The 72,089-nt window shown below is 41.3% G+C and overlaps 3 protein-coding genes across 5 annotated transcripts; 2 read left to right on the forward strand and 1 right to left on the reverse strand.

The window, feature by feature from the left end:
- Positions 1-45: 45 nt before the first annotated feature.
- On the forward strand, positions 46-5,034 carry LOC117559104 (FERM, ARHGEF and pleckstrin domain-containing protein 1-like; the record flags this gene model as incomplete). Its single annotated transcript, XM_034235770.1, is given in 5 exon segments — positions 46-158; positions 2,492-2,652; positions 2,976-3,083; positions 3,387-3,538; positions 4,275-5,034. Coding segments are annotated over 5 exon segments (607 nt in total), but the record flags the coding sequence as incomplete, so codon positions are not given.
- A 1,108-nt stretch (positions 5,035-6,142) lies between these two features.
- Positions 6,143-9,671, reverse strand: LOC117559106 (gamma-glutamylaminecyclotransferase B-like). Its single transcript, XM_034235771.1, has 2 exons — positions 9,572-9,671; positions 6,143-6,716 (listed from the first exon to the last, which is right to left on the reverse strand). The coding sequence occupies exon 2, from the start codon at positions 6,704-6,706 to the stop codon at positions 6,239-6,241; it is 468 nt and encodes a 155-aa protein (XP_034091662.1). The 5' UTR covers positions 6,707-6,716; positions 9,572-9,671; the 3' UTR covers positions 6,143-6,238.
- Positions 9,672-10,675: 1,004 nt separating this feature from the next.
- arl13b (ADP-ribosylation factor-like 13b) lies at positions 10,676-33,035 on the forward strand. 3 transcript variants are annotated; one of them, XM_034235767.1, is made up of 10 exons: positions 10,676-11,044; positions 15,911-15,981; positions 18,410-18,659; positions 21,315-21,420; positions 21,612-21,814; positions 22,128-22,233; positions 27,021-27,162; positions 27,832-27,951; positions 30,289-30,357; positions 31,813-33,035. In XM_034235767.1, exons 1-10 carry the CDS (start codon positions 10,986-10,988, stop codon positions 31,881-31,883), a joined length of 1,197 nt encoding a protein of 398 aa, XP_034091658.1. In that variant the 5' UTR covers positions 10,676-10,985; the 3' UTR covers positions 31,884-33,035. The 3 variants fall into 3 exon arrangements, with proteins under 3 accessions (XP_034091658.1, XP_034091659.1, XP_034091660.1); XM_034235768.1 differs by having other exon boundaries at positions 31,961-33,035; XM_034235769.1 differs by lacking the exon at positions 10,676-11,044 and adding an exon at positions 11,620-11,739.
- The last annotated feature ends 39,054 nt before the right edge of the window (positions 33,036-72,089 follow it).

The raw sequence follows: 72,089 nt of genomic DNA on the forward strand, positions 1-72,089 counted from the left end.
GAAATGAAATGAAAATCTTCTCTTCTCCTCTGTGTGTGTGTGCAGCTGTGCGTCGGAGATGGAGCGCTGGGTGGAGGACATCAGGATGGCCATCGACCTGGCGGAGCAGAGCAGCAGCCCGACCTCCGACCTCCTGTCCACCTCCCCGACTGACAACAGTGAGTCTGATTATAAACACTGCATTCCACTCAAAGATACACTTCATGTGGTCCATCTGCATGTTTTAGGCATCATACAAGTAGGACATATGGCTAAACAAGAGTGTGAGGTGTTGTTGATTGACTTTTGGTCGGACATCTGGCTTTTTATATCCGACCAAAACCCCCAAAATATACAATTTATTATCTCGTGAAACAGCCCTCGACTTAGATGAATTGCTTTTGCTGTAACTTTAAACTTGGTAAGTTATAACATCTGTATGTTATAGGCATCATACAAGTAGGAAATGTGGCCTTTTAGAAATACATGGAAGGCCTTTGAGTTGATTTGCAACACCCCTCTTAGTGAGCGTACATTGATCTTTTTATGGGAAGTGAATCAGAATCAGAACCGGTTTTATTACCAAGTAGGTTTGCACTTACGAGGAATTTGCTTCGGTGTTAATGATGCATACAAAACACACAATAATAATAAATAAAATATGACAAATACTATACTCAAAGTGTGTGCATGTGTAAAAAGTCCTGAGCAGAAATGTGTAACCTGAACAAAGGATTTACAGGATTAAAAATGATCTGCATTAATTAGTCTTTCTGTGAGTCAGTAGAATTTAGTTTCCTTCATTTCTTTACTGACTCTGAGGCTTATAATAGATAACAAGCACCCCAGGGTTCTCTGAGTCATAAACAGTTATTCCTGCAAATGTTTCCACAGCTGATGTCACGTTAAAATCACCTGGCTTCAATAATCGTCTCTCAGACTGAGCTCTCCTTTGTTGTCCTCTCACAGACGGCCGCCTCGTGAATAATCTCTTTTCTCCAGGTGGTCTTTCATGCTATTTTTTAATGTCACCTGATATAAGCAGACACCAGCTGTCTTCCCTTCTTCCTCTTCTCCTTCTTTCTTTGTCGCCTGTCACGATGTTCAATGAGTCTCCGCCTGCTGACTTTTTACTTTGACGTCTCCATTGTGCCTCAGATAAATCACCTGTGCATTTGAACTCAAACGGTTGAAGAGTATTGGTTTACAGGAAACGACAAAAGAGATTTTCTTTCTTTCTTCAGACGTCAAGACCCACCTTTACGGCCCGTCCACACACAGGCATGAAAGAAATCTTGAAAAATCTTGATGCTGGGCGTGTCTGAAGCTTGGCGATTTCACGCGACCAACAACCAATCACATGAATCTCCCGCCCCCGACATACAAAGCAATAGCAATGTTAAAACGAAGTAAACTGGATATAAAATCCCCAAACAGGCGAAAACCTACCAGTTTCCCCCACTGTCTCTGCCACCTCCCTCCATGCCTGGTTCCTCCGGTTTGTATCCCGGTAAATAGTTCTGGTCGTAAAGAACCGGGTGATTTGCTACCGTAATTTCTCGTTTGGAATATGAGGAAATGAACTGCGGTCTGGCTCTCCCAGCTTGCACGCGGTTTGATTGGCTAGCGCTTGTACCGGCGGGATTTGCATAAACGGGATTTGATTGGCTGACGCCAGCTTCGAAAGCATCGGGAGCATCAAAAGTTGAACATTGCTCAACTTTTGATGCACACACACAACTCAATCTGGGCACACACACAAACTCCCAGCCAGGCTGTGTGTATGTGTGTTTCGGGCTGGGTTTCGCTGTGTCTCGCTGTCTCGCAGACGGCCACTGGGCTCGAGGGGGGGGGGCAGGAGCTCCAACAAGCCGTGTAGGACACAGAGTGAATACACAGACTATACAGAGATGCTGTGAGAAACCAATGTGAGTTTGGAACATTGAACAGTGTAAATCTATTCTAGTAGACCTCAACAATGGAACTATGATCAGTAGAAATGGCCATGACATGTGACCTTTAAGTAAGACAACCTCACCTATATAAACTGATAGTTATTTTTTACATTTTGACATATTATATGGACATTTTGGACCCAAAACCGCACAAAAAACGTAGAAACACATTTTGAAAATGATATTATTTGTTACTCTGGTGTTGTTTTAATTTCTTCTAAATTGTGTCTGTGTGACCCTACTTCTTCCTACTCTTAGGCTGTTATACCTGCAGAGCAATTCTCTTTTAATTACCTAATTAATATGCACTTTTTAATGCAATTTATAGCTTTATACGCCATTTCTTAACTATTTATTCCCCCTGTATGATTGTTTATTGCTGCTGTGTTTTTATCGTATGTCTGTTTTCATTTCCTGCACACTGACAGTTTCACTCCAAAACCTCGTTGTTTATTTCTGTACGATGACAATAAAGGATTTCTATTCTTCTCTATACTATCACTGCGTCTTTCTTTCCCGTATTTCCTTCCACTAACGGCACATTTAAACGTCCCCAGAGCTGTCGGAGGACGGAGGCTTGGAGGTGGAGTCGGAGGACGAGCTTTGTGGCTCTCGCTCGTCTCTTGAGCGTCAGGGACATCGTGGAAACACAACGGTTCACGTGTGCTGGCATCGAAACACCAGCGTCTCCATGGTGGACTTCAGTGTTGCTGTGGAGGTAATGGACGTCTCTTTAATCCACACCTGTTTCTAATGTGTGTTTACCTCTGTGTGTCCTTCTCCAAAGGCAAAGAGACTGTGATGCAATGTCCTTTGTCTCCTCCATCTTCTACTCTCACGGATTAATATCGTTTTTTGACCTTTGAACATATGTGTTTTAAGTAAAGAGTCAACCAAACTTACCTGAGACGTATTTTAGTTGGAGTCAAGCTTATTGCTGCTTGTGGATATATACATTTTTGGATTAGACCGAACTACAATCTCGTTTCCTTTGTCCATCTACGATCTTTTTGTTGACTCTTCTTCTCTCCTGTGTTTCAGAACCAGCTGTCTGGAAACCTTCTGAGGAAGTTTAAGAACAGTAACGGCTGGCAGAAACTCTGGGTCGTCTTCACCAACTTCAGCCTGTTCTTCTACAAGTCACACCAGGTGAGATACAGACGGGTCGAAAACCACCAGACTCAGGGACCGTTTCATCCTATAACACCTGAACTTTTGAAACAACATCCATAACATTCATCTGTTTGCATCTTGCAAATATGGGATATGTACAAGAACAGAATATGAAATTAAATAATGTAAATGAAGACAGAATATCTACACTGTAGCTAATGTGCAAATAACAATCAAGCCTTGAGTTGATTACACCGTGATCAAGTGGTGTTGCTATTGCTCTGATAAGGGAAAAATGGTCGATGTTTAAAGATGATTTCCTCTGTTTTTTGCTCACAGGACGAATATCCTTTGGCCAGCCTTCCTCTGCTCGGATACTCCGTCACCGTACCCGCCGAGTCGGAGAACATCCACAAAGACTACGTGTTCAAACTCCACTTTAAATCCCACGTCTACTACTTCAGATCGGAGAGCGAGTACACCTTCGAAAGGTACAGTATTATTAAAGATAGATGGATACAAAATATTCATAAAAACACAAGCTTCTATACAGACCCTGTAAAGCTCAAGATACTATCTGGGAGCTTTTATTTTGAAAACTCAGCTTCTATAGAGACCCTGGAAAGCTCAAGATACCATCTAAGAGCTTTTATTTTGAAAACCTATCTTCTATAGAGACCCTGAAAATTCCAAGATACCACCTGGGAAATTTTATTTTGAAAACCCAGCTTCTATACAGACCCTGTAAAGCCCAAGTTACCATCTGGGAGCTTTTATTTTGAAAACCCAGCTTCTATAGAGACCCTGAAAAGCTCAAGATACCACCTGGGAGCTTTTATTTTGAAAACCCAGCTTCTATACAGACCCTGTAAAGCTCAAGATACCATCTGGGAGCTTTTATTTTGAAAAGCCAGCTTCTATACAGACCCTGTAAAGCCCAAGTTAGCATCTGGGAGCTTTTATTTTGAAAACCCAGCTTCTATAAAGACCCTGTAAAGCTCAAGATACCATCTGGGAGCTTTTATTTTGAAAACCCAGCTTCTATAGACCCTCTTAAAGTAAAACATGTGCATATTGTACAACAATATACTTAGCCTAGTTAATTAAATCTATGCAATGGACATATGTTGTTATGTATGCCCTGTGAATCATTTCTTAAAATGCAAATATTTGTTGGCAAACATAAATGAATGAATGTCAGTAATAACGCATCCCAATGTGTTCCAGGTGGATGGAGGTGATCCGCAGCGCCACCTGCTCCGCCAGCCGCCCCCTGCTGAGCTCCAGGAAGGATTACTGATGAAAAGACTCTTATTATAAACACAGAATCACTGTTAACACCTCTTAATAGTTGATTCACACACACATCACAACCACGTATCTATGTAGAGATCCACGATGTAATTAATCATGTCCTTTTTTCACTTGCTCCAAACTGGCAACACCATCTGGCAACATTTTCCTTTACCTTTTTGTGCCGTCGAGTGTTGTTCACATGCACACACACATTTAATATTCATGTCATGTTTACAGCAGAGTGGGTTTTATGTTTGGGAGGAAATACGTGGGGTTTCCTCGACGTATTTGGGACACTGAAGCATGACTTGGGATGAAAACATGTATATAAGAGTCTTAAATAAGACCTAAACGCAGGTGTGCATGTGAACACACCCACAGTGTTTTCTATATATAATTGGATTTATGAAATGTGATGCCAGTTTGGTCACGATTATAAAACATCCGTCTATTTCTTTTTCTAAGGCGACTTTTTGTACAGTACTTTGATACACTGTGAAATGTTCTTTTTAATCATGTTTTCCTGCTTTGTTTAAAAGGACAAATGAGTACGACAAATGCTTCCAACGCCATCAGAGATTTCCCTGGTCTGTGTGCCAAATATCTGATGTACTTCCTAAGTGTCTGGATTTTCATATTCTAAATAAAGATACGAAGAGATGTGTTATGAGAAAACGGGACGAGTCAGAAATCGATGTCTTGTGTTTATTACGACAACCAAACCAACATTTCCAGAGGAACAAATCAGTAAAAATGATTAGTGTTTGCAGGAAAACTGTTAATACAAATACAGCAGAATGTAATGGCAGGTGCAATAATGGAGGTAAGACACACACCTGTCACTTAAATGCCATACATATTAAATGCTGGTTAAACTGGAGTGTAAAACATACAGAAAAATAGTGATTAATACGCATTTTACACCAATACAGCTCTAAAAGGAGTAAAATCTGGACACAGTATTGATTCTTAGTGTATTAGAAATGGGTGATGTCAGTAAACGTGCATTTGTTGAGGGTATGTCAATGTAGAGTGTGGGTGCGTTTCACTTCGGTTAAATGGATTCCTTGCGTCGTTTCCCTGCGACTAGTCCTCCCACCAAGGAAGCATGGAGAGACGCAAGGGCCCCGTCTCAGGTCGACTATTTTCATTTCCTCGCTCCTCGGTCTCACAATGACAATTATGAAAATGAAAAAAGCGATCATGAAAATGTTTCCAATAAATGAATAAAATGATTTTTAACCGCTTTCTTATTCAGATATATCACATATTTGTAACTAAATGAAACATTAATTGAAACAAAACACGGTATAAACTGAGGAGTGAGTCCCGTGAGTTTCATGTATTTTCTTCACTCCGCTGGGAAACTGCTCTCATGTCAAGAAGCATCAGATCAGTGCATGCGCTGCATCGTCCAATCAGTGAGCGATACACAGTAAGGGGGCGGGGCGAGTGTCTGAGGATTTCATCGGAGGATGGTTTTGCGGTTCCTTGATTATCGCTCCTCCGGCAGAAATAAGAGCCATGGGACGCTACCATGGACGCTACTCAAGATGGCGCAGACAAATCAACTTCCGGTGAGACCGAGGAGCGAGGAAATGAAAAATAACAGAAGTGAAACGCACCCTGTGTTTACTTTAAAAAATCCCCAAATGTCGTTGTGTTTCTGCACTACAGTACATGTTGATCAACTAAAAAGCCAGTTGTTTTTGCAGATAGAGATACCGTAGAAACTTGACCACGTTTTAAACTGATATTCGGTTAAAAAGTAGTGAAACGAATCAAGTTAGAAACCGATGTAGGAGTTCACAGAACAGTAAGTGATTTTTATTAGAGGAAAACAGTGGATTTGTTTAACTATCGACTCCAGATCTGCTCTGATTATCCCACGGAAATCAGTCTCGTGCTTCTTTAATATGATACTCCAGCCCATGATCTCCATTTGAGTCGTAGCTCTCGTAGCAACGCAGCGAAAGCCAGTCCGCCTCGTATGAAGTCGTGCTGTAAATAAACGCTTCTATGATACTTCCTGATGCCATCTTCTCCTTCTCCTCTTCTCCGACCCACTCCTCCACCTCCAGTTTAACCTCAGTGCGTTGATACAAGGTGGGGACGCTCTCAAATTCGTCCAGGAACTTCAGCATCTTCTCGTCCACTTTGTAGATCTCGCCCTTGACCCGGTGACCTTGACCCGGGACGTTGAGGAGGAAAGGGATGTTGTGCTTGCTGGCGATAACCAGCGGGTGTTTTTGGGCGGTGCATGCAGACGCCAGGAGCTTCACCTTCCCGTTGGCAGCATCTAACATGCGGTAATAGTTCGGCTGGCCCCTCTTCAGGGTGCCGTAGACGAAGACACGAGCCATGGGGTTTCACCTGGTTAAATAAAGAATGTTGTTAGAAAAATATATATTAAGGATCCATGTGTTTGTGATCCTCTCCAGAATGGAAGTAGTCCTCACATACAGAGCATCAACTAGTTCCTGAACAGTGTCCTTCACATGCTGATATCCAAGAGAGGGAGTTACACAGTCACAAGATGGAGGAGTAGAAAGCAGTATTCAATGTTTACTTCAGATTAGCTCCACGTCAGAAATGAGCATGCTTGATGTCTCTCTCCATAGAGGCTGAATCATCATGTTAATCACATAGCTATCATCTGCCTCAAACAGTCCTGATGCTCTTCTAGGTAATCACACATCCTGTCATGTTCACAGCTGCAGTTGGGATACCTTTGTTATCATGTTACTCTGAGTGTATGTTATTTGAAATATGGTAAAACAGACTGCTTTACATGTTTGTGTATCCAATGATTGCTGCTGCCTTTTGAAAGACATTTTCTAATCTTAATGCAACTTGTCTGGTTAAATAATGATATAAAATCACGTGTCAGCAATGCATCAAGAGACACTAAAGGAGAGTGACAGAGAATACATGTCAAAAAACAGCTCACGTGAGGATTTGCAGCATAAAATACTGGAATATTCAATGAGCTCAGGGACCGAAAACATAAATAATAGCAGTAACAAATAAAGAGAAATGTCATAATTCATGTTGGTTAAGATGCAGAAGTGTCTCTGGCTTTATTGAAGCTCTATGGACTTTGTTACCGCGGCTCAATAATCAGTTCACTGTCAGAGATTATCTGTAAAACACACAGTAGTTTTAAGATCAGTGAAGATGTGAAAGGTCATTCGACAGCACAGTGTGTGGAGAAAGAATGACTGATCTTACAAATAGAAAAGTGTGAAAAGTGGTAGTAATATTTGTTAAAAGTACCTCAACTAATAATGCGACAATTCAGAATATTATAATATAACTCGATAATAGTTATTAAGGCATTCAAGCCTCAATAATGTCACGTTGCATCTGGTAAAGACAGGGTTGCCAACTTTGGGTACCTGGCTGGAGTGAGATTTTGAGATCATGGATTTAATTACACATATGCGCACTAAATGACTGCTATCGTGTCAGCAGCGGTACATTAGCATATATATAGGATATATATATATAATATATACAAATACAACGGTGCCGACAATATTATCATTTATCGCAATAATTTCCGGGAAAATGTATCCAACCAAATTAATTATCGTGAGAGGCCTATACATGAAACACACACACACACAAATCTACAGACTCACTCCAAACTGCCAAATATATTAATTAACACACTCTCACTCACTCTTTGATTCTATTTTGGCCTATAGTAGAACAATAAGCAGCAGACTTTTATATCATTTCTACTGGATCTTAGATCTGCGCATGCGCAACACACCTGATTGACCAACCGGCTCCCACTGCTCTGCTGTCTGTTAACGTTGTTTAGAGTGGTGGGGGCGGGGAGGGAGCGGATCGACAGCTTGAGCAGCTGTCAACTCAACATTGTAAATAACCAACCAAAAACGATCGCCGTTCATCTTGTTTTTGGCGGGAGAATAGTTTGGGCAGCGTGAGAGCGTGAGAGTGAAAGCGTGTGTCACACGCCAGATGCGTGAGAGTTGGCAACCTACATTTAAAACATACACCTCTCGGATTATTATTGATAGTAACCTATTTAACATAATGCATGCATTGGTGACATCACATGCATGAATGCAAACGAAAGTAAAACACATGGCTTTTTTAATCTTGCAATAAGTAGTAAATGCAGGGTTGCCAACTCTCACGCATCTGGCGTGTGACACACGCTTTCACTCTCAATCTCACGCTCTCACGCTGCCCAAACTATTGTCCCGCCCAAAACAAGATGAACCGGCGATCGTTTTTGGTTGGTTATTTACAATGTTGAGTTGACAGCTGCTCAAGCTGTCGACCCGCTCCCTCCCCGCCCCCACCACTCTTAACAACGTTAACAGACAGCAGAGCAGTGGGAGCCGGTTGGTCAATCCCCAACCCGTATTGCGCATGCGCAGATCTGAGATCCAGTAGAAATGATAAAAAGTAAAAGTCTGCTGGTTATTGTTCTACTAGGCCAAAAATAGAGTCCAAGAGTATATGAGAGTGAGAGTGTGTTAATTAATATATTTGGCAGTAAGGAGTAAGTCTGTAGATTTGTGTGTGTGTGTGTGTGTGTGTGTGTGTGTGTGTGTCACGTATAGGCCTCTCATGATAATTAATTTTGTTGGATACATTTTCCCGGAAATTATTGCGATAAACGATAATATTGTTGGCACCGTTGTATGACCATTTTAGACCACTGACATAATGATAATATATAATAATAATTCAAGTACATCCTTTCAAACTGCTAGTCACATCCTCATGTAAATGGCAATTTATCGAGGTCAGAAAAGTTATCGAGTTCATTTTTATTTATCGTACGATAAGTCAATTAATTGCTTATCGCGACAGGCACACAATAAAACAGTGGAAACAAACATATGTTTGACTTTCATTAGTGAATGAAACGTTGTGCCCTTTATAGTCTGTGTCCAATATTGTGCATTTGTATATATTGTATAGATATCATATATATATATGCTAAGGTCCCGCTACTGACACGATAGCAGTCATTTAGTGCGCATATGTGTAATTAAACCCATGATCTCAAAATCTCACTCCAGCCAGGTATCCAAAGTTGGCAACCCTGGTAAATGTGCATCCTATTCAATGGACGATGACCGTGGAAACAGCACGTTTGAAGCACATAAGGGTTATGCAACTCAAAGCAGCTAAACGCGTTATAATATATCCTGTAGAATTACACGAATGCAGTGTTATCTTACCAGGAATGTGATGCAGATATTGACACGTAGATTTATTTGAAGTAGGTTTGAGAAAGTAGCCTACTTCCTGCAACCTGCTGGTATCCGTCTAAAGAGCGCATGCGCAGTGAACAAGTTGTACTCCTTTAAACCAGCAGAGGGCGCGAAAACGACGAGGAAAAACATTATTTGTCATTATTATTTGTATTATATATCGTTTTTATTATATATATGTACTATTATAATTATTATTAATGTTTTCTTTTTTATGATTCATATAAATATCCATGAGATGGCACTAAAGAAAAGTAATTAGGAGTGAATAATATGCTATTATGGAAAAAACATAGTATTTATAACTCCAAATAATGACCTAAATATGTGATTTAAATACACTATAAAACATGGCTCTTATATTTACAGAGGGCCGTAAACTGAAGGGGAAAAACAAACAAACAATCTTCAATAACTAATCAACTAGAATACAATGGAGATGTGCACCGCTGGTCCCATTAAAACCCACTTAACACAACAGAAATATTACAAAGCCATGCAACGACAATAGCAGAGGACAGCACTTAATGATAAATATACTTAAACTTAATTCACGAGTTCAGCACATCTTTACTACTTAAATAGGAGCCAAAAGGACAACGGCATCATAACTGTCCATTCAGCCAATTAACAGCTGGATCCCAGTTTACAAATAAAGGAAATGACTGTGGCGTTATCTCAGTATCTCATCATACCTGAGTTGAAACAGCTTTTAGGCCTTGTTGATCCGAACTGGGAATTTTTTGCAAAATAACACTCCCTCCTCAAATTGAAGTGACTTCACAAGATGATATGTAGCCCACTGTTACAAAAAAAAGCTCAGAACATATAAAATAATGAATCAAATGTTAAATGTCTTGTTGATGATAAGAGAGTTATAACAGAAAGAGACAGAAAATACCTGCATCAGATGAATGGATCAACTGGATTTGGTGGTAGTAAAAAAAACATTTTAAACTGCAGGTTCTTTAAATGTCCACAAGATGGCGTTCTTTCAACCGCATCTCTTTGGTGGCCGCTGATTGGTTGATCAGATGACGTCAGCACGCCTGCAGCCTAGCAGCAGAAAAGACGACGTAAACAAAGCAGTCAGCTAAGTACCGTTAGCTCTTGTTTCGTGAGTAAAATACGTATTATATCTGATTTAGATTATAAATCAAATACTGGTTTATATTATCAGTGAGCACAGCTACTAATCTGCGTGGTAACAGACTCACTCGTGTGTTGAGATTGAAATCAAACGAGTTAACAAGAAACCGTTAGCTACTTTAGCTTTAGCTAGACACGGATTTATGTATCTATGCAATGGATTTGATTTTGAATAACGTTCATCGATCAGCTGGATAAACACAGAGGTTTGGATTTGATCATATGGACTGAGATGTTTAGTCTGATGGCGAACTGCTGCAACTGGCTCAAACGCTGGCGAGAGCCTGCAAGGTAAATCAAGTTTTATTATTAGTTTTTATTAGTATGTACTGCTGCTGTGTACTTCTACACCACTAGTTCAGAGGTAAATGGTGTACTTTTACTCCTCTAAATGTATTTAATAGCTTTACTTACTTTACAGATTTTGATTAATTATGTTAGACATATATACCAGCTTTGATAACACTTAGATGCATCAGTAATTATAAAACACATCATATATATTATTCTGAAATGGACCAATCTGCACAACGACTACTTTCACTGTCGCTACTTTCACTATATGTTGATGAGAATACTTTTCTACTTTCACTTGAGGAACATTTTGAATGCAGGACTTTTACTGTAACAGAGTATTCCTACACTCTGGTACTTCTACTTTTACTCAAGTACTAGATCTGAGTACTTCTACTTTTACTCAAGTACAAGATCTGAGTACTTCTACTTTTACTCAAGCACAAGATCTGAGTACTTCTACTTTTACTCAAGTACTAGATCTGAGTACTTCTACTTTTACTCAAGTACAAGATCTGAGTACTTCTACTTTTACTGTTTTTAATTGTATTTATGTATTTGACAGGGACAGTGCACATTGATTAACATTTCTGTAAATGCGCCAGAGTTAGCCAACAGGCTATTTACCCTCTGCAGTCCCTGGACAGATGTTGAAAGTCATGCTAAAAAAAAAACATCACTTCAAATGACAGGTAAATACAATCAGCAAAACAACATTCAACATAGATGCTTATATTATGATAAAAAACATATATAAAAACAAAACAAAAATAGATATTCACAAAGATTTGAATAAAGTGCAGGTGTTTTGTTCTCTCGTCGTTACTGGGACTGAGTTCCACTGCAGCTTTAAAAGAAACAGAAGATTGTCTGAATGAACTCTTCCTTAATGGAACAACGCAGTCTCCTCTGGTTGCCCTAGTTACCGCCTACAGGTGTGCGTATGGTGATGTCTGTAACTGAGTATTCCTACACTCTGGTACTTCTACTTTTACTCAAGTACAAGACCTGAGTACTTCTACTTTTACTCAAGTTCAAGATCTGAGTACTTCTACTTTTACTCAAGTACAAGATCTGAGTACTTCTACTTCTACTAGAAGATCTGAGTACTTCTACTTTTACTCAAGTACAAGATCTGAGTACTTCTACTTTTACTCAAGTACAAGACCTGAGTACTTCTACTTTTACTCAAGTTCAAGATCTGAGTACTTCTACTTTTACTCAAGTACAATATCTGAGTATTTCTACTTTTACTCAAGTACAAGATCTGAGTACTTCTACTTTTACTCAAGTACAAGATCTGAGTACTTCTACTTTTACTTAAGTACAAGATCTGAGTACTTCTACTTTTACTCAAGTACAAGATATGAGTACTTTTACTCAAGTACAAGCTCTGAGTACTTTGACTTTTACTCAAGTACAAGATCTGAGTACTTTTACTCAAGTACAAGCTCTGAGTACTTTGACTTTTACTCAAGTACAAGATCTGAGTACTTCTACTTTTACTCAAGTACAAGATCTGAGTACTTCTACTTTTACTCAAGTTCAAGATCTGAGTACTTTGACTTTTACTGAAGTACAAGATCTGAGTACTTTTACTTTTACTCAAGTACAAGACCTGAGTACTTCTACTTCTACTACAAGACCTGAGTACTTCTACTTCTACTCAACTACAAGATCTGAGTACTTTTACTCAAGTACAAGATCTGAGTACTTCTACTTTTACTCAAGTACAAGATCTGAGTACTTTTACTTCTACTACAAGACCTGAGTACTTCTACTTTTACTCAAGTACAAGATCTGAGTACTTCTACTTTTACTCAAGTACAAGACCTGAGTACTTCTACTTTTACTCAAGTACAACATCTGAGTACTTCTACTTTTACTCAAGTACAAGATCTGAGTACTTCTACTTCTACTAGAAGATCTGAGTACTTCTACTTTTACTCAAGTACAAGATCTGAGTACTTCTACTTTTACTCAAGTACAAGATCTGAGTACTTCTACTTTTACTCAAGTACAAGATCTGAGTACTTCTACTTCTACTAGAAGATCTGAGTACTTCTACTTTTACTCAAGTACAAGATCTGAGTACTTCTACTTTTACTCAAGTACAAGACCTGAGTACTTCTACTTTTACTCAAGTTCAAGATCTGAGTACTTCTACTTTTACTCAAGTACAATATCTGAGTATTTCTACTTTTACTCAAGTACAAGATCTGAGTACTTCTACTTTTACTCAAGTACAAGATCTGAGTACTTCTACTTTTACTTAAGTACAAGATCTGAGTACTTCTACTTTTACTCAAGTACAAGATATGAGTACTTTTACTCAAGTACAAGCTCTGAGTACTTTGACTTTTACTCAAGTACAAGCTCTGAGTACTTTGACTTTTACTCAAGTACAAGATCTGAGTACTTCTACTTTTACTCAAGTACAAGATCTGAGTACTTCTACTTTTACTCAAGTTCAAGATCTGAGTACTTTGACTTTTACTGAAGTACAAGATCTGAGTACTTTTACTTTTACTCAAGTACAAGACCTGAGTACTTCTACTTCTACTACAAGACCTGAGTACTTCTACTTCTACTCAACTACAAGATCTGAGTACTTTTACTCAAGTACAAGATCTGAGTACTTCTACTTTTACTCAAGTACAAGATCTGAGTACTTTTACTTCTACTACAAGACCTGAGTACTTCTACTTTTACTCAAGTACAAGATCTGAGTACTTCTACTTTTACTCAAGTAAAAGACCTGAGTACTTCTACTTTTACTCAAGTACAACATCTGAGTACTTCTACTTTTACTCAAGTACAAGATCTGAGTACTTCTACTTCTACTAGAAGATCTGAGTACTTCTACTTTTACTCAAGTACAAGATCTGAGTACTTCTACTTTTACTCAAGTACAAGATCTGAGTACTTCTACTTCTACTAGAAGATCTGAGTACTTCTACTTTTACTCAAGTACAAGATCTGAGTACTTCTACTTTTACTCAAGTACCAGCTCTGAGTACTTCTACTTTTACTCAAGTACAAGATCTGAGTACTTCTACTTTTACTCAAGTACCAGCTCTGAGTACTTCTACTTTTACTCAAGTACAAGATCTGAGTACTTCTACTTTGACTCAAGTACCAGCTCTGAGTACTTCTTCCACCTCTGATGACTGATGTGGTTTATTAGGTTAAAGCAAGTTAATAGAATCCACTGACGATCAGACAGATCTCAGATCAGTGGATTCTGACCAAGGTACAAAGTGGGATATCATTCATCTCAGTCACGCATGTATTGCAGCTCTCTCAGTCACGCATGTATTGCAGCTCTCTCAGTCACGCATGTATTGCAGCTCTCTCAGTCACGCATGTATTGTAGCTCTCTCAGTCACGCATGTATTGCAGCTCTCTCAGTCACGCATGTATTGTAGCTCTCTTAGTCACGCATGTATTGCAGCTCTCTCAGTCACGCATGTATTGCAGCTCTCTTAGTCACGCATGTATTGCAGCTCTCTCAGTCACGCATGTATTGTAGCTCTCTCAGTCACGCATGTATTGTAGCTCTCTCAGTCACGCATGTATTGCAGCTCTCTCAGTCACGCATGTATTGCAGCTCTCTTAGTCACGCATGTATTGCAGCTCTCTCAGTCACGCATGTATTGCAGCTCTCTCAGTCACGCATGTATTGCAGCTCTCTCAGTCACGCATGTATTGTAGCTCTCTCAGTCACGCATGTATTGTAGCTCTCTCAGTCACGCATGTATTGCAGCTCTCTCAGTCACGCATGTATTGCAGCTCTCTCAGTCACGCATGTATTGCAGCTCTCTCGTTCCATCAGACAATACAATCCCAAGGAAGCACTTTGACTATTCTCGAGGGAACAAGGTGCACACGCTTTGCAACACTTTGCAAACACAGAAATGTGCTGACACGTTTCTTGGTGTAAAGGAAGTCGTGTTGAAAGGCGTTTCTAAAAACTGTTCACTTGGTTATTCTTTGACATTTCCATGAAGCAGCAAACAGAATATTAATCAAGGTCATATTTGGTGGCGAAATCAATCTTGAGCTTAATAAACTTCGATTATAGACGACCGTGCTTCCCCTCTGCTCTGCACCCTTATGATGCCTCGGGCTCACAATCCTTACATAAGTGTTTTTACCCGACACCAGACATTAGGTGTGAAGAAGCTAAATGTAATTCAGAGCGTTTATCCACGTGGTTCCTGTGAGGCACCTGATCCTCTGGACTTAGTCAGTAAATCCTCCCCTAATCCGGCAGCAGGTCTGTGCCGCCGCGGGTCTCTTCTTCTGACCGGTTGTTGTGAAGGGTTTGTAGCATGGAGGACAAAGGGCAGACACTTTGCCTCGCCTCGTGTCACCTCATGGAGGCTTGCAGCCAGGGGGCGCCCCGATGAAACCCGCCTGGCTCCAGAGGACAGTTAGATGGATAGTGCGGTTCATGTCTTTTCGGCGCAGGTCGCGAAGTTAAGTATTTACTCAGGAGACAAGACAGTTTTTGTCCGTTTAAAAAGTGTCTCCAGTTCGCCTTTGTTCTTTTGAGAGCAAATATGTGTTTTATTTCTGACACGTTAGTTGGGTTTGAATGAAATCAGATGATGTCCTTGTTTATGCAAACATATAGTAAACAGTGATGGAAATCTTACATACTTTTCATTAAAGTTACACATGCACACAACAAATGCTTTGACGTTAAGAAACGTTGAGATCCTCAACACCTTCTTCCCAAGTGAGTGCATGAAGGTCTGCTGGGTGACTTCCTTTGGTGCCTTTTTTAGGAGGTCTTCGATCATGCATAATGACCAACGCTGATATCTGTGTTCACGTGTGTTCCTTTCCTCCCAACAGGAAAGTGACTCTGGTGATGGTGGGTCTGGATAATGCCGGGAAGACGGCCACAGTACGAGGAATCCAAGGAGGTTAGTACTGTTTGTTAATAACGTGAATTAAGTGTATGTACTGGCTCCCCGTCCGTCAAAGAATCGACTTCAAAGTCCTCCTCATTACTCAACAATCAGGCCCCCCCCCTACCTCACAGACCTGCTGCACCACCACACCCCTTCCCCCCACCTCACAGACCTGCTGCACCACCACACCCCTTCCCCCCACCTCACAGACCTGCTGCACCACCACACCCCTTCCCCCTACCTCACAGACCTGCTGCACCACCACACCCCTTCCCCCTACCTCACAGACCTGCTGCACCACCACACCCCTTCCCTCTACCTCACAGACCTGCTGCACCACCACACCCCTTCCCCCTACCTCACAGACCTGCTACACCACCACACCCCTTCCCCCTACCTCACAGACCTGCTGCACCACCACACCCCCCCCCTACCTCACAGACCTGCTGCACCACCACACCCCTTCCCCCTACCTCACAGACCTGCTGCACCACCACACCCCTTCCCCCCACCTCACAGACCTGCTGCACCACCACACCCCCCCCCCCCTACCTCACAGACCTGCTGCACCCCCTACCTCACAGACCTGCTGCACCACCACACCCCTTCCCCCCTACCTCACAGACCTGCTGCACCACCACACCCCTTTCCCCTACCTCACAGACCTGCTGCACCACCACACCCCTTCCCCCCACCTCACAGACCTGCTGCACCACCACACCCCTTCCCCCCTACCTCACAGACCTGCTGCCCCACCACACCCCCCCCCCCTACCTCACAGACCTGCTGCACCACCACACCCCTTCCCCCTGCCTCACAGACCTGCTGCACCACCACACCCCTTCCCCCTACCTCACAGACCTGCTGCACCACCACGCCCCTTCCCCCCACCTCACAGACCTGCTGCACCACCACACCCCTCCCCCTGCCTCACAGACCTGCTGCACCACCACACCCCTTCCCCCTACCTCACAGACCTGCTGCACCACCACACCCCCCCCCCCCTACCTCACAGACCTGCTGCACCACCACGCCCCTTCCCCCCACCTCACAGACCTGCTGCACCACCACACCCCTCCCCCTGCCTCACAGACCTGCTGCACCACCACACCCCTTCCCCCTACCTCACAGACCTGCTGCACCACCACACCCCCCCCCCCCCCTACCTCACAGACCTGCTGCACCACCACACCCCTCCCCCTGCCTCACAGACCTGCTGCACCACCACACCCCTTCCCCCTACCTCACAGACCTGCTGCACCACCACACCCCTTCCCCCTGCCTCACAGACCTGCTGCACCACCACACCCCCCCCCCCCCCCCCTACCTCACAGACCTGCTGCACCACCACACCCCCCCCCCCCCCCCCTACCTCACAGACCTGCTGCACCACCACACCCCCCCCCCCCCTACCTCACAGACCTGCTGCACCACCACCCCCCCCCCCCCTACCTCACAGACCTGCTGCACCACCACACCCCTTCCCCCTACCTCACAGACCTGCTGCACCACCACACCCCTTCCCCCTACCTCACAGACCTGCTGCACCACCACGCCCCTTCCCTCTACCTCACAGACCTGCTGCACCACCACACCCCTTCCCCCTACCTCACAGACCTGCTGCACCACCACACCCCTTCCCCCTACCTCACAGACCTGCTGCACCACCACACCCCCCCCCCCTACCTCACAGACCTGCTGCACCACCACACCCCCCCCCCCCCTACCTCACAGACCTGCTGCACCACCACACCCCTTCCCCCTACCTCACAGACCTGCTGCACCACCACACCCCTTCCCCCTACCTCACAGACCTGCTGCACCACCACACCCCTTCCCCCTACCTCACAGACCTGCTGCACCACCACACCCCTTCCCCCTACCTCACAGACCTGCTGCACCACCACACCCCTTCCCCCTACCTCACACCCCTGCTGCACCACCACACCCCTTCCCCCTACCTCACAGACCTGCTGCACCACCACGCCCCTTCCCTCTACCTCACAGACCTGCTGCACCACCACACCCCTCCCCGCTGCCTCCGCTCATCAGAAGCCAACCTCCTATCCATCCACCCGCATCAATCACCGGACCTGGGGGGACAGAGCCTTCTCCGTCGCTGCCCCCTCCCTCTGGAACTCACTCCCCCATCAGAGACTGCACTGACCTCACCACCTTCAACACACTCACAAAAACTCACCTCTTCAATCTGGCTTTTAATTGTTTTTGTATTATTTGACTTTAACTTTAACTATATATTTATTTGTTGTTCCTTCCTTTTCTTTTCTCTTCACTATATCTGTAAAGCGTCTTAGAGCACCTGTAAAAGCGCTAACAAATGAAATCTATTATTATTATTATTATAAAGTGTGTTTTTATCAGCACATCCTTCCTGTGCCTCGTCTCTGCTAACACGACCTCTCGTTGCTGCTTCGCGCAGAGAATCCCCAGGATGTGGCTCCCACGGTGGGGTTTTCCAAGGTCGACCTGAAGCAGGGCAAGTTCGAGGTGACCATCTTCGATCTGGGCGGCGGGAAGAGGATCCGGGGCATCTGGAAGAACTACTACTCCGAGTCTCACGGCGTGGTGTTTGTGGTCGACTCCAGCGACGTGCAGAGGATCCAGGAGTTACGGGAGACGATGGCCGAGGTCCTCCAGCACCCTCGCATCGCTGGGAAACCTGTGCTGGTGTGAGTGCTATCGTGCAAGGACATTATACTTAAAGGTCACCTATTATGCAAAATCCACTTGTTCCTGTCTCTTCTACATCAACATGTGTCCCCTCTTCTTCATGTCTCTTCTACATCAACATGTGTCCCCTCTTCTTCATGTCTCTTCTACATCAACATGTGTCCCCTCTTCTTCATGTCTCTTCTACATCAACATGTGTCCCCTCTTCTTCATGTCTCTTCTACATCAACATGTGTCCCCTCTTCTTCATGTCTCTTCTACATCAACATGTGTCCCTTCTTCTTCATGTCTCTTCTACATCAACATGTGTCCCCTCTTCTTCATGTCTCTTCTGCATCAACATGTGTCCCCTCTTCTTCATCAACATGTGTCCCCTCTTCTTCATGTCTCTTCTACATCAACATGTGTCCCCTCTTCTTCATGTCTCTTCTACATCAACATGTGTCCCCTCTTCTTCATGTCTCTTCTACATCAACATGTGTCCCCCTCTTCTTCATGTCTCTTCTGCATCAACATGTGTCCCCTCTTCTTCATCAACATGTGTCCCCTCTTCTTCATGTCTCTTCTACATCAACATGTGTCCCCTCTTCTTCATGTCTCTTCTACATCAACACGTGTCCCCTCTTCTTCATGTCTCTTCTACATCAACATGTGTCCCCTCTTCTCCATGTCTCTTCTACATCAACACGTGTCCCCTCTTCTTCATGTCTCTTCTGCATCAACATGTGTCCCCTCTTCTTCATCAACATGTGTCCCCTCTTCTTCATGTCTCTTCTACATCAACATGTGTCCCCTCTTCTTCATGTCTCTTCTACATCAACATGTGTCCCCTCTTCTTCATGTCTCTTCTACATCAACACGTGTCCCCTCTTCTTCATGTCTCTTCTACATCAACATGTGTCCCCTCTTCTTCATGTCTCTTCTACATCAACATGTGTCCCCTCTTCTTCATGTCTCTTCTACATCAACATGTGTCCCCCTCTTCTTCATGTCTCTTCTACATCAACATGTGTCCCCTCTTCTTCATGTCTCTTCTACATCAACATGTGTCCCCTCTTCCTCATGTCTCTTCTACATCAACATGTGTCCCCTCTTCTTCATGTCTCTTCTACATCAACATGTGTCCCCTCTTCTCCATGTCTCTTCTTCATGTCTCTTCTACATCAACATGTGTCCCCTCTTCTTCATGTCTCTTCTACATCAACATGTGTCCCCTCTTCTTCATGTCTCTTCTACATCAACATGTGTCCCCTCTGTGGAAAGAGACTCTGAAAGTTTCAGGAACAAAGATTCTCTCTCTTTTTTATCCATTTCTATAAAAACCTGTCTGAAAATGAGCTGATCAGATTTTGGCCACGTTATGATGTCATAACGATGTTTTCTCTTGTGTAACCATTAGCCAATCAGCACCAAGGTACCCCCCCCCCCCTTATCACCTGAATCTCCTCCTAGAGCACCATTGAGTTCTTTGTAACCAAATCTCTCTCAGAGGGGCGTGGGGAGGGGCTCCTTATTTTCATCTAAAGTAACGGCCCCTACACACGGCGGCGTGCGTTACCGCTTGGCGGTGGGCGTGTCTGAAGCTTGGGGATTTTTTACGAACAACGTGACCAACATGAATGTCCCGCCCCGGACATACAAAGCAAAGCATTCACGCTACATCCATGCTGGCTAAATATACTGTCTATGCTTGCTAGCTGTCCATTCAAACGAAGTAAACTGGATATAAACTCCCCAAACAGGCGAAAACCTACCAGTTTCACCCACTGTCTCTGCCACCTCCCCCCATGCCTGGCTCCTCCGGTTTGTATCCCTGTATGTAAAGAGGGACTGGTCATCTAGTACCGGGTGATTCCCTAACGCCACGATAATTTCCTCCTCCATTTTTTGACACATGGGAAATAACTGCGGTCTGGCTCTCCCAACATACACACGGTTTGATTGGCTAGCGCTTGAACTGTCAGATTTGCATACGCGGGATTTGATTGGCTGACGCCTCCGTCGAGGCGGCAAAAGTAGAACATTGCTCTACTTTTGCAGCGAGAGAAGCTACGCTTTGCTCCCACAATGCAGTTCGGCGAATCGTGACGTCACCCCATTCAAAGTGAATGGGCAGAAGCGTTGAAGCGGCAACGCACGCCGCTGTGTGTAGGGGCCGTAACAGACAGAGAATCAGCACTTTGGAAACAGGGCTGAAACAGAGGGGATTATGGGTAATGCTGCAATGATCTGTTTGGTGTTTCAGCCAATCAGAGACAGGCTCTGTATATATCTGAGACCTGTAATATATTGATGAAGAAGAGGAGAATAGAGGACCTTTAAAACTACTCTAACAAGTGAAAGATGAGTTGATCACAGAGAAATTGGTTCACCGAGAAGTCTGAAAACGAAAAAAAGAGTAATCAGTAATCGGGACACCCAGCATACATTGAGACACACAGCATTTCTTCAGCTAGTCAGATGGTGTTTTATTCAAACAAGTCATATTTCCATAAGCTTTCCAGCCACTAACACTTGTGCAGAGATTGAGTTCAACAGCTGTCCCTGCAGCTTGAGCTCCTCTGGTCGAGTCACATGAGAGGGATTGTATTTATTTAGCTTTTCCTACTCGACGTTAATCACGAATATCTCCTTATTCCTCTCTGTGCTCGCAGGCTTGCCAACAAACAGGACCAGGAGGGAGCGCTGGCTGAAGCCGACATCATTGAGAACCTGTCGTTAGAGAAGCTTGTTAACGAGAACAAGTGTCTCTGTCAGATCGTAAGTGTTTGTGCACCTGTTGTGGAAACGCCACTTGAATTTCATCAAGGGCATTGAACTGCAGTTTCCCCCCAAACACACACAAAGGGCCAGTTCATTCTCCTTCTTTAGTACGTCTGCTTTTCACCCAAAGTGTCTCATAAAACTAAATCTTTTTCTGAGAGGTTTCCTAATATACATCCGTCCCCCAGGAGCCATGCTCGGCCGTTCTGGGTTACGGCAAAAAGGTCGACAAGTCCATCAAGAAGGGCCTGAAGTGGCTCCTCAACAACATTGCCAAAGACTACGAGGCCATTACTGAGCGCGTGCAGAAAGACACGGCGGAGCAGCGCGCTCAGGAGGAACAGGACAAGAAGGAGAGGGCGGAGAGGGTGAGGAGGATACGACAGGAGAGGTGAGGATCACGAAGGGGCCGTAAGAAAATCAAAAATCGATGAGATAACATTTCAGCAATAAAGCCCTCCAAAAAAATCAAGAAACGAGCTTTTGAAGTTTTAAATACGCAATCTTGTAAATACACTAAATACATTTTGGTTTACGATGCTTAAAAGTTTTTCCAAAGTTCTTCACTCTAACTTTTATAGTCTCTAAGAACCCTGGATATTGCATTTTGTTTCGATCGAGGGGAAAACTCCCCCTGACTGGTTATTAAATCTCAAAGCGTTGCATCATTGAGCTTCAAAGTGAACGTGGTGTTGTGTCCGTAGGGAGCGAGAAGAGGCAGAGCGCGAGGGAAGGCCCATCGAGGAAGAGGAGCTCGCCGAGGAAATCATCCCAAATCCCTTTCAGCCAATCCGCAACGTGATCTCTGTGGTGTGTGTGAGCACAAGTACACACATCCTTTACTCAAGTAGAAGTACAGATACTCGTTTTTAAAAATACTCTGGTAGAAGTAGAAGTACTGACTAAACTTCTTTCCTCAAGTGAAAGTAAAGAACTTTGAAATGTACTTCAGTAAAAAGTACCCATAACTAGCAGCTGCTTTAAAGAGTACCTGACCTCCCTTTATATTAATAGAACAATAATGTCATTGTTAGCTAATGAATGTTTCCATGCTGAACAACGGCAACATGACAACGTTTCCATTGGTCCCTCTTCTTTAGAGAAGACCAGGAAATGATGGATACACGGATCGTGTTCAAATCAATAGGCACGCAATGACTCTAAAGAATAATGATCACGCATCAAACACACATTCAGACTAAAGGAACCAGCTGTTTGGAAAATGAGAGAAGTAGAAAGTACAGGTATTTGTGTTCAACATGTAAGAAGTAGAAAGTACAGGTATTTGAGTTCAACATGTAAGAAGTAGAAAGTACAGGTATTTGAGTTCAACATGTAAGAAGTAGAAAGTACAGGTATTTGGGTTCAACATGTGAGAAGTAGAAAGTACAGGTATTTGGGTTCAACATGTGAGAAGTAGAAAGTACAAGTATTTGGGTTCAACATGTAAGAAGTAGAAAGTACAGGTATTTGAGTTCAACATGTAAGAAGTAGAAAGTACAGGTATTTGGGTTCAACATGTGAGAAGTAGAAAGTACAGGTATTTGTGTTCAAAATGTAAGAAGTAGAAAGTACAGGTATTTGAGTTCAACATGTGAGAAGTAGAAAGTACAGGTATTTGAGTTCAACATGTGAGAAGTAGAAAGTACAGGTATTTGTGTTCAACATGTAAGAAGTAGAAAGTACAAGTATTTGAGTTCAACATGTAAGAAGTAGAAAGTACAGGTATTTGGGTTCAACATGTAAGAAGTAGAAAGTACAGGTATTTGAGTTCAACATGTAAGAAGTAGAAAGTACAGGTATTTGTGTTCAAAATGTAAGAAGTAGAAAGTACAGGTATTAGTGTTCAAAATGTAAGAAGTAGAAAGTACAGGTATTTGAGTTCAACATGTGAGAAGTAGAAAGTACAGGTATTTGAGTTCAACATGTGAGAAGTAGAAAGTACAGGTATTTGTGTTCAACATGTAAGAAGTAGAAAGTACAAGTATTTGAGTTCAACATGTAAGAAGTAGAAAGTACAGGTATTTGGGTTCAACATGTAAGAAGTAGAAAGTACAGGTATTTGAGTTCAACATGTAAGAAGTAGAAATTACAGGTATTTGTGTTCAACATGTAAGAAGTAGAAAGTACAGGTATTTGAGTTCAACATGTAAGAAGTAGAAAGTACAGGTATTTGAGTTCAACATGGAAGAAGTAGAAAGTACAGGTATTTGGGTTCAACATGTGAGAAGTAGAAAGTACAGGTATTTGTGTTCAACATGTAAGAAGTAGAAAGTACAGGTATTTGAGTTCAACATGTAAGAAGTAGAAAGTACAGGTATTTGGGTTCAACATGTGAGAAGTAGAAAGTACAGGTATTTGAGTTCAACATGTAAGAAGTAGAAAGTACAGGTATTTGAGTTCAACATGTAAGAAGTAGAAAGTACAGGTATTTGGGTTCAACATGTAAGAAGTAGAAAGTACAGGTATTTGTGTTCAACATGTAAGAAGTAGAAAGTACAGGTATTTGAGTTCAACATGTAAGAAGTAGAAAGTACAGGTATTTGAGTTCAACATGTAAGAAGTAGAAAGTACAGGTATTTGGGTTCAACATGTAAGAAGTAGAAAGTACAGGTATTTGTGTTCAAAGTGTAAGAAGTAGAAAGTACAAGTATTTGAGTTCAACATGTGAGAAGTAGAAAGTACAGGTATTTGAGTTCAACATGTGAGAAGTAGAAAGTACAGGTATTTGAGTTCAACATGTAAGAAGTAGAAAGTACAGGTATTTGGGTTCAATATGTAAGAAGTAGAAAGTACAGGTATTTGGGTTCAACATGTAAGAAGTAGAAAGTACAGGTATTTGAGTTCAACATGTAAGAAGTAGAAAGTACAGGTATTTGGGTTCAACATGTAAGAAGTAGAAAGTACAGGTATTTGTGTTCAACATGTAAGAAGTAGAAAGTACAGGTATTTGAGTTCAACATGTAAGAAGTAGAAAGTACAGGTATTTGAGTTCAACATGTAAGAAGTAGAAAGTACAGGTATTTGGGTTCAACATGTAAGAAGTAGAAAGTACAGGTATTTGTGTTCAAAGTGTAAGAAGTAGAAAGTACAAGTATTTGAGTTCAACATGTGAGAAGTAGAAAGTACAGGTATTTGTGTTCAACATGTAAGAAGTAGAAAGTACAGGTATTTGAGTTCAACATGTGAGAAGTAGAAAGTACAGGTATTTGGGTTCAACATGTGAGAAGTAGAAAGTACAGGTATTTGAGTTCAACATGTAAGAAGTAGAAAGTACAGGTATTTGGGTTCAACATGTAAGAAGTAGAAAGTACAGGTATTTGTGTTCAACATGTAAGAAGTAGAAAGTACAGGTATTTGAGTTCAACATGTAAGAAGTAGAAAGTACAGGTATTTGGGTTCAACATAAGAAGTAGAAAGTACAGGTATTTGTGTTCAACATGTAAGAAGTAGAAAGTACAGGTATTTGTGTTCAACATGTAAGAAGTAGAAAGTACAGGTATTTGTGTTCAATATGTAAGAAGTAGAAAGTACAGGTATTTGGGTTCAACATGTAAGAAGTAGAAAGTACAGGTATTTGGGTTCAACATGTAAGAAGTAGAAAGTTCAGGTATTTGAGTTCAACATGTAAGAAGTAGAAAGTACAGGTATTTGGGTTCAACATGTGAGAAGTAGAAAGTTCAGGTATTTGAGTTCAACATGTGAGAAGTAGAAAGTACAGGTATTTGAGTTCAACATGTAAGAAGTAGAAAGTACAGGTATTTGGGTTCAACATGTGAGAAGTAGAAAGTACAGGTATTTGAGTTCAACATGTAAGAAGTAGAAAGTACAGGTATTTGTGTTCAACATGTAAGAAGTAGAAAGTACAGGTATTTGTGTTCAACATGTAAGAAGTAGAAAGTACAGGTATTTGAGTTCAACATGTGAGAAGTAGAAAGTACAGGTATTTGGGTTCAACATGTGAGAAGTAGAAAGTACAGGTATTTGTGTTCAACATGTAAGAAGTAGAAAGTACAGGTATTTGTGTTCAACATGTAAGAAGTAGAAAGTACAGGTATTTGTGTTCAACATGTAAGAAGTAGAAAGTACAGGTATTTGTGTTCAACATGTGAGAAGTAGAAAGTACAGGTATTTGAGTTCAACATGTAAGAAGTAGAAAGTACAGGTATTTGTGTTCAACATGTAAGAAGTAGAAAGTACAGGTATTTGTGTTCAACATGTAAGAAGTAGAAAGTACAGGTATTTGTGTTCAACATGTAAGAAGTAGAAAGTACAGGTATTTGTGTTCAACATGTAAGAAGTAGAAAGTACAGGTATTTGTGTTCAACATGTAAGAAGTAGAAAGTACAGGTATTTGTGTTCAACATGTAAGAAGTAGAAAGTACAGGTATTTGTGTTCAACATGTGAGAAGTAGAAAGTACAGGTATTTGAGTTCAACATGTAAGAAGTAGAAAGTACAGGTATTAGAGTTCAACATGTAAGAAGTAGAAAGTACAGGTATTAGAGTTCAACATGTAAGAAGTAGAAAGTACAGGTATTTGTGTTCAACATGTAAGAAGTAGAAAGTACAGGTATTTGAGTTCAACATGTAAGAAGTAGAAAGTACAGGTATTTGTGTTCAACATGTAAGAAGTAGAAAGTACAGGTATTTGAGTTCAACATGTAAGAAGTAGAAAGTACAGGTATTTGAGTTCAACATGTAAGAAGTAGAAAGTACAGGTATTTGTGTTCAACATGTAAGAAGTAGAAAGTACAGGTATTTGAGTTCAACATGTAAGAAGTAGAAAGTACAGGTATTTGAGTTCAACATGTAAGAAGTAGAAAGTACAGGTATTTGAGTTCAACATGTAAGAAGTAGAAAGTACAGGTATTTGTGTTCAACATGTAAGAAGTAGAAAGTACAGGTATTTGGGTTCAACATGTAAGAAGTAGAAAGTACAGGTATTTGTGTTCAACATGTAAGAAGTAGAAAGTACAGGTATTTGAGTTCAACATGTGAGAAGTAGAAAGTACAGGTATTTGAGTTCAACATGTAAGAAGTAGAAAGTACAGGTATTTGTGTTCAACATGTAAGAAGTAGAAAGTACAGGTATTTGAGTTTAACATGTAAGAAGTAGAAAGTACAGGTATTTGAGTTCAACATGCAAGAAGTAGAAAGTACAGGTATTTGAGTTTAACATGTAAGAAGTAGAAAGTACAGGTATTTGAGTTCAACATGCAAGAAGTAGAAAGTACAGGTATTTGTGTTCAACATGTAAGAAGTAGAAAGTACAGGTATTTGTGTTCAACATGTAAGAAGTCCAAGTAAAAAGTCGTCAGAAAAATAAGTAGTTGAGTAAAGTACTGATACCAGATACTTAAGTACAGTAACGAAGTATTTGTACTCCACTACTTCCCACCTCTGACTGATAAAGGGGGTTTTCTGAGTTTTTCCAAAAGACAGATATCGTGTGTCTCGCTTGAAGAAGAGAAAAAACGACTAGCTTTTTCTTGGTGTTTTTTAGTCTCCAGCTAAAACACCAAGAATCCAATACAGTTTTTAGGCTTTCTGGTAAAACAACTATCGCTGATAATGTGCCTTTGTGTCTCTTTTTAGAATGATGGCAAAGAGATGGAGAGGAGGGAGGTCCGGACCAACAGCCCGAAGAGAGATGCAGATCACGAGGAAGAGGAGGATGAGGATGAAAACGACGAAGAGCCGAACGACACGAGACAAACGCCGGAAAATCCCACAGCAGGTGATCCACTTTAAATGTTCCCGACTGACTCTCAATGATTTCAATCGCTTGGCAAATAGTTTCTAAAACGTGATTTGTGCCAAGAGTTTTATTTAGAAGTCAAAACGACAGATAATTCACAATCTCTGTCGATGTGAAAATAACGCTTTTTGAAGTCAGAAGTCTCGTAGATAAATAAAAAGCTTTGAAAACAAATCCAACAAATAAGCGGAGATTATTCAAAGTGAGATATGTTTTTATTAAATTAAGCAACTGTCTCATATTTATCCTCCTCTTCTTCAATGCGCTCAGATTACTGGTGTCTGAGAGATAAATATAATTACACATTAAGATGAGAAGGGATAACAAGATGGTCAAAAGTAAGTAGTCAAAGCTGAAGGGAAGGAGCCATCTTTTATTGAATTGATGTGAGACGATTTGAACATCTGGACTTTCTTTATCAACTCGTCGGTCTCATGCATTTTAATTCTCTCTGTCCTGTTTTTTTATTAAGTACAAGTCCTGTCTATGTTTGTCAGATTATCTCAGACACACAAAGCGTCTCACTCACACACACACACACACACACACACACACACACACACACACACACACACACACACACACACACACACACACACACACTGTGAGTCTGTGTCATCAAAGTAAAAACTGCTCTCCTCACATCAGCCTCAACAGGTGATCAAGAGAGGAAGAAGACGACGAGGAAGCTTCACCTGAAGAGGAAACACAGAGTCGACCCTCTGAGGACGGAGGAGGGTCCTGCAGAGAGTCCCCCCCCCCGACCAGGTCAGTCTTTAAAAGTATTTTAAACTCAAATACCTGTACTTTCTACTTCTTACATGTTGAACTCAAATACCTGTACTTTCTACTTCTTACATGTTGAACACAAATACCTGTACTTTCTACTTCTTACATGTTGAACTCAAATACCTGTACTTTCTACTTCTTACATGTTGAACTCAAATACCTGTACTTTCTACTTCTTACATGTTGAACTCAAATACCTGTACTTTCTACTTCTCACATGTTGAACACAAATACCTGTACTTTCTACTTCTTACATGTTGAACTCAAATACCTGTACTTTCTACTTCTTACATGTTGAACTCAAATACCTGTACTTTCTACTTCTTACATGTTGAACTCAAATACCTGTACTTTCTACTTCTTACATGTTGAACACAAATACCTGTACTTTCTACTTCTTACATGTTGAACTCAAATACCTGTACTTTCTACTTCTTACATGTTGAACTCAAATACCTGTACTTTCTACTTCTTACATGTTGAACACAAATACCTGTACTTTCTACTTCTCACATGTTGAACTCAAATACCTGTACTTTCTACTTCTCACATGTTGAACACAAATACCTGTACTTTCTACTTCTTACATGTTGAACTCAAATACCTGTACTTTCTACTTCTTACATGTTGAACTCAAATACCTGTACTTTCTACTTCTTACATGTTGAACTCAAATACCTGTACTTTCTACTTCTTACATGTTGAACACAAATACCTTATTATAGTATTTTTAAACACGAGTATCTGCACTTCTACTTGAGGAAAGGATGTGTGTACTTTTGCCCTCTCTGCTTATGTAGCTTCTAATTAAATCTCTCTAAAAATAACCTTTAATTTGAATATGTGCAGCAGCTTCACTTTAAAACATATCCCCCTCAGCTGGAGGCTCTTACTGTGAAGCAGCTTCAGAAAATGCAGTGTATTCGTCACCCTTTAGAAATGTGCAATTCCACAATATAGTATAGTATTTTAAAAGCATACATTTTTCTACACAGCTATGAACTAAGTGGAGAAATGTGCCATTATATTATCAGCTAGCTAGCGAGTGTCTGTGCAAACCTTTTACCTGATGATGAAATAGTGATATTGAATGGTATGTGAATTAATCTTCCTATCCAGCGTCTCTCTAGCTATAGATCGTAGTGTTGTGTATCCTCTAAAGCACGGGTGTCCTAACTACATTTTGAATCGGCCCTCACTCAGCAACGTATACAAAACGTCTGCTTGTCTTATATTGTACTTCTTAAATATATATCAACTATATTACACAGTATTCATGTGTTTATAATAAGCCAGATTTTCAAATAAATTCAATTAAAGTTGAAAACATGTTCGAACAAATCTAAGTAGATAAGAAAAAAGCCCAATGACACATTCACATAACAAGCTTGAAATAGACCCTTCATGTAATCAGCAATCTGAAGCTTCTGTTTGAGGAACGAGCTGCTCACTCAACCCTCTGGAGAGCTGTTTGAGGAACGAGCTGCTCACTCAACCCTCTGGAGAGCTGGGAGCTGGTTTCCTTACAGCATTTCCTTCTTTCAGTCTTTATTTCGAACAGATTAAAAAATAACAAATGTGATAAACAGAATACCGTATTGTTATAATACAGTATTTATCCACATTCATGGTAATATTTGTATTCAACAAAAAAAAGTCTTCATATTAATAATAATAATAAATCATATGTGTCCGAAAGGGAGCAGGAGGAAGCAAATGCTTATTCATTCCCACCCCTTACTTGATCAATGATTGTCCTTTAAATCATTATTCAAGTTATTCCTACATACATTTACATTTATACAAACATGTCTCATCTTCAATCACCTTCTTCATTCTCATAGTTTTCCCCAAAAGTGTTTCTGTGCATCCTTTTAAACTGAATGCTGCTTGTGCTTTGTTTGAACTCCTGCTCCAAACCATTCCATAAAGTCACCCCACAGATTGTTAAACTCATACTTCTCAGAGTTGTTCTGACCTTGAGTTTAAAATGTAGATTTCCTCTCAGATGATACCCCACCCTCTCTGTCTACGAACAATGTTTTTAATGTCCTAGGAAGTAGATTATGTCTGGCTCTGTACATGATTTTCCAAGTATCAAGAATAATTGACTTACATTGGATTGACTTTTCCAACTTATGACAGAACTTATGAGGCAATAGCCCTTTTTCTGTATGTGGCCCTCGTGAAAAAAGTTTGGACCCCCCTGCTCTAAAGTGACATCAAGTCTGAGATGGACCCGAACCTGAGCCTCACTTCTGACTTCCTTCCTTTTCGATGTGTCCTGCTCACTGTGTGTTCATTTTGTTTCTCCAGTGGGATGGGCAACTCCTAAAGCGTCTAGGCTGCCAAAACTAGAGCCCCTCGGAGACTCGAGACATTCTGGTAAAGGCGCCGGCGATGTCCGCTCGTTCTTCACCCCTCACCGTTAACCAACCATTACTTCCTCCTTTTTGCCAAATCCACTAACCCCGTCATAAAATAAAAGCACTCATCATCAGTTTGAGGAGTGTGTGGTGGTTGTGTACGAAGGAAACCATGACGATGTGTGTCGACTTTAAATAAGCATGTCTTTCTCTCTCATCTCACCAGGTGTGTGTGTGAGACTGTGTGTGTGTGTGAGAGACTGTGTGTGTGACACTGTCTGTGAGAGAGTGTGTGTGTGAGACTGTGTGAGAGACTGTGTGTGTGTGTGTTTGAGACTGTGTGTGAGAGAGAGAGAGAGAGAGTGTGTGTGTGTGTGAGACTGTGTGTGTGACACTGTCTGTGAGAGAGTGTGTGTGTGTGTGTGTGTGTGTGTGTATGTGTGTGTGTGTGAGAGACTGTGTGTGCGTGTGTTTGAGACTGTGTGTGAGAGAGAGAGTGTGTGTGTGTGTGTGTTTGAGACTGTGTGTGTGAGACTGTCTGTGAGAGAGTGTGTGTGTGTGTGTGTGTTTGAGACTGTCTGTGAGAGAGTGTGTGTGTGTGTTTGAGACTGTGTGTGAGACTGTCTGTGAGAGAGTGTGTGTGTGTGTGTTTGAGACTGTCTGTGAGAGAGTGTGTGTGTGTGTGTTTGAGACTGTCTGTGAGAGAGTGTGTGTGTGTGTGTTTGAGACTGTGTGTGTGTGTGTGTGTGTGTATGTGTGTGTTTGAGACTGTGTGAGAGAGAGTGTGTGTGTGTGTGTGTGAGTGTGTTTGAGACTGTCTGTGAGAGAGTGTGTGTGTGTGTTTGAGACTGTGTGTGTGTGGGTGTATGCGTGTGTTTGAGACTGTGTGTGAGAGAGAGAGAGTGTGTGTGTGTGTGTGTTTGAGACTGTCTGTGAGAGAGAGAGTGTGTGTTTGAGACTGTGTGTGAGAGAGAGAGTGTGTGTGTGTTTGAGTCGCTTTGTGTGTGTGTGTTTGAGACTGTGTGTGTGTGTGTGTGTGTGTGTTTGAGACTGTGAGAGAGAGTGTGTGTGTGTGTGCGTGTGTGTTTGAGACGCTTTGTGTGTGTGAGAGAGACTCTGTGTGTGTGAGACTGTCTGTGAGCGAGAGAGAGTGTGTGTGTGCGTGCCTGTGTGTTTGATTCGCTTTGTGTGTGTGTGTGTGTGTGTGTGTGTGTGTGTGTGTGTGTGTGTGTGTGTGTGTGTGGTGTGTGTGTGTGTGTGTGTGTGTGTGTGTGTGTGTGTGTGTGTGTGTGTGTGTGTGTGGATCCTGCATGTCGACAAAGACTTATTGTTTCTGTGTTTTCTCCACATCCCATCTCCTGCTTTCAGTGTTATAGCGAGATCTCTAATTGATTTCTCTTGCAGGCCTTTTCTCTGGATGTAGTCGTTTTCTAACTTAGTCAAATCCTTTTTCCCCTCCTCCCTCCTTACACAGAATTTCACAAGAAGCCTCTCCCTCCTCTCGCCAAGCGGCCGAACGGCGACTCTCACGACATCGTTTTTTAAACTTCCTGTTACCGATTGAGCTCGTCCAATCATGGCTCTCTCTCCCTCCTTTCTTTTTGTTTGCTTTCTGTCTCAAGCGAGCGCCGTGTAGACGCCAAACTCAGAGACTCCTGAGGCGCCGAAGACTACGAAACCCAGGAGCATCATGGGAAATAAAGTGCTGATGGGAAGCAGCTTACCCAGGAGCATCATGGGAAATGAAGTGCTGATGGGAAGCAGCTTCACAAACGGACGCGATTGAGTGACGGTGCTTTCTTTAGACTGACATTTTCTACTGTTATCAGTGTTAGACGGTACATGTGTCCCACAGAAAGGCTTTTAATTGACTCAGAATGTAAATATGTCCGCTCTAACCTTATATATGTTTATGTCTGTTTCTGAATAATGGATTTGTACACACACGCCGCCATTAAACAATGACCATATATTTGCACCTTCGGTTTTGTAGTGTAGACAAAAGGTGTTTTGATATCTCGGAGGTTAAGTGGCTTTTCACAGCTCAGTGCTTTAAATCTGATATTTTTTAACGGTGGGAACAGTTTCCCTTTTTACAAAACAAGCAGACATGTGTGTGTGATTCGCCGCACTTCGCTGTACATGGAGAAATAAATACACTACATTATTGTTGTTAAAAGGTCAATTTTAGAGATGAGTGTCCTGACATTTCACTTTTTGTCTCATAAGGGATTTGTATTTATTGTTTAAAATGTAAACATATATTTGTCTACAGGGCTACAGATTGTTTACTCTGTGTATCTGCTTTGAAAGTGATATTTCTCTCGAGGCAGACTCCTCCTCTGCTGCTGTTTTTGTTCCAGCTTTTCCCGCACCCATTTTCACTTTGATAAAAATCTGAAAATAGCTATAAAATCTCAATAAGCACAAATCAGGATGAAAGAACTTGGAAAGCCAACATTGCCCCAGTTTAGAGTTTGCAGGAAGGGAGGAGAACATTTCTTCGTCTGGAACCGCCAATACTGGGTCAGAAGAACACATGATGTGCAGAAGAGGGAAATATCACTTTAAAAACATTGAATCCTGTATTTCAGATCCACAGCACTCACTCTCTGTTCATGAGCTAGATGTTTGAAGAAATATTTTTTCTACGCAGTTTGGATTTTATAACCGCACAATAAAATATGTTTTTCCGTATTTTCTTCTCGACTGATTGTTTCTACGTCATGAGCAGCTGGATTGGAAGTGTTTGTTTTATGTTTGGTTCATCACACAGCACCTGCTGAGCGAACACCTGCGTGCTGATGGTTTATTCAGTATTTCTGCAGCTTGAAATCATAAAAATGATGATTATTGTTATGACTGAACACTGTCACTGTCAGAAAGGTGATCTCGCGGGGAAATAGAGATATTTGGGATGTTTTAAGGGGAAATTAAGCATTTATATTAAAAAGCAATCTTCCAGTCATAGTGTAGCAACCACACACAACAGATGATGCTGATTGGTTTGAATTTAAATCATATTTTTGCTATTAACCTTAAAATAATTTACTTTTATGGGACTTTTTGAAACCATATTACAAAATTATTCACAAAAGCGTAATAAAAAACAACATAACGTACTGTAAGATGAAAGCATTATAAAAAGCGTACAAATTAGGTAATATATTAAAATAATACAATTATAATTGGCTGTTGGACAAAGCAAGGAATTGCCGTCTTTTGATTAGTTTGGGGGGAAATGTCACGTTGCCTGATTAACGTTTTATGACAACAGCAAACCCAATGAACTCACAAACACACTCATTCCCAGTCCGGTCACAGAGTACAGTAATGATTTGTCACAAATACAAATGAAACAGCCCAGGGGTAAAGCATTTTTCAACGTGCTTGTAATAAAACAAGCAAAGCTGCTTAAATGAGCCTGGAGAAAATTAACACCTGTAACAAAATGATGGATTATGTGAAAATGTGTTTTTAGAAAGAAGCTGTGAGATTGAACCCGCTTGTTGACAAAGTCATTACACATCTTCAGAGTACAGAGACATATCTGCCAGGACTTTATTAGGACTAACATCAGGAAATGTATCTCCAGAGAGAGGTAGTAATGATTTTTTATAATTGTAAACAGTGCGTGACAGGTTTAGAAATGAGTTTCCTTTCCAAATAAAAATCCACCGCTCCTCATTTAGACATTCAAACATCTGCTCGCAGCTCCTACAGGCCATGTCACCGGCATCCAGGACATTGCAATAATGTGTCGTCTCATTACTGTGCTCCCTGTTGTCGATATACAGACAGGCTTCATTTAGGTGAGTGATGTCATGATGTGGAGCCCTGCAGGACATCGAGGAGCAGCAGATGCACCGCTGCCCTTAAGCAGATGCTTTCAAACCATCAATCCGCCGCTCATTATGCACACACTCCTCCGGATCAATCTGTTACGTCGAGTCCATTCCAGGAGCCATTCTGTGATGAAGTGTTGTAATTTACACTTTTCTACCGCGAACCCCAAGTCTGCATCTGTTTCAGTTACTCAGATAACCCAGAATGCCTTTCAGGAAAAGTCTGCAGAGAGGAAGAGAGGACGTTTTCATGTCAGGGAAAAGTCAGCGTCATTATGTGGCTTATACAATTGTTAAAAATGGCCCCAAGCATGAGGAAGCTGCAGGATTACAAGAAGATGTGGCATTGCATTTTAGTCTGAGGATTCTCTCAGTGGAGGAAATGGTCTCTTCAACAATGGATGTGTCCTTTTGCAAATGTAGGTGCAGAGGGAACATGTTCTGCTATCAAACCATATCATTGCTGTGTCCTTTTGTTTGATCCTGGTCAGATTTTGTCTGATTTTGATTGACGTTTTGATTGGCTAGTTGTAGAAAAGTTGCCTGATTGTATTGATTTTCATGCAGACCGATGAGAGAGTCTGATTAGAACAGTTATAAAGACTTTGGGACTTCCTGTGCGCCAGAGCATTGACGTACGTGATCACCTATTATCCTCTGATACTTCATAACTTCAGGTAAAACTTCTTGAACGTGCAATTATTCGTCTGATATTGATATTTTCTTATCAAGCTCCACATTTGTGGAATCAGCTTCCAGTTTGTGTTCGGGCGGCAGACACCCTATCCGTTTTTAAGAGTGCGCTTAAGACCTTCCTTTTTGATAAAGCTTATAGTTAGGGCTGATTAGATTCAGCCCCTAGTTTTGCTGATAGAGGCTTAGTTTGTCGGGGGACATCTTCCTTCTTCCTTCTCTCTGTCTGTACCTGTGTACTCTCATGTTCCGATTAACCCAGCTTCCCCACATGTCTTTCTTTTTGGTGTCTATATACGCCGGGATCCGGAGTCATGGATGATCCTGCGCTCCTGTGTCCTGGATCGCGAGCCCTGGATCTTGAGTCGTGGCTGTGGTCCTGGATCATAGGTCCTGGATGGATATCCTCGTGGATTCATCTTCCTATTATACACACATGCATTTCCAAACATTTGGTCTACCTATGTTTCAAAATGTATTATCTTTTCAATTTACACACGGCATCTATTGCACGTCTGTCCGTCCTGGGAGAGGGATCCCTCCTCTGTTGCTCTCCCTGAGGTTTCTCCCATGTTCCCTTTAAACTGTGGGTTTTCTCTGGAAGTTTTTCCTTGTACGATGTGAGGGTCTAAGGATAGAGGGTCTAAGGACAGAGGGTCTGAGGACAGAGGGTCTAAGGACAGAGGGTCTGAGGACAGAGGGTCTGAGGACAGAGGGTCTAAGGACAGAGGGTCTGAGGACAGAGGGTCTGAGGACAGAGGGTCTGAGGACAGAGGGTCTAAGGTCAGAGGGTCTAAGGACAGAGGGTCTAAGGACAGAGGGTCTGAGGACAGAGGGTCTGAGGACAGAGGGTCTAAGGACAGAGGGTCTGAGGACAGAGGGTCTAAGGACAGAGGGTCTGAGGACAGAGGGTCTGAGGACAGAGGGTCTAAGGACAGAGGGTCTGAGGACAGAGGGTCTGAGGACAGAGGGTCTAAGGACAGAGGGTCTAAGGACAGAGGGTCTAAGGACAGAGGGTCTAAGGACAGAGGGTCTGAGGACAGAGGGTCTGAGGACAGAGGGTCTAAGGTCAGAGGGTCTAAGGACAGAGAGTCTAAGGACAGAGAGTCTAAGGACAGAGGGTCTGAGGACAGAGGGTCTGAGGACAGAGGGTCTGAGGACAGAGGGTCTAAGGACAGAGGGTCTAAGGACAGAGGGTCTAAGGACAGAGGGTCTGAGGACAGAGGGTCTAAGGACAGAGGGTCTGAGGACAGAGGGTCTGAGGACAGAGGGTCTGAGGACAGAGGGTCTGAGGACAGAGGGTCTAAGGACAGAGGGTCTGAGGACAGAGGGTCTAAGGACAGAGGGTGTCGTATTGTCATACTGATATTCTGTACAAACTGTGAAGTCCACTGAGACAAAATGTAACATTTGTGATATTGGGCTTTAAATAAACATTGATTGATATTTAGAGTTAGCATTGGAAACCACTGAAAATCCTTTCCCATAACAAGGGGTCAAATAATACCCAGTAATAAAGCGATCCTGCTAACAAGCATTATTTGTGCAGCAAGAGCCACTTCGCCTGCTCTACTTTGTTTTCACATTTCACTGTGTGGCTCTACCTCATAAGTGCACAAACAAGTCCTGTTATGTATTCAGGAAGGCTAGTGAAAACATCAGGTGTGTGTGTGTGTGTGTGTGTGTGTGTGTGTGTGTGTGTGTGTGTGTGTGTGTGTGTGTGTGTGTGTGTGTGTGTGTGTGTGTGTGTACTGTATCTGCTCCCTATTACACCTTGAACGAGTCAAAGCAAAGCTCCCATATGTGAAGCAGCTTATAAGAGACGAGGCATGCACTGTCTCACTGAAGGACACACTGATGGACACAGATATCACATCTGTGGCCATGGGATCCACTCAGTGTGTGGATATTCATGTTTTTCAATGTGCAGTATTTCCTGATATTCAGCCTAGAAATTCCCCTAAACGTTTTGAAGCGACAGCAACACTGAGTACCACAGATCTGGACCCAAATATCTCCTTTGCATTTGTTTTAAAGCATTCACTGAGTTGTTTTAGATGCTCTTTCCATCATAAAGCATTCTGTGTAGCTGTAGCATAACCCCTCCCCTCCTCTCTTCCTGTACCGTTATAAAAGACAGTGAAGAAGACATTTGTTAGGACACATTACGCTGATAAGCCATCGCTTTACAACGCCTACTTTTCATCCTACAGCACGCAGCAATATCTGAAAGCACCTCGTGTGTGTGTGTGTGTGTGTGTGTGTGTGTGTGTGTGTGTGTGTGTGTGTGTGTGTGTGTGTGTGTGTGTGTGTGTGTGTGTGTGTGTGTGTGTGTGTGTGTGTGTGTGTGTGTGTGTTATCTAGAGCAATCATTAAATCTCCATTATGCCATTTAAAAAATGCCGTGATGAGCTCTGTGTCAACAGCACCCAACTTGTCATGATACCCCGAGGCTCAAATAAAGAGCTAATAATGAACAAGTGGCGTTCTGGGTGGTGGTGTGTGCATCTGTCTTTAAACTGAGGTAGAAAAGGTAATGGGTAATTGAGTGTGCTTGTGTGCTGGAGGGGGTTACGCAGCAGTAGACTGAGCCTACGGGGAGTGTACAGGGAATCACTGCAGACATGTGTTACTGCCTGCAGAGGGCAATGCAGCTCCAATAAAACCCCGTGGAGATGAATGGCACACAGAGTTGGGAACATTTGGATATTATTGACAACCCTGAGTCTTCTATTCATCTGTGCTGAGTTAATGGATGCTTCCAAGTCTGGCCTGTTGACAAAGAAGGCACAACATGTAGAGGTTAAATCTCCTTTCTTCAGCCACTCAGAAGCTGCAGGGTGGTTTTAAATAATGAGCACAACACCTTTAATGAAAGCCGTGTAATGTCTCATTATGTAACTAAAGAGGGAAAGGAGGAAGTCAAAGAAGCGTCGGAGCAGCTGCTAAATGTACATGTAATGTTGTTGCATACAGAGATGCTGCCAGCAGGGGGCATCATAAAGTATTACTAGTTGTATTGAGGTGAAGGGGCAGGATGTGCAGCATTTGTTGAGAAAGTAATCCTTCATGCAGAGGTCATGCCCTCAGATTCAAACAACCCTGTTTACTGTCACGCAGCACACAACAAGAAATAGTAGGAAAACATTGGAGTATTTCTGCACTTATTTGGTTTCCCTTTGTGACTCATCTGTTGGCCTTCAGCAGCTGATGGAGTTTGCTCAGTTGTGCTTGGATGCGTTATTTGTTATTGTGTGAAATGGAGTTTTGCATCGTCAATAGTCGCTCCCTAAACTAGGAGACACCGTCTTAAAATATCACATTTCCTTTGACATATTTAATCTAAGATAAAATCTAAAGATAAAACTGAGGTAATGGTTTTTGGAGCCAAGTCAGAACGTATAAAAGTTAGCGCTGAGCTTCAGTCTGCAATGTTCAAAACAACAGATAGAGCCAGAAATCCAGGTGTAGTCATGGACTCTGACCTGAGTTTCAACAGTCACATTACAACTGTTACTAAATCAGCCTACTATCACCTAAAGAATATATCTAGGATTAAAAGACTAATGTCACAGCAGGATTTGGAAAAACGTGTCCATGCTTTTATCTTCAGTAGACTCGACTACTGCAATGGTGTCTTCACAGGTCTCACTAAAAAATCTATTAGGAAGCTGCAGCTGATTCAGAACGCCGCTGCTCGAGTCCTCACTAACACTAAGAAAGTGGATCACTCCTGTTCTGAAGTCTTTACACTGGCTTCCTGTGTGTCAAAGAATAGATTTCTAAATACTGCTGCTGGTTTATAAAGCACTGAATGGTTTAGGCCCAAAATACATTTCTGACCTCCTGCTAAATGATGAACCATCCAGATCTCTCAGGTCTTCAGGGACTGGTCAGCTTTCTGTCCCCAGAGTCAGAACTAAACATGGAGAAGCAGCGTTCAGTTATTATGCTCCAAATATCTGGAACAAACTCCCAGAAACCTGCAGGTCTGCTGCAACTCTGACTACTTTTAAATCCAGCAAGAAGACTTTTCTTTTTGTCGCTGCTTTTAATTGAACCATTCACATCTTAGACTGCACTGTAACTTTGATCCATGTACTTTTTTCTTTAAATGTTTATTTTATTAGCTTTTCTTTTTAATGACTGATTTTAAATGCTATTTTCTGAATGTCTTTCATTTTTTGTAAAGCACTTTGAATTGCCTTGTGTTGAAAGGTGCTATATAAATAACCTTGCCTTGCCTTGCCTAAGTCCCAGTTGAAGTCTGCTAGTGGAGTTATCTCTCTTTGAAAACTGACATCAAAGAACCGATTCCTGGACTTTCTTTCATGCCTTTTGACAAGAGCTGCTAATTGCAATCAATGCGACCCATCTTCTTGGAGTGATGCAATGCAGATTGAGTAATGTGAAAGTCTGTTTATGTGGTGTATCCCTGAAGATGCTTTATCAGCTGCTAAACTGTTATTTCATATCATACTGGTTGCAGCATCTCAACGTTGTAGATTTCCTGTGCTCCGATTAGCCTATGGGATAACATGTCTGACATTTATATACCTAACAATTGAAGAGTCATCATCACATCGTCGTTAAAGCGATATCAAATATATATTTTCCCCACTTACAGTGAATTGAATGGACAAACGGCCCCTGCTGCTGCTAAGTGCTGGCTCATGAGATTCACGATTGATTCCCACAAAAGCCATTTGCACGTGTTGGTGAAGATGAATTCAGTTAATGTAAATGAAGAAACCGCCCCACGAAGCACTTGAGCCGAAGCCCTTCGCTATCTAGTGTCCTTATCTGCAAATGTGCTCGGCTGTGCTAATGGCAAACCTATTTCCGTGTCACATCACATTGCATTTCTGACCCGAGTACTCATCGAAAACAATGGGCTGTTTGCCGCAAGCACTCAATTCATTGCCAACAACATCTCGGTGTCAGCACACGTGATAGGGACACAATGCACGCCTTGATTAAGGTCGGGGAAATAAAAAAGTAAAGGTTAGCAAATGGGAGAAAGAGATGCAGAGAGGCAGTAAAAAAAGGGAGATTAGGTGCGAGAAAGGCAATGAGAGATGGGAGGGAGAATAAGAAAAGCAGATAAGGGATAATGAGGTGTTCCCAGGAAGAGTGATAGAGAATGGAAAGGAAAAAGCGCAAATAACGGGTGAATTGTGGAAGAGATAAAGGTGGAGAAGCAGCGGAGGGAGGTGGGGGTCTTCTGGCTCAGCAAAACGGAGGCTAAGAGTGTTAGCGGCGCCACACTGAGAGGGTAACAGGATGGAGAAGACAGATGAAGCCATCGGTCTCTGAGTGACAGGGTGCTCTGAGGGCAACATGACACAATGTGGGAACAACAGCACACAAAATAGCCGTGTTTGTTGTAGAAGTTGTAAAAAATGCATGCATTGCATTGTGCTAAATGTGACAGATGATTGACACGTGTCTCATAGCTGCAAGACAATAATAATGACATCTGTTGGCCTTCAGCAGCTGATGCAGTTTGCTCAGTTGTGCTTGGATGTATCCAGTGCTGGAATTGGGCCGGTACTCACCGGTACGCAGTACCGGCACTTCTGGTTCTGACCCATGGAGTACCGGCACTTCTTGCTCAGTACCGGCATGCTGGCGGTACTCCGGTACTCATGCACCGTGCCAGTACTCAACACTCTCCCGCCGTTCTTATTATACATCCATATATATATATACAGCCGCCCGGTACTCAGTAGATGCGTCATGAGGTGCCGAACGGACATTCTCATCGCTCTAACCGCTGGAGTTTCACAGAGGCTGTCAGCTGTTTACTCCTGTCATTCAAACAGAACGTGCTGGAGAGGGGGCGGGGCTTATCTTCTCCATGTAAATACTGTGGTGGAAACGACTATGTCAAAATTAACCTATTTGACCGTGATTTAATAGTAATACACGTTTCAAAATAATAATAATAATAATGCCGAAGTAACAACATACTGAAAACTGTTAGTAAAACCATGTTTTAATGCTTTACAATTTACGTACCTAGATGCACGTGTGTTGTGTTTATGCAGTGCAACTCCCACCCAGTGGGTGGCTATGTAGAGTGATAGAACAGAGCAGGCACGCCCCCGAGAGAAGGAAAGCAAGTCACGTCACAAATTAGCATTTCTAAAATGTTAGCGTGGATTAATAAAAGTGCAAAAAGACAGCGGTTGTCGCCGGAAGAAACTTCAAATACAGAGAATGCTGTGCCTGTGTTGGAAATTGTGTCTGATGGGGAGCTTTCTTTGGTTGATCCTCCTGCTCCAAGTTCTAGTGCATTAGCATTAGCACTAGCTCCGCCGCCTCCTCCAGAGCCTCTAACGTTAGCTGCTGCTGGCGCAACTGCCACCACCAACACCGGGCAAAGCGATGCACCTGACTGCTGGACAACGGACCAGGTGCAATATTTTTGCAAGACCAATGCATGGCTCCTTCTTAAAGATAAGAAGCTAGGATGTCGGATATGCAGAGATGTCAAATCGTTGGGAATACACACTGGACAAGGACGGAAACTGTCAACTGAATGGGGTGAGTGTGCAGTGTCTCATTTTGGTGTTGACAAGGGCAAACAACAAGCTAGCCTGAGAAAAAAAATCAAAGAACATAAAGAATCACAAGCCCATGTAAAAGCTGCTGACATCCTTACATCTGCTTCACGTGAAACTATTCAACATCAAGTGCAGTCTATGCATAAATCTGAATTAGACACCACTATCAGAGTTTTTTCGAACGGCATATAAAATTGGCAAACATAGCCGGCCATTCACAGACATGCCAATTGATTTGAATGTACAGAAACTGAATGGGCTGAACGTGGGCAGGGTTTTGCACTCCAATAAAACCTGTGGCGAAATCATCGACCACATAGCTCATGAGCTGAAGAAAAAAATGGCAAAAGACATTACAGAAAACCAAAGAAAACTCTGTGTTTTGGTCGATGAATCTACCACTATTAGTGGTAAAACGGTGCTTGTTGTGTGTCTACGCTCAGCATTAGCTGATGCTGAGCCCGAAACGTTTTTTTGGGAGCTGATCGAGTTGGATGGAACAACGGCTGATGACATCACAAAGGCGTTAATGGAGTGTCTTGGAAGAGATTTTAACGAGGACTTTTTAGGTCAGTGTTTCGTTTCATTTGCATGTGATGGGGCTTCAGTCATGCTAGGGAAGAGAACAGGCGTTGCTACCCAGTTGTGTAGTAAATTCCCAAGCCTGTTTGTGTGGCACTGCTCCAATCATCGTCTAGAGCTGGCAGTTGGGGATGTGGTCAAGGAGGTCTCAGGGCTCAATCATTTCCAGATCTTTTTTGACAAACTCTATTCCTTGTTCCATGCCTCCCCCAAAAATCAGAGGCAGTTAGCGCAGTGTGCGCAAGCAGTCGGACAGAGTCTCCTGGTGATAGGGCGTGTTTTGTCCATCCGCTGGGTGGCTTCAAGTGAAAGGAGCGTCAGAGCAGTCTGGGAAAACTACCGAGTGCTTCATGATCACTTCACAAATGCTGCAAACGACACGAGCAGGGATTCCAGAGACAGAGCAAAGTACAAGGGCCTGGATGATGTGCTCACATCTGCAACGTTTGTCAGCAATCTGGGACTGATGTACGATGCGCTCACAGAGCTCAGCGACCTCTCTCGGCAACTCCAAAAAAGAGAGATGACACTGCCTACAGCAGATAGGCTCTTAACTCGAGAAATACGAGTTTTTGAATCCATGGTCACCATGCCTGGCCCACACATGACTACAGTTCATACAGCTCTAGCTGAGAAGTCCTTCAAGGGTGTTGCCCTGCGTGAGAATGGCAGGCTTGTACAGATTCATGCAGGTCAGTTTTTCCGCAGTATGGTAGAGAATCTGAGACACAGAATGACTTCCACAACCTCCTCTCATGTCAGCACAAGAGAAATCCCATTACATGGCCGGGAGGCCCGGGACAATCAGCTAATCCAGGACATGAAAGTTATCCATCCTGGAAGTTGGCCTGAAGAGGAGTTAGACGTACAGTATGGGGACGTAGAGGTGCTACGTTTGTGCGAAGTGCTGAAAGTGGACAGAAGAGAGACTGTTCAGGGCTTTCGCGAATACAAGGAAACCAGGGCATCCCGTACACCTGCTGCCATGGAGCCTCTACTGAAAGCAGTCCGAACCATCGCTGTCTCCACTAGTGAGTGTGAGCGGGCATTCAGCTGCATGAACGATATCCTTACTGCAAAAAGGAATGCTCTCTCTGTCAGCCGACTGTCCAGCCTGGTTTTCATTAAATGTAATGGACCATCACTAGGACAGTTCAATCCGGAACAGTATGTGAGGTCCTGGCTGGCAAAGGGAAGGAGAAGTGCTGATGAAAGAGCCTGTCCAGCTCCAGCCCCTGATACTGATGTCCCCAAGGCCTTCTGGAGCCTTTTCTAACAATGTGAAGTATATTGCAAAGCAGCTCACCCAGTGAGAAGACTTTTGGCATAATGTGCCGATTTGTACAGATCCTGGAGATAGAAGGACTTCAGACCAACCAGGGAGTTATCTGATCAGCTTGGTGTTCAATGTAACTCTTTACCATGGCTCAGACTTTGTTACTTGCAGTTACAGTTTCTCATTTTAGATTGTGCAAATTTTGCATTTGTTTTTACATGTTCTTTGTTCATGCTCTTTATCATTTTTCTGAGTTGGAAAGTTAGATTGCATCATAGTTTACTTTATACATATTTGTATTCTTCAGTGGTGAAGTATATTGCAAAGCAGCTCAGCCATGTGAGAAGACTTTTGGCACTTTTTCGTTTTTCGTTTTCTGAGTTGGAAAGTTAGATTGCATTCAAAATGTACAGAAATACTTAATTTTGTTAAAGCTTTTTATAAAAAATGCTTCTGACCAGAGCTTTGTTTCCTTGTCATTAATGTTGAACACCACCAGAGGTGCTCTCACCTGAAAGGTCTCTGCTTCATGTGTCTTCAGCAGAAGATCTAGACTTTGATTGCTATATTTTCAGTTAATATTGACCTTACTGAGCTTTAGCCATATCCGCTGCCTATCATAAAAAATGTTAAGTACAGTGAACCTTTCTAAAATATACAGTAGTAAAGAGACAAACCCACCAGCATTATAGTAGCCAAATTCTTGTTTGTGGGCTGTATATATAAAATTGACTTGAAAAAGTTGCTGATTTTAGAGTACTGGCACCTTTTTCATTCCAATTCAAGCACTGGATGTATCATTTGTTACCATGTGAAATGTTGTCAACACTGGGAGTTGTGCATCGTCAATAGTCGCTCCCTAGCTAGGAGACACGGTCCTAAAATATCACATTACGCACTATATCCTTTGACATATTTAATCTGCAGTTAATATAGTTAGATAGATGAAGCCTCTGAGGGCAACATATGACATAATGTGGGAACAACGGCACAGAAAATAGCCGTATTGTAGAAGTTGCAAAAAAAGTATGCATTGCAGTGCTACATGTGAGGGACAGATGATTGACACGTGTCTCATAGCTGCAAGACACACTGGCATTGACTACTTAAAGTGAAACCCCCTCCTCCATTCCTGCTCACTATGAGGCATGTGAGAAAATCCTTGGCTGTTTCTGTACAAGTGATTCATTATCCTTTAAGAGCCGCTCTTAACGTCACTCCACCACTCACTCACTCACTCCACCACTTCTGTGAGAGCTCGTAAGTTGCTGGAAAATATGTTCTTTACTTTTATCAAATGATTTTTGATATGATATTCTGCGGTTTATTGACAGTAGTATTTTTATCTTAAAAAAGCTTCGAGAAAAAGCTCTCCACTGCATTTCTGCGTATCAAGGATCAACAGGTCATTAAATATGTAAATAAAGCATATCAGTTTCCATTGGACTCTTACAGTCTTACAGTCTCGACAGTTATGTTAGGTCAAGTTGTTTTTTATAGTGTTTTGGTCTTGTCACTTCCTGTTTTTATTTTGAAATTCCCTCTCATTCCAGATCCCACATGTCCTGCCTTTGTGTGTTTCCCGCCCTTGGGATTGCTTGGCCCTGCCCTGATAGTTTTCACCTGTGCCCACCCTCCTCACCTATAAATAGCCCTTGTGTTTCTTTGCCAAGTGAGTTTTGTTTTGAAGTACGACGTAGTTTTTGTTATTTAACTATACTTTCTATTTTTGGAAAGTACGACTTAGTTTTGTTATTAAACAACATTCTATTTTTGGACAACTGTCTCCGAGTCCTGCTTTTGGGTCCTGTGTCTCAGTTCATAACATACAGGAAATATAACATTGGTTTATTTTTAACACTGGTGTGTTTCTTGTGTCAGCGTAATTGTCTGAGGTGCAAATCATGTGAGAAATGCTGAGCGAAGAAAAGGAAGTATATTCAGGTCTCAGAAAAGCTTGAGTGGAGCTGATATTATTTAGTTGAAATCAACAGACCAATACAAAAGACACGTTTTGAGGTGTTCATCTATTTTTAATTGAATGTCTCTTGAAATGAAAATCCCAAATATAGATTTTTTTTTCTTGCCAAAATTCTAGTAATTGCCTGTGTTTTTCCTCCTTTGGCTTCTCATGTGGTTCTGTACTTTTCTCCATTAATCTAAAGTGTGGTTTTGACGCCTACACAAACTATGATTCTGTTTCCCACTGAAAGACCGATCCATGCTGAGTTGGGCCATGATTACTCGCTAGAAGACAGCAGAGGAAAGGAAAGAGAAAATCATTAGGGAGCTGTCAGGGACGTAAAACACTCAGTCCTCAGCGGCGCTGTTGTTGTTGAAATATTCCTGCTTCTGATGAGCACACAGGAGGCAACGACCGAGAAGATAAGAGAGAGAGAGAGGATGTGAAAACCAACAAGAAACAAGGCCTAGTCTAACTCTTGAGGATACAAGAGGAGAATACAAAGACCACCTTTAAAGAAGTCACCGTGAGTTGGTGTGTGCAGGGCCGCCCCTAGCCAACTTGGGGCCCCAAGCGACATTGTGAGATGAGCCCCCCCCCCCAACCGACAGGAGTGAAAAAAATGTTTTTGGAAACAAAGTAGGCTACTTTGCAAATATAATTCCTGTTTATTATTATTATTATTATTATTATTATTATTATTATTATCAACAGTTACTTTTTTATACAGTGAGGTAAATGGTAAATGTGCATGTATGTCGTTCAGTATGCGTTTACAGGTACGTCTGCATTTCCTGCCAAATACTAGCCTCAAAAAGATTCAAATATAATTAATGCAAATAAACTACTTCTACTACTAATAATAATCAATTCAATAATATAAATACTATATTATTTTATTATAATATAGTTGTAATATAGTCAAGACAAAACATGCTTATGACAAAAACTGATATTTCTTAAATCTGTATTCAAACGTAGTTCCCTCTGTCAGCAATGTATCAACAACTACACACACATTTATATCAGTATTTCTCTGTGTTGTGGTTGACATGATGATGACTGTTAGGAGTTAAGGGGAGAGGCTGAGTGTCACCATGACGATGACTGTTAGGAGTTAAGGGGAGAGGCTGAGCGTCACCATGATGATGACTGTTAGGAGTTAAGGGGAGAGGCTGAGCGTCACCATGATGATGACTGTTAGGAGTTAAGGGGAGAGGCTGAGCGTCACCATGATGATGACTGTTAGGAGTTAAGGGGAGAGGCTGAGCGTCACCATGATGATGACTGTTAGGAGTTAAGGGGAGAGGCTGAGCGTCACCATGATGATGACTGTTAGGAGTTAAGGGGAGAGGCTGAGCGTCACCATGATGATGACTGTTAGGAGTTAAGGGGAGAGGCTGAGCGTCACCATGATGATGACTGTTAGGAGTTAAGGGGAGAGGCTGAGCGTCACCATGATGATGACTGTTAGAAGTTAAGGGGAGAGGCTGAGCATCACCATGATGATGACTGTTAGGAGTTAAGGGGAGAGGCTGAGCGTCACCATGATGATGACTGTTAGGAGTTAAGGGGAGAGGCTGAGCGTCACCATGACGATGACTGTTAGGAGTTAAGGGGAGAGGCTGAGCGTCACCATGATGATGACTGTTAGGAGTTAAGGGGAGAGGCTGAGCGTCACCATGATGATGACTGTTAGGAGTTAAGGGGAGAGGTTGAGCGTCACCATGATGATGACTGTTAGGAGTTAAGGGGAGAGGCTGAGCGTCACCATGACGATGACTGTTAGGAGTTAAGGGGAGAGGCTGAGCGTCACCATGATGATGACTGTTAGGAGTTAAGGGGAGAGGCTGAGCGTCACCATGATGATGACTGTTAGGAGTTAAGGGGAGAGGCTGAGCGTCACCATGATGATGACTGTTAGGAGTTAAGGGGAGAGGTTGAGCGTCACCATGATGATGACTGTTAGGAGTTAAGGGGAGAGGCTGAGCGTCACCATGATGATGACTGTTAGGAGTTAAGGGGAGAGGCTGAGCGTCACCATGATGATGACTGTTAGGAGTTAAGGGGAGAGGCAGAGCATCACCATGATGATGACTGTTAGGAGTTAAGGGGAGAGGCTGAGCGTCACCATGATGATGACTGTTAGGAGTTAAGGGGAGAGGCTGAGCGTCACCATGATGATGACTGTTAGGAGTTAAGGGGAGAGGCTGAGCGTCACCATGATGATGACTGTTAGGAGTTAAGGGGAGAGGCTGAGCGTCACCATGACGATGACTGTTAGGAGTTAAGGGGAGAGGCTGAGCGTCACCATGATGATGACTGTTAGGAGTTAAGGGGAGAGGCTGAGCAGTCACCATGATGATGACTGTTAGGAGTTAAGGGGAGAGGCTGAGCGTCACCATGATGATGACTGTTAGGAGTTAAGGGGAGAGGCTGAGCATCACCATGATGATGACTGTTAGGAGTTAAGGGGAGAGGCTGAGCGTCACCATGATGATGACTGTTAGGAGTTAAGGGGAGAGGCTGAGCGTCACCATGATGATGACTGTTAGGAGTTAAGGGGAGAGGCTGAGCGTCACCATGATGATGACTGTTAGGAGTTAAGGGGAGAGGCTGAGCGTCACCATGATATGACTGTTAGGAGTTAAGGGGAGAGGCTGAGCGTCACCATGATGATGACTGTTAGGAGTTAAGGGGAGAGGCTGAGCGTCACCATGATGATGACTGTTAGGAGTTAAGGGGAGAGGCTGAGCGTCACCATGATGACTGTTAGGAGTTAAAGGGAGAGGCTGAGCGTCACCATGATGATGACTGTTAGGAGTTAAGGGGAGAGGCTGAGCGTCACCATGATGATGACTGTTAGGAGTTAAGGGGAGAGGCTGAGCGTCACCATGATGATGACTGTTAGGAGTTAAGGGGAGAGGCTGAGCGTCACCATGATGATGACTGTTAGGAGTTAAGGGGAGAGGTTGAGCGTCACCATGATGATGACTGTTAGGAGTTAAGGGGAGAGGCTGAGCGTCACCATGATGATGACTGTTAGGAGTTAAGGTGAGAGGCTGAGTGTCACCATGAAATGTGCAAATTGACATAAAAATGAATAAAAGGGAAAAAATGCTCCATGTTTTTTAGGCTGTAAACTTTAACTGTTATGTAAGCCAACTAGACAGTGTATCACTCTTCCTCCTGTACATTAGCAGATCAAAGGCATCACATTGAATGAATGTTAAATAAAGGATGCTGGAAATAACTGCATCTCCATTAGCCTACATGCTCTGCAGAGACTGCCTTCTTCATGTCGTGAATTGCAGCTGATGTTTTAATATGGCAATTGTCAATTTGACTTATACAACATTCGCAAGTTGTACATTTGACTCATACAATAACCCACCTTCGAGTGATGCTCTAGTTTCTTCATGTTTTGTTTTTTTCCCTCTTGCTTGCGCCGGACTGAAACTGTCTTTTCACCGACATCTCTTCACCTGCACTAGTGGCCGTATCAAAGCCGTGATTGGTCAGATGTCGGTTCATTGCAACGGTGTCGGGTTACAGACGTGCTCCCCGTGTCACCTCTCACTCTCACGGGGGATGCGCGGAGAACTGAGCGGAGAACTGAGCACAGCAGCTGAGGCCCTCTGGGCGGGGCCCCATGCAGCCTGCGTGATTGGCCTTAGGGAGGGGCGGCCCTGGGTGTAGGTATGCTTTTAGGGCATTTATGTCCACAGTCCTTGCTGTATTACTCTGCCTATTACCTTTACACTTCAATTTAAGAGTTTAATAAAGTATAATTGCTTTTAAAGCCCCTTATGGTGTGTCTCTATATATTTCTGATCTTATCTGCAGATGGACTCTTTAAGTCTGGCACTCAAGTTCTGCTAAATGTGTCACAGATTGGGCTTTAGCTCAAAAATGTGACTCCCCTAAGTGTCTGGATAGTTAAGATCTATCTTCTAGTATAAAAATGTGGCTGCAAATATAAAAACGTCAACATGAATAGGCTCTTACATGTGCTCATTAGTGATATATATATATATATATATATATATATATATATATATGATGATATGAGTCATTTCCTTCTTATGATACTGGACGGTTACGTTAGTGCCACCATTTGGTATTTAACAGAATACAAACCAAACCTTTAAGGACCTTTTCCTTTGAATTGTCCATGTTTGATCACACTAAGAGATTTTTAACATGTAATTCATGGTATTAATGACAGAAAAATCACTACAAAATACCAAACTAGTGGTAGCCTACTGAGATTTGAAGTTGTAATTCATGTTTTTGGCCACTAGGTCCCAGTATAGCCTGCTGTCAATAGTATCCTGGTTTAAAAGCCTCATGCAGCGACACTGACAGCTGACACGGATCAACACTAATCTGCGTGTGAGTCGTGTTCCTGTTCATGTCATCGATAAATGTAAATATTAATGTGTACTTTACTTTCAGATATTAGGAAATATGTGGAGTTTTAGCTGCTAGCACAAGTACTTCCCTTTGTTTACTAGCCATCTGCTAAATGTTTGGTACAGGGCAGCTAGCTTAAAGTTGGTTTAAAATAGTTTAATTCCTCTGTATGTGAATAACTGTTAACAAAAGAGGTGAGACTGGTCCAAAACAGTGCATTTTTAGACTATAAAACCAGAGCCTTTGGGCTAATTCGAGTACTTTTACATGTTTTTAATATGTTGATTAATCCCTGTCCCTTGTCATGAATCAATCAATTCAATTCAGTAAAAAGGAGCTAAAGATGTTTAAAAGAAAGTTGGCTGATATTTGTCATTGGGTTAATCACTGAAGGCAACCCCTTCAATAGATAATAATATTGATCAGAGCTTGCCCTCAGAAAACTACACATTTATAGTTATATAAAGTATATATATTCCATACAGAGTGGCATATTTCCATGGTCAGATATGCTGGCAGTAAATTAAAGCAGAACTTTATTTTGCATTATGAATGCGTGTGGGTGGGTGTGCGGTAGGGCGCCTTTTGATACCGAGAACACAGGATTTCTGTCAAATCAAAAGACAAAACCAAGAGAAACCAGGAGAGGTGCATTGTGGGATGTTGATAGGCATTGAAAAACAGCTGTGCAAAAAGGCATTGAAGGTAGTGAAGAGTGATTGCTCCCTGAGGGGTGAATCACACAGCAGAGAGAGAGAGAGAGAGTGTGTGTGTGTGTGTGTGTGTGGACACCATAATACAGTTCAAGATCAGCTAGCGCAGTACTATCATAATCGTCATTGTTCCACGTGTGACCCCTGCATTTTTTATATCATCAGCTTCTTGCAAAGGTTACGAACGCCACCAGCGTATCAATTACAGCTAAACCTAAATATAGGCTATTCTAAAGAGGAAGCACATCTAACAAGACGCATCTAACAAGACACACATCAAAGACACGCTTTTCATGTGGAAAGTTCACCGACGGTCTGAGTCACTTCAAGGTCTCGGAAATGTGATTTATTTACAGCAGCCGTTGTTTCTGCATGGGTTGGGAAAACATTTATGTAATCCAGATCTGTCGGGTGATTCCTTTGCAGTAAGAGACTGGAAAAAAAGCCAATTCAGCATAAGTGGATTAATGCACCAACCTTTATTTAAATTAACAAGCTGCATTAAAGTTAACGACAGCCTGTAAAAGGTCATAAAATCAAAAATCATTTCAAAAAGCTGCTTGTATCTTATATGTTGAATGTACTTTTTATGCGTATGGGTTTGCAATCTAAGAGCTGCACTCATCCTGATCAATTCGTCCCTATTTGTGATGATTTGGAACAATTTCACAAAGCTTTTTAGTCCTACCGATCTAATTGTGAGTCCGGTACGAGGTACTAGAAGATCTGTGTAAAAGGAAAACACTTAATGTTACGCTAAGTGTGTGTGTTACAGGAGAGAGTGGGGGAGGAGCGCGGTCACAGGAGGTGGAAATCGTCGGCCGTGAAGAAGCAGGTCTGTTGTTCTTGTTGTTTTGTTGTTGTCCTCAGGAAGTGTAGGAACCTGGAGCTGCGTGGGTAGAAAGCTCAACTCATAAAAACACCCTGCAGATCCACTTCCTCGGTGTTTCATGCAATTTATAAGACCGGTTAGATTTCTGTTTTATACACGACAAAAACGAAATCTTGCCCAGTGTCTAATATCTATAGAGTATGTCTCTCCACCTGATATAAGACTCGATAACTTCAGAAGTGACACTGCAGTGAGATATCGGGTCTTGTTTTCAGACAATGCATCATCTTGTTGAGTCAAACATCTTATTTTGAGTTGTATCTCAGATGAAACACATATTTCTTTATACATTTATTAGAAAATCACCAACTAACATCAAGGAAACTTTTGAGCGTTTGCGGCGTAACACAACATTTCCTGATTAGATAGTTCTCCCAGCTAATCACAAGATCTGATTTATCTATCCCTTCTTATTTCAAGAACTGTTACCAAGCACATTTCCACTTGTTCTATTGGCAGATTTTTGTACTTATTTCTTTCATAATTTGTTTCACTTGTTTTTGGAACAGGATTGTTTCCAGTGTAAAACTCATAGAGCAGCTTCTGTGGAAACTAAAGCTCCTCAGATGTGATTATGCATTTAGGAAACATAACGAAACTCCATCGACCCTTTGACATGTACAGCTAACACATCATTATCCTGTTCTCCATTATAACACGGACAAGTTATGTTTTAATATTCATATTTTGTTGTTGCTAACATTAGCACAAGTTTCTCTTTAATGGGGTTGTATCCATTAAATATTTAGGGCTGCATGTTATAAGGAGAATATGGGTTGTTGAATATCATAAAAGCTATATTTTCTACGATAACGTACCCAAAAAATTATGAAAATGACATTTGTTTGACTGATTTTTGTTGATACACTTTCCTTAATTGTGGACATTGCGCTGACACAATACATAATGCAGCCCTAATAATAATAAATATGAAATGCATGCTTAACAAGTTACATTAGGGTTAGTGGTGTAGTTCAGTAACGCTTACTAAAGTTTGCTTTAGAGCAGATTTGTATCATTTAATTTCAAACCTTTATTTAATCAGATTGAGATCATCGATCTCTTTTTCAAGGGAGACCTGCAGCATATAGGTTCCACAGGAAACATAAAACAATAAAGGACGTCATACATTATATTTACATAGTTATAGACATGTACAAGTGCCCATAGTATCAACGAGCATTTCATTTAGCCTAGCTTTAAAAACATGCAGAGGAATGAGATCGCTCAGTTTCAATTCTTGCTGAAGATTGTTCCAAGCAAGTGGAGCTGCACATAAAAGCTGTCTTACCTGAGACAGTCCTTGCTCTTGGCACATCTAACAAGACTACATCATGCGATCTCAGACAATAGCTGCTTGCAGCTCTCTGTGTTATCAGAGAGCAGATAGAATACAGGAGTTTACCCAACAAAGCTTTATAAATAAACGTGTACCAATGACTGAGCCTCCGTACAGTAAATGAAGGCAGACCTGCCTCGGCATACAGGGTGCAGTGATGAGTCAGTGCTTTACAATCTGTGACAAATCTCAGTGCGCTGTGATAGGCGGCATCTAACTTGTTCAGGCGATGGGCAGGTGCATTCATATAGATCAGATCACCATAGTCCAGCACAGGTCAAAGGTCACAGAGCCTTTTCCTGGCCTCAAGCGAGAAACAGGACTTGTTCCTGTAGAAGAAACCTAGCCTAACCCTCAGCTTTTTAAGCAGGTTATTGACATGAAGTTTAAAAGTAAGACAATCATCAAGTCAGATACCAAGGTATTTATAACAGGCAACCACTTTGAGTACTTGTCCTTGCATAGTAACAATATCCAAAACAGGCTCTGGTGTCTTTTTAGCTTTAGAAAAGAGCATTACCTTGGTTTTATCAACATTTAAAAGAAGCTTTAGTTCAGAGAGCTGAGTCTGAATAATGTTAAAAACAGCCTGTAATTTAACAGCAGCCTCCTGAATGGAGGGACCTGCACAGAACATCACGGTATCGTCCACATAGAAATGTAAATTAGCTTCGTCGACATTTTCACCTAAACTGTTGATATGGAGAATAAAAGTGGACCTAAAACAGAACCTTGAGGAACACCATTAGTGATGTTTAACCACTCAGAAGACAGTCCATCAAAGTGAACACATTGGGACCTTTGAGAGAGGTCGTTCACAAACCACCCACTGCATGGCTGGATATGCCGATACTGAGTAGCCTCTGCTTTAAGATGTGATGATCGACGGTGTCAAACGCTTTGGAAAGGTCAACAAATAGAGCTGCACAACTCTGCTTATCATCTAAGATACTCGTAATGTCATTCACCACTTTCATTAATTAATTCCTCTTATAGACTGTCGTTCTTCCACAGTACCACACACTGCTATAAACTACCCGTGACCTTGCTTTTTTCCAGAGGCACATTGTGCTGTAAAGGAAACACGTATTTAAAACTCCAATAGTAAACCTAACGGCACAGTGAATGAATCTTTCTCTGCATATGACATTATAAATGCAGATGCAGACACACGCATTGTGCAGAGCGGACCTTTTGCTCTCTTGCATCACTTCCTTTCATGTCGACTGTGTGTGTGTGTGTGTGTGTGTGTGTGTGTGTGTGTGTGTGTGTGTGTGTGTGTGTGTGTGTGTGTGTGTGTGTGTGTGTGTGTGTGTGTGTGTGTGTGTGTGTGTGTGTGTGTGTGTGTGTGTGTGTGTGTGTGTGTGTGTGTGTGTGTGTGTGTGTGTGTGTGTGTGTGTGTGTGTGTGTGTGTGTGTGTGTGTGTGTGTGTGTGTGTGTGTGTGTGTGTGTGTGTGTGTGTGTGTGTGTGTGTGTGTGTGTGTGTGTGTGTGTGTGTGTGTGTGTGTGTGTGTGTGTGTGTGTGTGTGTGTGTGTGTGTGTGGACCTCTGGGACGACATTTGCTGTTATTTTGTTTGAACAGAGGCAAAGTCTTTTTATCTGCCGTTGTCATTTCAGAAGGTCATCTTTCCGCACAAAGACTGAACTCATTAAATTCATCGCGCTGATAGAACCGGTCACAGGCGTCAGGAAGACTTGTGCAACAGCCGCCAATTGTCACGGCTGAAATTAGCAATCAAGATCCTAAGACAAAATAAATGTATTCAGACGACAATAAAAGAAAAACAATTAGATATTCAGGTCCGTGGGCTCTGAATATTGGAAGTGTAGTTTCGATTCATAAAGAAAGCGCTCCTGCAGTTTTTGTCCCTTGAGTTCCTCGGTTTTATTATCGAAGAGATTTGGAGACGCGAGGCGACGGGAAGGCGTTTCTGTAATTGTAAAAAGATAGGACCGGTCTGGAAGTTTGCTTTGATTCTGCTTCAACTTTAAAACATAAATGATCAATTAAGATGGGAATCATTACTGCAGTCAATGTGTAGAGCAAAGGGCGATTAGACAGGTACGCACGCTAATAAAGGAGGTGATGAATTATATGTCAACAGTGATTGATAATGTATTGGAATGTATCACGATTGAAATCTGCAAAGGAAAAATGTAATCATCAGTTGTGTTTATAAGCAGGGGTGCACATAACTTTGTTTCCCTGGTTCTCAAAGGAGCACCTGGAGATGTTGCTTGGTGCTCATCCTTAAAATGAAACAAACCGTAACTTTTGAGGCGGTCTTGACTTTATTAGCCAGACACACGGCACTGAACACACATGCAGAGGTGAACACAGAACACACATGCAGAGGTGAACACAGAACACACATGCAGAGGGTGAACACTGAACACACATGCAGAGGTGAACACAGAACACACATGCAGAGGTGAACACAGAACACACATGCAGAGGTGAACACAGAACACACATGCAGAGGTGAACACAGAACACACACACTGAGGTGAACACAGAACACACATGCAGAGGTGAACACTGAACACACACTGAGGTGAACACAGAACACACATGCAGAGGTGAACACAGAACACACACGCAGAGGTGAACACAGAACACACATGCAGAGGTGAACACAGAACACACATGCAGAGGTGAACACAGAACACACATGCAGAGGTGAACACGAACAACACATGCAGAGGTGAACACAGAACACACACATGCAGAGGTGAACACAGAACACACACACTGAGGTGAACACAGAACACACACATGCAGAGGTGAACACTGAACACACACGCAGAGGTGAACACAGAACACACATGCAGAGGTGAACACAGAACACACACACAGAGGTGAACACAGAACACACATGCAGAGGTGAACACTGAACACACATGCAGAGGTGAACACAGAACACACACATGCAGAGGTGAACACAGAACACACACACTGAGGTGAACACAGAACACACACGCAGAGGTGAACACTGAACACACTGAGGTGAACACAGAACACACACGCAGAGGTGAACACTGAACACACTGAGGTGAACACTGAACACACATGCAGAGGTGAACACTGAACACACTGAGGTGAACACAGAACACACATGCAGAGGTGAACACAAGACAACATTAGCACGACCAGTAATCCTACAAGCTGTCATCACTTCCCTCCTGACTGTTCTCCTCACTGTCTTCCTCTCTGTCAGACATGGTAGCTGATGATGTAGGCCTACTTCTTTCTCTCTGGTTGAGTCTGCGATTAGCTGCTTGCATCCACAAGTCAGCAGCTGGGTTTGGGTCGAAAGTCTCTGTTGTCATCTTAGACAAGTGGATGTAATCAAATAAGTATGTGAACATAACCAATAACCTACCATAGCCAATAACAAATTAATGTAACTTATTTTATTTGTGTTGTTCATTCATATCTTATTTTACCGTAACATTTATTTATGCATTTTTTTTATCTCCAGTTTTAAAGGATATGTTTGGTTACTGTCCTATAGTTTACATTGGAATGATTTCAAACCTGTTTATCCCAATAATTATAAAGGAGTGCCTTGGAAATATGTGTTTACATAAATTGTGACCAAACTGTTTGAATTTAGATTAAAGTGAACTATCTAACACTCAGAGTCCTTTACCTCACTGAGCTGTAGTATCAGCCTCTCAGTCTGACTGGAGAGGACTCTCCCTCCACATCATTGTAGAAACATCTTCTTCTTCCGTTAGAGCAGCTAGCACCAGATACTAATAACAACACCGGGCGGTGCGCCCTTCTCTCTCTCCCTCGCTCCCTCGCTCCCTCGCACTTTGGCTCTGAGCTGCGGGCGCCAGATAAGCCAACATCCCCCATTTTCATCACTTACAGCACCCATCGTACAGGGCGAATGAAACGTGTAACCGGGGTGAAAAGGGTGTTACATTTACTTAATTATGAATATTGTTACATCAAGGCCGAAAATTAGGATGAGCCCCAACGGTCAAAAATGTTTGTTCTCTCTCTCTCTCTCCTCTCTCTCTCTCTCTCTCTCTCTCTCTCTCTCTCTCTCTCTCTCTCTCTCTCTCTCTCTCTCTCTCTCTCTCTCGCTCTCTCGCTCTCTCGCTCTCTCTCTCTCTCCTCTCTCTCTCTCTCTCTCTCTCTCTCTCAAATGACCCGGTGCTCTTTTTTTTGGCGCAGGTGCGCATTCACTGTAGCCTATATATAGAGCACCCGGCTCTAGTATTGAGATTTTCAAGGACTGGATGGAGGAAATATTCTCAAAAGTGATTCATAAAACAGTTTTCATTTGTGGTGACTTCAATATTGACCTTCTAAATCCAAATAATCACAGCATGACAGAAGAATTTATCAACACAATGTACAGTATGAGTTTATATCCAAAAATTACTAGACCCAGCAGAATCACATCGCACTGTGCTACTCTCATAGACAATATATTCACAAATGACATAGACAACAATACAGTAAGTGGACTCTTAATAAATGATATAAGTGACCACCTACCAGTATTTGTAGTTTATGACAGAAACTACAGTAACAACATGCCGGACAAAGCTATTCAATACAGACGAGTTAGATCAGAGGAAGCAATGACCTTTACTGGCACAAAGATGGGATGATTTATACAAAGAAAACCATATTGACATATGATCAATTCCTGATCATTATATAATACATACTGCCCAATTGTCAAATACAGTAGAAAAATGAAATATGTAGAATGTCCATGGATCACAAGGGGTTTACAAAATGCCTGTAAAAAGAAAAATTCATTGTATAGAGATTTCATGTGAAATAAAACAAAAGAGACAGAGATTAGATATAAAAAATATAAAAATAAATTAACAATTATAATAAGGACATGCAAAAGTGAATACTATCGGAAAATACTAGACACAAATAAAAAGAACATTAAAGGAATATGGAGCTGTTACGATGTGAGGTGCTGGTGAAAGAACGATACGTGGAGAGAGGGTTTTTCATTTATAGGAGACTGCCCGCCTTCCCATTCCAACCTGGCCAATCAGGTCATGGTTCTGAAAGCGGAGTGAAGGGTTAAATACAAAATTAAACACTGTTGTCTACCTTTAATAAAACCCTAAAGGCTTAAGTAAATTCATTATTGCATCGCCATAAATATTATAACTTCAAGAACAACAAGGTCTGCTTAAAACGGATAGTTTTTAACCTAATTGACATAAAATCACACATTTCCTGACCAATCGCGTCCAAGACTCCGCCTACTCATACGGCACATATAAGGAGTACTTTGGAGGCGTGCACTGGGACAAGATGGCCTCCAGGTCTGAACAAAGGAAATGGTGATTACTTGGTGCTTTACAGACTGACAAACGAATTTAGACGCATTTTATTAGTTTGTCTATGTAAACTGTTTTTATAACTTTAACTGAAATAAAGACAACTCAGAAAAAAACATGTACGACCTTTCTTAACAAACAAATAGTTAAGACCAACATGTTAGTGAGGGAGTGTGTGCGCTTCCTCACAGGAGCATACTGAATAGTATTATAACAAATGGGTCTAGAAAAAGGAGTTATCATACTTCATTGACAAGGAAGAGGAAAATATGGATGTTGTATCCAACAGTGTCAATGATTTCTTTGTAAATGTTGGACCTGAATTAGCAGGCAAAATCCCTGATGGAGGAACATCAGAAAAAAAGCTGGAAAACGTAATAAAACGTAATCCTTTCTCAATGTTCCTCACAGCAGTGCATGAAAGGGAAGTAGTTGAAATTGTAACGAAATGTAAAAACAAAAAATCTACCGATTGTGATGACATTGACATGACTGTATTAAAAAAGGTTGTAGATGTTATTTCAAAACCATTCACACACATATGTAACTTATCATTCCAAACTGGTGCATTTCGATGGCTTTAATAGACTCGAAGAAATGACTAGCTCAATTGACCAAAAGAAACATGCCATTGGAATATTCATTGACCTAAAAAAAGCATTTGACACAATTAATCATCCATCCATCTTCTCCCGCTTATCCGTGGTCGGGTCTCGGGGGTATCAGTTCCAGCAGAGAGCCGCAAACGTTCCTTTCCCCTCATCAACCAGCTCTGACTGGGGGATCCCAAGGCGCTCCCAGGCCAGCGAAGAGATATAATCCCTCCACCTGGTCCTTGGTCTACCCCTTGGTCTCTTCCCAGCTGGACGTGCCTGGAACACCTCCCTAGAGAGGCGCCCAGGTGGCATCCTAACTAGGTGAACCACCTCCACTGGCTCCTTTCGACGCGAAGGAGGAGCGGCTCAACTCCGAGTCCCTCCCTGATGACCGAACTTCTCACCTTATCCCTAAGGGAGACACCAGCCACCCTGCGGAGAAAACCCATCTCGGCCGCTTGTATCCACGATCTCGTTCTTTCGGTCATGACCCATCCTTCATGACCAATTAATCATGACATATTAATAAAGAAACTGGAACGTTATGGAATCAGGGGGGTAGTTTTGGAATGGGTAAGGAGTTATTTAACCAACAGGCAACAGTTTGTGAAGCTGGGAGAGTGTTGTTCTTCATATTTGGACATTACATGCGGTGTCCCCCAGGGGTCAGTATTGGGGCCGAAACTATTTATTATGTATATTAATGAAATATGCAATGTATCGACAGTACTCAAGGTTGTTTTGTTTGCTGATGACACTCATATATTTTGTTCTGGGGACAATGCACAGCTACTACTGGAAGAGATCACAGCTGAAATATGCAAACTAAAGTTATGGCTAAACATTAATAAGTTATCGTTAAACTTGAATAAAATAACATTAATCATATTTGGAAATAGCAATACACTAGCATCCATTAAGATAGATGGGATTTTCATTGAGAGTTAAAGAACATAAATGCCTTGGAATCACAATTGATGAGATACTGAGCTGGATACCACATAAAACATATTCATTCCAAAGTCTCAAGAAGTATTGCAATATTAAACGAGGCAAAACAGATTCTTGATCAAAATTCCCTCTACATTCTTTACTGTTCATTGGTGTTACCTTATTTAAGTTACTGTGCAGAGGTTTGGGCCAGTAATTATAAAACTATAACACAATCCCTATTTATTCTACAAAAAAGAGCAATAAGACTTATTAAAAATGTCGGCTATAGGGATCATACAAACCCATTATTCTTAGAGCTACAATTATTAAAACTGTCAGATCTTGTTGAATTCCAAATTGCACAAATCATGTTTAAGGCAAAAAACGTTCAATGACCTGGAATATTCAGATTCTATTTCATAATTTGTGTATGTACATATGTGTATATATATATATATATATATATATATATATATATATATATATATATATATATATATATAGAGACCATTCTCCTAACTTGCCTGTATTTATTAAATGAATGATTATATAAATTATTCAAGGTTAAAGTATACATTGATATTGTATGTTAACATATATGAAGGGGTCGGATTAAATAGGTGTACACTTCTTCCGACCCCTTTTCGGACGTGTAATTAGCTAAAGCTTTGTTGTTTCTTGATATCAGACGATGACACTACAGATTATTCAGTTATTAATTAAATATTTCGTTTTGTTATTGCATTCATTTGTATAGTACTGTATCATGTCTGTATCATCGTTTGTTTCATTTGTCTTTTCTTTGGTTTTACACGCTCGGAAAAAATAAATAAACGAAAGGACACATGGAAATAATACGTTTTATTTAATCAGCTGGCTATAAAGGGAATAATTGTGAAATACATACATATACTTTCTTGCTGAGAGTTACATGAGATGAATGATACAGCTCTGATATGTGGAGGTAATATGAAACTACAGCCAGGAGCTGATTAGCTTAGGGTTAAAACCTTCACTTCTAAAGCTTAAAACAGGTTTTCTTGTCCAAATACATCCTACATATATATATATATATATATATATATATATATATATATATATAGTGTTTTGTGGACATAATACGTGCACAATACATAATGTGTTAATTAGTCAACTTTCAAAGTACTAGAAGGTAGGATTTGTTATCTTTAGACCAGGGGTGTCAAACTCAAGGCCCGGGGGCCAAATCCGGCCCGCGACTTCATTTCATGTGGCCCGCAAGAGCTCTGAAAGAATGTAATATGTTTACTATACGGTTACAGGCCGATTTACGGATGCACGATGTCCATAAACTACATGTCCCACAATGCATCTTACATTAGATTTTATTTTTTTATTTAACTGTAACTTTTCTTCAGAATTTGGCTTTTCTTTTTAAATCATTTTGTGACTGAAGAGACTTGCACTTATTTGCCCTAGACTTCTTCTTTCAGACGTAGTTATCTATGAAGCTTTTACCCTATCCGATAATAATCCAATGCAGAGGCAATAAAGTAATATAATACAATATATTAATATATGTATTTTTATATACTCTTAAAGTTACAACCGGCCCTTTGAGTGCAACCATAATGCTGATGTGGCCCGCGATGAAATTGAGTTTGACCCCCCTGCTTTAGCTAGGCTTGCTGTTATCCTCAGTTGTTATGCTAAGCTAAGCTAAGCTACTCATGTACTTGCTCAAGCTAATATACAGTACTGACTTTCGAGTGGTCTTGATTTTCTGGATAATTGCGAATAAGCTGTCAAACTGTTACTTTAAAAGGCATATTTCTAACTTTGTTCTGACCAAGAGGAACTAATTCATTGAAAAACCGTCTCCTCTGCTGACTCACCTCCTGACTTATATACATATCCACAACATACACAAAACTCCCCAGCCCAAAGCACTCCAATAAACAAGCTTTCCTCTTTGCTGGCTTCCCTATAAATGTACGTATTGATCAGAAACTCCCACTTACTACTCTCACAGTACCCTGCTGCTGCTCTGATTTATTTACTAGCTGCAGGACCAAGCATGGGTGCCTTGTCATCCCCCTCATTTGAAATTAAACAGCTATAGGAGCACAGCCTCGGCTCTTTTGCTATCTCATTTCAACGTCCCTGCAGTCCATCATGTGCTCGCTTGTGTCCGCGCAGCTTTGAAGTTCATAAACTGTGAAGCAAAGGATGGCTGATCTGATGGTCAGTGCAGCCGAGGCAGGAAGGCCCGCTCAATAAACCCACCGAGTGAGATGCCTTTTCGACTCACAGGCAACACATGAAAGCCATAAAGTCATGCATCCAAGCACATCTTACCTTTTGCTCTCTTTCTGTCACTCTGTGGGGTGTGAGGGCTCTTCAGGCCCCTCCAAGGATAGATAAACACTTTAGAAAAAAACAGACACTCGAGCAATTATTGGGTTTTTGATTTATTTGTGAAACTTGTGAGATTGTTTTTCTCTGTGACTTCATCAAGGTCTCTACTGATGGGGATTTAACACATCTTTTATTTGATTTTCGAACCCTCTGTCTGTTTTTTTATCACAATTACATTTCACCTCGCCATTTCTGTCTGTCTGTCTATCTATCTATCAATCAATCAATCAATGTTTATTTATATAGCCCAATATCACAAATGTTACATTTGTCTCAGTGGACTTTACAGTTTGTACAAAATATCAGTATGACAATATGACACCCTCTGTCCTTAGACCCTCTGTCCTCAGACCCTCTGTCCTTAGACCCTCTGTCCTTAGACCCTCACATCGTACAAGGAAAAACTTCCGGAGAAAACCCACAGTTTAAGGGGAACATGGGAGAAACCTCAGGGAGAGCAACAGAGGAGGGATCCCTCTCCCAGGACGGACAGACGTGCAATAGATGCCGTGTGTAAATTGAAAAGATAATACATTTGCAACATAGGTAGTCCAAATGTTTGGAAATGCATGTGTGTATAATAGGAAGATGAATCCACGAGGATATCCATCCAGGACCTATGATCCAGGACCACAGCCACGACTCAAGATCCAGAGCTCGCGATCCAGGACAGAGGAGCGCAGGATCATCCATGACTCCGGATCCCGGCGTATACAGACACCAAAAAGAAAGACATTTGGGGAAGCTGGGTTAATCGGAACATGAGAGTACACAGGTATAGACAGAGAGAAGGAAGAAGTAAGATGTCCCCCGACAAACTAAGCCTATATCAGCAAAACTAGGGGCTGACTCTAATCAGCCCTAACTATAAGCTTTATCAAAAAGGAAGGTCTTAAGCGCACTCTTAAAAACGGATAGGGTGTCTGCCGCCCGAACACAAACTGGAAGCTGATTCCACAAATGTGGAGCTTGATAAGAAAAGGCTCTGGCTCCCATTGTACTTTTAGAGACTCTAGGAACAACCAACAACCCTGCATTCTTGGAACGCAATGCCCTAGTAGGACAGTAGGGTATAATAAGTTCTTTAAGGTAAGATGGCGCCTGCCCATTAAGGGCTTTGTAGGCGAGAAGAAGAATTTTAAATTCTATCCTGTGTTCTATAGGGAGCCAGTGTAAGGCAGCCAGAACAGGAGTAATGTGGTCCCTTTTCCTAACTCTGGTTAGTACACGAGCCGCAGCATTTTGAATCAGCTGAAGCGACTTGACTGACTTCTTGGTACACCCTGACAATAAAGAGTTACAATAATCCAGCCTTGAAGTAACAAATGCATGGACTAGTTTCTCTGCATCGTTTTGAGGCAAGATATGCCTGATTTTTGCAATGTTACGTAGATGGAAGTAGGCGGGTCCTTGAAATTGATTTTATGTGGGCGTTAAAGGATAAATCCTGATCAAATATAACACCAAGATTCCTTACAGTCTCACTGGAGGCCAAATTAATGCCATCCATAGTTAGTATATCATTAGATAATTTGTTTCGTAGATTCTTCGGGCCAAGTACAATAACTTCAGTTTTGGTCGTGTTTAACATCAAAAAGTTTAAGGTCATCCACGTTTTTAAGTCCTTAAGGCAGTCTTGAATTTTATTTAGATGATTAATTTCATCAGGCTTGATTGATAAATATAGTTGAGTATCATCCGCATAACAATGAAAGTTTACAGAATGATTCCTTATAATATTGCATCTATCTATCTATCCGTCTATCCGTCTATCCATCTATCTATCTATCTATCTATCCATCTGTCTATCTATCTATCTATCTATCTATCTATCTATCTGTCTATCTATCTATCTATCCGTCTATCTATCTATCTATCTATCTGTCTATCTATCTATCTATCCGTCTATCCGTCTATCCATCTATCTATCTATCTATCTATCCATCTGTCTATCTATCTATCTATCTATCTATCTATCTATCTATCTGTCTATCTATCTATCTATCCGTCTATCTATCTATCTATCTATCTGTCTATCTATCCGTCTATCCATCCATCTATCCGTCTATCTATCCGTCTATCTATCTATCTATCTATCTGTCTATCTATCTATCTATCCGTCTATCTATCTATCTATCTATCTATCTATCTGTCTATCTATCTATCTATCCGTCTATCTATCTATCTATCTATCTGTCTATCTATCTGTCTATCTATCCACCTATCCGTCTATCTATCTATCTATCTATCTATCTATCTATCTATCTATCTATCTATCTATCCGTCTATCCATCTATCTATCTATCTGTCTATCCGTCTATCTATCTATCTGTCTATCTATCCGTCTATCTATCTATCCGTCTATCCATCTATCCATCTATCTATCTATCCGTCTATCCATCTATCTATCTATCTGTCTATCCGTCTATCTATCTATCTATCTATCCGTCTATCTATCTATCTGTCTATCTATCCGTCTATCTATCTATCCGTCTATCCATCTATCTATCTATCCGTCTATCCATCTATCTATCTATCTGTCTATCCGTCTATCTATCTATCTATCTATCCGTCTATCTATCTATCTATCTATCTATCTATCTATCTATCTATCTATCTATCTATCTATCTATCCGTCTATCTATCTGTCTATCTATCTATCTATCTATCTATCTATCTATCTATCTATCTATCTATCTATCTATCTATCTATCTATCTATCTATCTATCTATCTATCTATCTATCTATCTATCTAGGCACACAAGTACACATTGGGCCTAATTTTGAAATGACCGTTTCTTCCCCACTGCTGTCACATGTAACCATTGCATGAGAACATCATGAGAGGAAATCAGTATTCAGGACCATTCCATGAGCTTTTATAGGGTCGCTGTTCAGACATAATGAATGTGTTAGAGACCAGACTGTATGTAAAGGGATGTGGGAAAAATGAAGTTCACTTGACCTCAATATATTCCCGCTCAGCTCCTGAAAATTGCTTTTGCTCTGGTCCATCCACTTGATATCTTTTTTTGCCGATCACAAAGAGCCACAGAGATGTGTCCGTGCACCGTCAGCGCTGAGATTGTGCTTAAGAGCGTGATGCCGACTCGGCATCCGTCACCTGAAGGTATCCAGAGGACCGGAGTCTGAAAAGTAATTGGGTGTTTTAAGCTGGACAATTTTTCAAGTTGCAAGAAAGGCAAAACAGTATAAATCTCGTCTCTGAAGGAGTCTCAAGTTGTGTTGCTTGGAAGCATCTTCCACTCTGAAGTGTCCTTGAGCAAAACACTGACCCACAGATGAGTGCTAGATGGTGCTTGAAACTTCAAAACTAATCAACATGAAAAGTCTTTGTCTTCTTGTACAAGACATTCGGATCTGACAAGTTAATTTCCCTTCTTGAAGTTGAAGGATATATATATATATATATAGATATGTATTAACTTATAAGAGTTTGAGTTGATGTTGTCTTTGTGTCATTGAAAGGGGAATCAGCTGTGGTTTCTTCAACACATCAACGTCACTCCAGTTACGAACAAAGATGGCGGTAAGCAGTAAATCTTTTGTACTAAATGTGGAGTCTTCAAAGTATTCATTTCCACGGAGAAATGATAAGTGTAACCCTCCTCCCATACACGGGTACAGTTGATAAATAATGTCAGAAAAAACCCATTTAGTTACACATGGCTATGCATGTGTGTATATATCAAAAATAACTTGTTTTCAACTCAAACTGTGTTTCTGAAATCTCTGTCACAGTATAAAGGGGGGATTAACTGCCCGTTTCTCACTGTATACTAATTTCTGACGCTAGTTCAAACAATATCCGACAGAAAACCCCCATACAAAAGCACACTTCAACACATCTTCTGCTATCATTTGACATTTCACTAAAGATGGCAGTACACCTTTTGTACTAAATGTCGAGACTTCAAAGTATTTATTTCCACCGATATATACTAAGTGGAACCTTCCTTTCATACACGGTTAACACCACACACTAGAAACTGTATCCTACAGATAAAACCCCCATTAAAAAAACACATGTCGACGATCTTCTGCTCATTTGACATTTAATTAATGATATTACACATCAACGTCACCCAGGATCTATCTGGCTCTGGCTTGGTTACTAAATGTCGAGACTTCAAAGTATTTACTTCCACGGAGATATAATAAGTGGAACCTTCCTCTCATACACGGTACAAGACACTAGTTCAAACAATATCCTATAGAAAAACCCACATTTCCACAATCTACTGCTATCATTTAACATCGTCTTTCAATCAGGATCATCACCCCCCCCCTCCCACATCATATTGCATGATCTCAACATGTGTGACATCATCATGCAGTGTCAGCGTGTGTCCTCTCTAATTGGCTCTCATGCTGCATGCACGATAACCCCGAGGACTCAGAAGTGATTCAAATGTGCTGCTCATGCAACATGTAACACAAGGGGGAGGATAATAAATGATGCACACAAGTATGCTACATCATTACTGTGTGTCTTACTGCAATATCCAGCAGTGGCCTTTGATGGAGTACCTTTTGTTACTCCTGCTCGCACCCTAAACCAGTGATTCTCAAATGAGGGTACCCCTAGGGGTATGTTGGGGTACTGCAGGGGGTACGTGAGATTTTTAAAAAAAATACCATGCATGATTACAAAAATAATCTTAGTACAATAAGTTAAATAGAAAACACAATGTTGTATAAAATATTCCGAGAACCACCAAGGGGGTCCTCATATAAACATGTCAAATTTGTGTATTGTATTTTATAGTTTTGCATAATATATCATTTTGTTCATTGGTTTGTTAAACAGATATTACCTCAGTTGAAAAACTCCTTTGAAAAATCAGTTTAAATTGTTTTTCTTTTTTCAGGCATAAAATGAAAATATCCTTAGTTTGTTGTAAAGGAGTTAATAAATCACACACGGAGGGAACATCACTATATTGGAATTATTTGTATAGGCTTTTTCGATCGGTCAGGGGGAACATGACTGAAAAGACTTTGAGAGGCACTGCCCTAAACCATAGTCCTAAACACAAGAGGAAACTTTATCGACATATCAAATGTGACACTGGTTGAGTTGATAGCTTTTATGTAGAGCTTGATCCAAAAACCACCTCTTTAAAAACTCATCCTGTTTCGCCAATTATTTCATAAAAACACAAATATGTATTTTATATTCTTGTAGACATCCAACACTTTTTAAAGATACCTAATATGTCAAGAGAAACTGTGTGGAATTGTGTTTAATTTGATGCAGAAGACACTTATGTTGCCTGCCCCCTTTAGCTCTGCATAATATTACAAATTATGCAAAAAATACAATTATGCATGAAAGTAGAAGTAGAACACAACGCGCTATTTAACACTCTTGTAGAGATGCAAGATAAAAGATGTGTGTAATTGGATGCAAAATATATCCTTTTGATTCTTAATTTAATTCCCTTTTTGATAACCCAAGTCATGTTCGCACGCCCGCTAAAACATCTCCTCGAATTCATCTTAAAAATGAGCTTTTTTTCAATAAAAGAAAGTAGATAAATAAACAAGTAAAGCACACACTGTTTGAGTAACCTGCGTGCTTTTATTTTATTCTATGTTTTTACTGTGTATAGTGTTTTTAGCACTTTCACTTTTAGGTCACACATCTCCCTCTGAAATAGGACTTTGACATATCTTTTTTCTCGTGTCTGAGTGAGTGCGAGACACTGATTTGGGAGTCGGAGCAAGGGCGGCTTTTGTGCTCCCACAATGCAACAGTACTTTGCTGTCTGGCTTCTTCAAGTGGAGTGAGGGGTGACAAAGGTGGTTAGCCATTGTTGCACAGACAGGTATAGTAATTACATTCCCCTCCATTCAGTCCCTATCTCCATACAGCACCGGCATACCTCTCAAAGTCCATTATACACTTGCCAAATGGAACAAAAGCCCCGGCATTCAATGGGTTCTGGCCCCTCAGAGAAAAAGAGACACTGACCTCTGCTGGGGTTACAAATCAAACAGAATACAGTGTGACTTTTAATTTGTGTTTTCAGACTGGAGTGGTATATCAGACGCTGGATTATCCTCATCTTGGCACGAGTGCACTTGACTGTGTTCGAGTCGGTCCGAAATGAAAACGTTTGTGTTTTTTTTCATGGCACTGCAGAGTCTCTATTTTGCGCCTTAATGCATCAATATTCTGCAAAGAGTTGATTGTGGTACGCACATCTAAGTCAAAGATAACACTCACTCTCTGTCTGTGGGGTTTAAAACAGCAACTTGTTATATTTGTAACATGTTTCAATAAAATATACATGTTGAAATATCAATAAACTGCACCATACGACGAGTTAGAGCCCTATAATGGTGATGTTCAGGTGTATATCAGTATGTAGTGTCTCTACTTTAAAGAGTCCTCTCCTGCTGATGTTCAGGTGTATATCAGTATGTAGTGTCTCTACTTTAAAGAGTCCTCTCCTGCTGATGTTCAGGTGTATATCAGTATGTAGCGTCTCTACTTTAAAGAGTCCTCTCCTGCTGATGTTCAGGTGTATATCAGTGTGTAGTGTCTCTACTTTAAAGAGTCCTCTCCTGCTGATGTTCAGGTGTATATCAGTATGTAGTGTCTCTACTTTAAAGAGTCCTCTCCTGCTGATGTTCAGGTGTATATCAGTATGTAGTGTCTCTACTTTAAAGAGTCCTCTCCTGCTGATGTTCAGGTGTATATCAGTATGTAGCGTCTCTACTTTAAAGAGTCCTCTCCTGCTGATGTTCAGGTGTATATCAGTGTGTAGTGTCTCTACTTTAAAGAGTCCTCTCCTGCTGATGTTCAGGTGTATATCAGTATGTAGTGTCTCTACTTTAAAGAGTCCTCTCCTGCTGATGTTCAGGTGTATATCAGTACGTAGTGTCTCTACTTTAAAGAGTCCTCTCCTGCTGATGTTCAGGTGTATATCAGTATGTAGAGTCTCTACTTTAAAGAGTCCTCTCCTGCTGATGTTCAGGTGTATATCAGTATGTAGTGTCTCTACTTTAAAGAGTCCTCTCCTGCTGATGTTCAGGTGTATATCAGTATGTAGAGTCTCTACTTTAAAGAGTCCTCTCCTGCTGATGTCCAGGTGTATATCAGTATGTAGTGTCTCTACTTTAAAGAGTCCTCTCCTGCTGATGTTCAGGTGTATATCAGTATGTAGAGTCTCTACTTTAAAGAGTCCTCTCCTGCTGATGTTCAGGTGTATATCAGTATGTAGTGTCTCTACTTTAAAGAGTCCTCTCCTGCTGATGTTCAGGTGTATATCAGTATGTAGAGTCTCTACTTTAAAGAGTCCTCTCCTGCTGATGTTCAGGTGTATATCAGTATGTAGTGTCTCTACTTTAAAGAGTCCTCTCCTGCTGATGTTCAGGTGTATATCAGTATGTAGCGTCTCTACTTTAAAGAGTCCTCTCCTGCTGATGTTCAGGTGTATATCAGTATTTATTACATGGTTTAGTTGAATACTCGATTCTGATTGGTCAATTCAGAACACGTGACACGTTGTTAATCCAGAACAGACAGACCGCTGTCAAGCACTTATTGACCGTTGTTAAGGACGCTCACATCTGCACAAACAAGTCCGGTCGATTCAACTGTATACCGTTTGGCCGAAAAGCAAACTGCATGCAGTTGCTTTTCTAACTGACAAGAAAACAGCGGAGAAGTAACGGGCAGAAACCCTCCTTTTTACGCAGCGGTCCAGACATAGACATCAAACGGCGACACATATTCAGTGTGCAGTTCCTTTGGCATTAGGGCAGGGATATCTAGATACTTCCCAAGGTTTGACATCATGAAGTGTGCTACTTTTAAAGCAAGCAACGATGTTTTCAAATCTGTAATCAAAAAGCTCCTCAAAAACACTATGGAAGCAGTTTCCTGCCGTTGCTACGTTAGTTCAAACGGTAACAACGGACTATTTTTCTTAGCGGATGCATGTCAATTTAAATCAATACATACAACTATTTTTTAAATCAATAAAATAATTTTCTAAATCGATAAAAGCATTTACATTAATATTGGGAGTCATGTCGTCACTCTGTTGAGAATCTGGCCGTGTAATAAGCGGGATAATAACACCTTCATGCCGATCTAGATCCCTCCGCTTGGCGTCGGGCTCCTGATCAGCCTGTCGGTGTTCTTTTCCCCATAATGACCGCGTCGCTGCACATTATCCCTAGTGTCTCTACTGTGACATGTTTTCATGCGTTATTGTTCAAAAAGCACTTTATTTTTCTCATACTGCCTTCTACCCCCAACCCTAACTCTCTCTGGAGGTAACATTTGAACCTTTGCAGACCATTTACATGCACTAACACCTTGTACACCACACTAAAGGAAAGCATAACAAATGACATTCTAGTTGTGACATTTCTGGAGAAATAACCCCTCAACTTTCCAGAAGAAGACTTGGATGGTTTCACCACAGCCGCTTTTGTTTCAGATACGCTCTAACTTCCACTAAATTGAACTGTTAGGGCTCACTAGACAATTCCTAATGAACACAAGGGCGACACATAACTCGTGCGCAGTTGCTTGAGAGCGCACAGATGCCATAGTGGAGCCTGATGTATAGCGAGGCACTTGTCTTGTCTGATGAGAACGCTCATTTGGAGCTGCCATTAGTTCGACATATGATTTATGGCTCTGTCTGCGAACAGAAACCACCGCGTGACTTCAGCCGCAGAAGAAATACGCTTTGTCTTGTAGCTTGAAATGGGGAGCTTTAGAGGTATGGATGGATAGTGTCATACATCCTTGTTTTAAATAAGGCTTGTTTTAAAAAATAGATGGATGATGAATGGAAATGACAGGTTGGATCATATCTAGCATATGTTACTTTCATAATATCTCACTTGTTTAAAAGACTGCTGGTTTGAGGTTTGAGTGAGTGACTGACAGGGTGTCAAAAATAAAATAATATTCTATGTCAACAAGGCTGCAGTACGTGAAATCCCCCAAAACACAAATCAGCTTTTGAACCGGCTTTAAATCTTTTTTTTATTCGTGAAAATCGAATGAAAACCCACCTTTTCCGAGTTGCTTTCGACGTGTCATTACTGTCGTGTGTTTTATGCTTTAAATGTGTTTTTTTAATGAATTTACTGAATGACTTCTCAGCTGTAATGCTTTGAGTACCTTGAAAAGCGCTCTATAAATAACATGTTTTATTATTATAGCTATTTGAAACTCGTCATAATATATTTTTGATATAAAGAATTGTTGCTTCATCTACTTTTAGATATTACAAAATGGGTTCATGGTATTTCAGGTAATGAGTCAAAGCTTTAGACGAGAATAAACCATGACCAATTCAAACTCAGAGAGAACGCTAAATGTTTTCCAGCATGTTGTCTTATTCTTCACCACAGTGGTACAGTAGCTACGTACATTTACTCAAGTACTGTACTTAAGTACACTTTGAGGTACATTTTCTGCAACTGTGTCCTTCTACTCCTCTACAGTTCAGAGGTACATGGTGTACTTTTCCTCCACTCCATGTATTTAATCCCTTTAGTTACTTCACAGATCTGGATGAATGATGTGAAATCTAATCAAGTGTTGAATCAGACTTTAGTTCCACCTGGAGTAAATCCACCAGCTACCCTGCAGTATACAAAGTACTTCAAACTAGCTGCACCTTCACCAGCTTTGAGAACACTTTCATGATCAATCATTATAAAACATATCATATATATTATTCTGAAATGGACCAATCTGCACAACGACTACTTTTACTGTCTTTCACTATATTTAGATGAGAATACTTTTCTACTTTCACTTGATGAACATTTTGAATGCAGGACTTTTACTGTAACAGAGTATTCCTACACTACAAGGTCTGAGTACTTCTACTTTTACTCAAGTACACGATCTGAGTACTTCTACTTTTACTCAAGAACAAGATCTGAGTACTTCTACTTTTACTCAAGAACAAGATCTGAGTACTTCTACTTTTACTCAAGTACAAGATCTGAGTACTTCTACTTTGACTCAAGTACAAGATCTGAGTACTTCTACTTTTACTCAAGAACAAGATCTGAGTACTTCTACTTTAACTCAAGAACAAGACCTGAGTACTTCTACTTTAACTCAAGTACACAATCTGAGTACTTCTACTTTAACTCAAGAACAAGACCTGATCTGATTTTGACCAGTGAAAGTCTT

Source organism: Gymnodraco acuticeps, unplaced genomic scaffold (assembly GCF_902827175.1).
Source record: "Gymnodraco acuticeps unplaced genomic scaffold, fGymAcu1.1, whole genome shotgun sequence".
Lineage (NCBI taxonomy): Eukaryota > Metazoa > Chordata > Actinopteri > Perciformes > Bathydraconidae > Gymnodraco > Gymnodraco acuticeps.

Bases quoted from the DNA above. Each gene is read 5' to 3' on its own strand.
- LOC117559106 (XM_034235771.1), bottom strand. From the start codon at position 6,706: ATGGCTCGTGTCTTCGTCTACGGCACCCTGAAGAGGGGCCAGCCGAAC.
- arl13b (XM_034235767.1), top strand. From the start codon at position 10,986: ATGTTTAGTCTGATGGCGAACTGCTGCAACTGGCTCAAACGCTGGCGA. The intron at 18,660-21,314 runs GTGAGTGCTATC...CTGTGCTCGCAG, and splicing joins GCTGGGAAACCTGTGCTGGT to GCTTGCCAACAAACAGGACC. The intron at 21,815-22,127 runs GTGAGGATCACG...TTGTGTCCGTAG, and splicing joins AGGAGGATACGACAGGAGAG to GGAGCGAGAAGAGGCAGAGC.